Source organism: Dendrobates tinctorius, unplaced genomic scaffold (assembly GCF_039654945.1).
Source record: "Dendrobates tinctorius isolate UK_male_01 unplaced genomic scaffold, ASM3965494v1 ptg000036l, whole genome shotgun sequence".
In the NCBI taxonomy this organism is placed as follows: domain Eukaryota; kingdom Metazoa; phylum Chordata; class Amphibia; order Anura; family Dendrobatidae; genus Dendrobates; species Dendrobates tinctorius.
The window spans coordinates 43,712,006-43,784,094 of NW_027361704.1; the positions used below are offsets into that span (position 1 = coordinate 43,712,006).

Here is a 72,089-nt window from a genome sequence, read left to right on the forward strand (position 1 = left end):
AGGGGGTTAACTAATAGGACAGTTTTATCGGGCAGGTCGTTACGGACGTGGCGATACCTAATATGTGTACTTTTGTTTGTTTTTTTTTTAATTTCCAAAAAATAGATTTATTGGGGGAATATTTTTTTTATTTTCTAATTTATTTGGCGATTTTAAAAAAAAATTATTTTAACAATTTTTTTTTAAACTTTATTACATAGTCCCAGGTGGGACATCACTGTCCTGTGACAGATCGCTGATCTGTCACATCAGAGATCACTGTGACAGATCAGCGATCTGTCACAGGCACTGCTGCAGACTTCCTCATGCCTGCGCTTTGCAGACACTGAGGAAGCCCGCTCCCTGCAGGCCCCTGAAGACCCCCATCGCCATCTTGGATTCGGGGGCCTGCAGGGAAGGAGCCCCCGGCAGCAGCGCTGCACATTGCGCTGCCGTGGGGGACTCAGGGAAGCACGGAGGGAGCCCCCTCCCTGCCGATGATTCCCTTTAACCTCCGATACACCGCGATCATGTTTGATCGTGGTGTGTAAGGGGTTAATGTGTTGGGGCGGTCCGTGACCGCCCCTGACATATTGTGCTGGGTATGAGCTGTGATAATTAGCTGACACCCGGCCGCGATCAGCGGCGCTCACCACGTGGGCGCCGCTGATCGCTGAGACATACTATCCCGTCCATGGGCATAGGGGCCCGGGTCCCATGGACGGGATAGTACGTCTGATGTCAGGAAGGCGTTAATGACCTTGTAGGGGACATAGAGAGTAGAATTTTAACCCCTTTCTGACATCAGACGTACTATCCCGTTCATGGGACCCGGGCCCCTATGCCCATGGACGAGATAGTATGTCTAGCGCGATCAGCGGTGCCCACGTGATGAGCGCTGCTGATCGCAGCCGGGTGTCAGCTGATTATCACAGCTGACACCCTGCACAATGTGTCAGGGGCGGTCACGGACCGCCCCCGACACATTAACACCTTGCACACCGCGATCAAACATGATCGCGGTGTACCGGGGGTTAAAGGGAAGCATCGGCAGGGAGGGGGCTCCCTCCGTGCTTCCCTGAGCCCACCACAGCAGCACAATGTGCAGCGCTGCTGTGGGGGACTCTTTCCCTGCAGGCCCCCGAATCCAAGATGGCGACGGGAGCCTTCGGGGGCATGCAGGGAGCTGACTTCCTCAGTGCCTGCAAAGCGCAGGCATGAGGAAGTCTGCAGCAGTGCCTGTGACAGATTGCTGATCAGCGATCTGTCACAGGACAGTGATGTCCCACCTGGGACTATGTAATAAAGTTAAAAAAAAAAAAAAGTGTTAAAATAATTTTTTCAAAAATCGCCAAATAAATTAGAAAAAAAAATATATTCCCCCAATAAATCCATTTTTTGGAAATAAAAAAAAAAAAATTAAAAGTACACATATTAGGTATCGCTGCGTCCGTAACGACCCACCCTATAAAACTGTCCCATTAGTTAACCCCTTTAGCGAACCCCTTAAAAAATAAAAATAAAAAACGAAGCAAAAAATGAGTTATCATACCGCCAAACAAAAAGTGCAATAACGCGCGATCAAAAAGACGCATATAAATATCCATGGTACCACTGAATACGTCATCTTGTCCTGCAAAAAACGAGCTCCCATACAGCATCATTAGCGAAAAAATAAAAAAGTTATAGCTCGCAGAATAAAGCGATGCAATAATAATTATTTTTTATATAAAATTGTTTTCATTGCATAAAACCGCCAAAACATAAAAAAAGACATAAATGAGGTATCGCTGTAACCATACTGACCCGAAGAATAAAACCGCTTTATCAATTTTACCTCACGCGGAATGGTGTAAATGCACCCCCCCAAAAGAAATTCATGAAACGCTGGTTTATTTTCATTCTGCGTCCCAAAAATCGGAATAAAAAGCGATTAAAAAAAGGCACGTGCACGAAAATGGTACCAATAAAAACGTCAACTCGTCCCGCAGAAAATAAGACCTCACATGACTCGGTGGGTCAAAATATGGAAAAATTATAGCTCTCAATATGTGGTGATCCAAAAACTATTTTTACAATAAAAAGCGTCTTTTAGCGTATGACAGCTGTCAAAAATAAAACCCGCCATAAACAGTAAATCAAAACCCCCGTTATCACCCCCTTAGTTAGGGAAAAATAATAAAATTAAAAGAAAATGTATTTATTTTCATTTTCCCATTAGGGTTAGGGCTAGGGTTAGGTCCAGGGCTAGGGTTAGGGTTAGGGCTAGGGTTAGGGCTGAGATTAGGGTTAGGGGTGTGTTGGGGTTCGGGTTGGAGTTAGAATTGGGGGTTTCCACTGTTTGGGCACATCAGGTGCTCTCCAAATGCAACATGGCGTCTGATCTCAATTCCAGCCAATTCTGAGTTGAAAAAGTCAAATGGTGCTCCTTCCCTTCCAAGCTCTGCCATGCGCCCAAACAGTGTTTTATCCCCACATGTAGGGTATCAGCCTACTCAGGACAAATTGCAAAACAACTTTTGGGGTCCAGTTTCTCCTGTTACCCTTAGGAAAATAAAAAATTGGGGGCAAAAATATAATTTTTGTGGAAAAAAATTATTTTTTTATTTTCACGCCCGAGCGTTATAATCTTCTGTGAAGCACTTGGGGGTTCAAAGTGCTCACCACACATCTAGATAAGTTCCGTGGGGGGTCTAGTGTCCAAAATGGGGTCACTTGTGGGGTGTTTCAATAGTTTAGGTACATCAGGGGCTCTCCAAACGCACATGACACCCGCAGACCATTTTATCAAAGACTGCATTCCAAAACGTCACTACTTCCCTTCCGAGCCCCGACGTGTGCCCATACAATAGTTTTCTCCCACATATGGGGTATCAGTGTACTCAGGAAAAATTGGACAACTTTTGGGGTCCAATTTCTCCTGTTACCCTTGGGAAAATAAAAAAATTGGGGACTAATTGATCATGTTTGTGGAAAAAATACGATTTTTTAATTTTCATGCCCGGGCATTATAAACTTCTGTGAAGCCCTTGGGGGTTGAAAGTGCTCACCACACATCTAGAGAAGTTCCTTAGGGGGTCTAGTTTCCAAAATGGGGTCATTTGTGGGGGGTTTCCACTGTTTTGGTACATCAGGGGTTTTCCAATCGCAACATGGAGTCCGATCTCAATTCCAGCCAAAAACATCAAATGGCGCTGCTTTCCTTCCGAGCTCTGCCATGCGCCCAAATAGTGGTTTACCCCCACATGTGGGGTATCAGCGTACTCAGGACAAATTGCACAATAACTTTTAGGGTCCTGTTACACTTGGAAAAATAAGAATTGAGGGTGAAAAGATCATTTTTGTGGAAAAAATATGAGGTTTTAATTGTACGGCTGTATGTTATAAACTTCTGTGAAGCCCTTGGGGGTTCAAAGTTCTCACCACATATCTAGATAAGTTCCTTGGGGGGTCTAGTTTCCAAAATGCGTTCAATTGTGGGTGGTTTCCACTGTTTAGGTACATCAGGGGCTCTCCAAACGTGACATGGTGTCCGATCTGAATTCCAGCCAATTTTTCATTGAAAAAGTCAAACGGCGCTCCTTCCCTTCTGAGCTCTGTGATGTGCCGAAACAGTCGTCCCCCCCCCCACATATCAGGTATCAGCGTACTCAGGACAAATTGCACAATAACTTTTGCAGTCCAATTTCTCCTGTTACCCTTGGTAAAATAAAAAAAATTGAACCTGAAGTATTTTTTTTGTGAAAAAAAGTTAGATGTTCATTTTTTTTAAATATTCAAAAAAATTCCTGTGACGCACCTAAAGGGTTAATAAACTTCTTGAATGTAGTTTTGAGCACCTAAAGGGGTGCAGTTTTTAGAATGGTGTCACTTTTGGGTATTTTCTATCATATAGACCCCTCAATGTGGCTTCAAATGTGATGTGGTCCGTAAAAATAAAATGGTGCTGCAAAAATGAGAAATCGCTGGTCAATTTTTAACCCTTATAACTTCCTAACAAAAAAATTTTTTTTTTCCAAAATTGTGCTGATGTAAAGTAAACATGTGGGAAATGTTAGTTATCAAGTTCTTTGTGTGCTGTATCTCTGTGATTTAAGGGCATAAAAATTAAAAGTTGGAAAATTGCGAAATTTTCAAAATTTTCACCAAATTTCCGTTTTTTTCACAAATAAATGCAAGTTATTTGAATGAAATTTTACCACTATCATGAAGTACAATATGTCACGAGACAACATTGTCAAAATCACCGGGATCCATGGAAGCGTTCCAGAGTTATGACCTCATAAAGGGACAGTGGTCAGAATTGTAAAAATTGGCCCGGTCATGAACGTGCAAACCACCCTTGGGGGTGAAGGGGTTAATATTTGCAGATGACACTAAACTCTGCAGGGTAATCAATACAGAGGAGGACAATTTTATATTACAGGAGGATTTATGTAAACTTGAAGCTTGGGCTGATAAATGGCAAATGAGCTTTAATGGGGATAAATGTAAGGTCATGCACTTGGGTAGAACGAATAAGATGTATAATTATGTGCTTAATTGTAAAACACTGGGCAAAACAGTCACTGAAAAGGACCTGGGTGTATGGGTGGACGACAAACTCACATTTAGTGGCCAGTGTCAGGCAGCTGCGGCAAAGGCAAATAAAATAATGGGATGCATTAAAAGAGGCATAGATGCTCATGAGGAGAACATAATTTTACCTCTATCTAAGTCACTAGTGCGACCACACTTAGTATACTGTGTACAGTTCTGGTCTCCGGTGTATAAGAAAGACATAGCTGAACTGGAGCGGGCGCAGAGAAGAGCGACCAAGGTTATTAGGGAACTAGGGGGTCTGCAATACCATGACAGGTTATTACACTTGGGGTTATTTAGTTTGGAGAATCGAAGGCTTAGGTGTGATCTTATTACAATGTATAAATATATGTGGGGACAATACAAAGACCTTTCTAATGATCTTTTTACTCTTAGACCTGTGACGGGGACAAGGGGGCATCCTCTACATCTGGAGGAAAGAAGGTTTAAGCATACTCACAGACGCGGATTCTTTACTGTAAGAGCAGTGAGACTATGGAACTCTCTGCCATATGATGTTGTAATGAGTGGTTCCCTACTAAAATTTAAGAAGGGACTGGATGCCTTTCTTTAAAAGTATAATATTACAGGGTATATACACTAGTTTCCTTGATATTTCATTGATCCAGGGAGCAAGTCTGATTGCCGTATGTGGAGTCGGGAAGGAATTTTTTTCCCCAATGTGAAGCTCACTGTTTGCCACATGGGTTTTTTTTGCTTTCCTCTGGATCAACATGTTAGGGCAGGTTAGGACAGGATATGGGTTGAACTAGATGGACTTAAAGTCTCCCTTCAACCTTAATAACTGTTACTATGTTACTATGTTGTCAGTAGTTTATAGAATAAAAGAGAAATTTACATTTTACTCAAAAATATACCTAGAAAGAAAAAAATCTGACAAACTGAAAATTTTGCAGTGGTCTCTTAATTTTTGCCAGAGCTGTTTGTTGTATAAACTGTTACAATATGACGAAGGGTGATTGCTTTGAACACCCTACAACTAAAAAAACTTTCTTCATTAATTACTACTTGACTTGTTCTACAGAATATGTAATTTATCGATTACAATGTCCTTGTAACTTGTGGTATGTGGGGGAGACCACATGGAACTTAAAAACATGGATAAACTAACAGATATACTATAAGAAAGAAAAGATTGGATCCACCTGTACGAAAAGATTTTATTGTGTGGCTATACTGAGTGAGAAAAATCTCACATTTCGTATTATACATCATGTACCACCTTTTGAGGAGGAGTGGTAGCAGCTTTAAATTACTAGAAGCAAAATAATTACAATGGATACGTAGACTGAACATCAAAAGGCCTCATGGCCTCAATGTGGTCTTTAAACTAAACTCTATCCTTTAGATCTGTTGCTTGCCTTTATAATTTCAACATTGATCTGGATCTTAAACTTGTGGTATAGTAAATAAGAATAATTACTTATATTCTTGTTCTTTTCTTTTTTTAGGGTATTAGAATACTGTGGATTGATCCGGAACCATGACACAAACACATTTTACTTGGACATGAGATGTCCAGGCAATGTATGTTACCCAAAACATATACAATTTTTTACTTGGCCTACAATTTTAACAACTAATTTTATTGAAGTAAATTTTACTGATTTGTAGGCATCCAAAGGGTCATTCTACCTTATTATTCCTATTAAACTACAATATGATGAAATCAATAGGAAGCTCAGAATATATCTGGTGATATGATGAAATGGGCAATATGACTAACATAAATTATACAGAAGATCGTCTCATTCTTGAAGAATATTACTGTGTAAATCGGAAAGCATAATTTTTCTAAATTTTGGGTCTAAAGATCCTTAGAGGAGATACTGTGTATGGAGAACAAATGCTCTTTATAGACTAATTATACAGTGATGTGTACCTATCTACATAGTTTCCTTTCCAACATTGAAGTACAGCCAACTATCACCGCACTAAACTAAACACCAGATATTCTGTTAATCTGCAATTTGATAATATCACACAGTTTTTGATTAGTTCTACTTCCAAGAAGCATTACAAATCATGTAGACATTTTGTTATACTCTATATACTCTTATATCTCTTTAACATACCATGAATAATGGGGATTATCAATGAGATTAGAAGAATGAACTTGACCATGATTCTCATGCTTCTCAAATATCAATGTCAATTTCCGGTTTGGGGGCTGTGAGCTCCTGACCCCACTATATGTAGAGAGGATGTCTGGTGATCACCTCATCCAGGTATCATGAAGATTGCAGTCGCCTTTCTACTAGTAGCTTTCAGCTGCTACTTCAGTAAGTTACACTTTATGTCTAGTGTTTTTTGTAGTTAATGTGTGCACTTTAAAGGTAATTCATAACTTTTAGGTGGGAGATTTTATTTTAAGTGGTGTTATGATCTTTATTGCATTTTTCACCTTTTCACTGTAGAACAAGAAGCCTATATTTGGCAATATGGCACCTCTTAGATCTATGTAATGCTCAGACCCCATTTTCTCCTTCATTATGGGATTTTTTTGTCTAAAATGCGCCCCTTATCTGTAATCAAGGAGGCTAATGGGTCTGACATATGCCTAAAAGGTGTTTCTTTTATCACATTTTAGGCTGCTATGTGTCAGAATGACATTTTTTCACTGTATTGAAGATCAGTGAAGAGCTCAAATAAAGGGGAATCCGGCAAAAAATATGTGCTGCATAAATATGTTTTACTCTACAATGGGAGTCAATGGGCATCATATGAACTGTATGGCTTAAGGATGCAGATATTGGGGGCATTAATAAAACATAACTAGCAATGAGTTACTCAAAGTTGTACACTGAAGATGTGTAACATCCCCAGATATTGCTATTACATATTGAATTGTGTCCCACTTTTTTAAGATCTTGCATCAGCTAACTGCATGAGAAGATGTGCTAACAGTTGCCAGCAGACCCATATTGCTAATTTAAAATGCCTACAAAGGGCTTTGGTAAGTAAGGATGCTAAACTATTTATTAAGGTTTATATTGTATTCCATATCACATTACGTGACTATATTAAATGTACTGTGCATGTGCACTGCGGTTAAAGAGGGGGGATACTTTTTTAATTTTTTTAACTTCCGGTTTGATGACATTACGTTTGACAATCCCCAGTGCATACTGGGATACTCAAATCAGAAGACATCAAGGGGAAGGGAATTCGGTCACTGCCGCAACTGCTTTCACCACCCTAAAATGAAGTGTCATCAGTGACATCCGTTTCAGAGGCTGTGCTAGTTCCTGCTCTAATGAGTATGTGTCAGTTGTCAAGTCTATTATATGATCAGTATGAGCTCAATGTGCAATATTCCTTTTCAATGCACAGTGACAGTGCGTTCCCTCACTAGCTCTAATGAAAAGTGACTAGCACTGTCAGTATGCGTGAACAGGGCAAGCAGGGAGAACAGAGACCAGCCTTGCCCCTGAAACGGACTGGGAGGTGGGGCTAGTCTCTGCTCTTCCTGTTCGCCGCCTTCTCTCCATTGTAATGCATACTGACAGTGTGCTCTCTTGCTGGCTCATCACTTCTCATTAGAGCCATTATGAGACCCCCAGCCTCCTGATTACATCTCATTTGATGTTCCCAGCATGCACTGTGGATTTTCAAATGAAATGTCATCAAACCAGAAGTTAAAAAAAAATAAAGGAGTTGGAGAGAGCAACGAGGAAGCAGTAGGGTCTTTTCAATTAAATATTACAAAAGCAATTAAATTAGTTATGTATTATGATATTCTGAGTCTAAGGGAGGCCTTGTTTTTGAGGACTTGGCAGGTCTATAAATATTTTATTAATTTCCCTTATCAATGACAACTGGCTGTTAGGGGATCCAGCATATGTATTTTTCAGAAGAAGCTTTCCAAGAACCATTGCAAATCACAAAGGCCATATTAATAAAAAGGATTCCTGAAACTAAATGATGATATTTCTAGCATCACTGCAGCATTTTTTTTTTTAATCTCACTCCTGGAGTAGTATCACTAATTTAACATGGGGTACCTCCTAAAAACAAGAATTACTTATTTATTCTTTTTATTAAAGATAACATCTTGGAAACATTAATCACCTTCAAAATACTGTCCTTTAGATGATATGCACTTGTCCCAATGGTTTTTCCATTGTTCAAAACACTTTTTTTATATTTTTCTGAACTAATGTTGCTAAGTGTCTCCAGCTATTTTTTCTTAATCTTTTCTGCGTATATATCCTGTTGACTTATCAGTCACGGTTTTTTGCTATTCTCCGTGCCTCTCTGGTCATCTTCTACTTGTGAATAACTGCATAACTGCGGTGTTTGTTGGACAGACCAAAAGTAATTTCTCAATGTAAGTCAATCAGAGCCAGAACGAGGACCTCATAAACTTACATTGAGAGCTTGTGACTGTTAGCTGTGACTTCTGGTCAGTCAGGAGCTACGGAAACCTGATGGCGGAATGGGACCAGAGCCATGATGTGAAGAGCAGAAGACAGTGGCTGGTAATTTACTACAGGCAAGGAACAAACACTAGTGATACAACTCCAGGCATGGAAATAATAAAAAAAATTTTTGGAGTGGTGCCTAAAAAAGGAAATAGTGTTCGATAAACAGAAGCAGCAATGTGAGCAGATTCCAGGACCCTGACCAGATCCTAAGTAATTAGCAGAAATGGCCGCACTCCAAAGCTCATGCAAAACAAAAATGATTAAATCCTTTGTATGCCGATATCTCAGAGGAGTGTTTCAGTTCCACCTGGAACCTTTTTCAAGGAACCTTTTTAAAATAAATGAACCATGTAAAGAATTTAGTAAAAGAGAAGTCATTCTCCTTTATGGAAAATTCTAGGTCTTTAGAAATGAGCCCCATATTTGAAGAGTTAATACTGATAATATTTCCATGTTTTTTTTTAGAATAATGATGAAGTGTTAACCATCATCTATCTTTTTTAGCATGTATGGGGGCTGCAATGCCCAGGCAGACAGCAGGTCTCTGACCCAAACTAACAGGCTCATAGATGCCTAGCTACCTTGTATCAGGAAACTCGAGGTCGATCTGGACTTTGTGGTTTGTACAGACTGTGAAACAGGGTAGTCCTGGATAGAAACACAGATCACACAACACAATATTAGAATGTGCCAAATAGGAATGTCATCACTGCCGAGTCTCTAGATATTGATTCTAAACTGAAATAAAATACAGCTCTGGCAAAAATTAAGACACGACTTCCAAATGTTCAGTTTGTCTGATTTTTCTCTTCATAGGTATATTTTTGAGTAAAATGTAAATTGTTCTTTTAGTCTATAAACCACTGACACTAATGTTTTAACTCAGGAAGAGTTCAGAAATCAATATTTTGTGGAATAACAGTGACTTTTAAAAACAGCTTTCATACGTCTTGGCATGCTCTCCACCAATCTTTCACACTGCTTCTGGCGCAAAAATTTAACAGTTCTTTTTTTGCTTGATGGCATGTGACTATCCATCATCCTCTTGATTACATTCCAGAGGTTTTCAAAGGGGTTCAGGTCTGGAGATTGGGCTGGCCATGACAGGGCTTTGATGTGGTGGTCTCTTAATTTTTGCCAGGGCTGTATCTACCAAATGTTAAATATACTGTAATAGCTAGAAAATTATTCTGATGAGAATGTGAAAATGATATAACAATTCATATATAAAACCTATATATTTTCAGGCTAAAAACCAAGTCGCAACTATTCGTGCCATAGCCAACGTCTTATGTGCTTATGACCGATGTAAGGTAAGGAAATGATGTGGCATCTGTTCCCATGTTGACCCAAAGACTGCAGAAAAATGTGGTACTACATTAGGGTGTAGGGTATAGATTTCCAGGTAGTCTATTTTTCCCCATGTATCTATAACAGTTTGATAGGTGGGAAAAGAGTAAGGAGATAATGATCTGATAACAGGCTCTTAATGTTTTGACTGAAATATAATGCTGGACTGACAGAGATCCTGATTCCAACAACGTGACAGTTTTTGGATTGCAGTAGATTACTACTAAAGGACAAGTAGATGTGCTGTCATGTAGTCCTCCATATTCATGAGCTTTGTTTAATTCCACCCTCAACCACTGATTGGCTGCTTACTGCCTATGCACAGTGTAGACAAAAAAAGCAGCCAATCAGGGATGTGGGCAGGTTATACAGAGCTCAGCATTCATAGAACTTCTAGATCTGTAACATAAAAACAGTAATTTTATCAAAACTAGAGCAAACACTTCAGTAAATTGTACCTTTCTGAAATTAGGGTCTCTCTCTACACAATCCTATAGTAGCAAAAACCTAGTAGCAAATTCCCTTTAAGAGAAGAATTGTTGGATTTCTGTGTAATTTCTATATTTAGCAGTCATTAAATGCATGGCCCTCCTTTCTGTCTCTGCTTTCCTGTGCAGCATGCTCTCTCACAGCATGTCCACTTCTTACCCTTTATAACATAGTGGAGCTTACTAAGATTTTCTTTTTTGTAGGCAATGAGAAATAAAATGGAACTTATAAAAGCATTAAGAATACTGCAGGTAAATTAATAAGACATTGCAAGGTGATAATTAAGAAACAAGCAGGTTTTAGTTGTAAACCTGTTTACAGATTTATGTATAGCTCTGGACTGAGCAAAAATGGGGGAGATTTGTCAAATGGATTAACCAGGCTTTTGAAATTGAGGCCATCAATATCAGTGGATTGAGCCGGATCAACAAAGCTCAGTAATGGCCATTTCCGAGGACTACATTTCGGCTCATATTGAGATACATGGGAGATGAGCTGCAACTTGCCGCAACAGCCTCTGTGTAGCTGCGCTAAATCCATTCACTATTGTTTGTATCTGTCTGCTGCCGGGGCTGAAAATGGTTGTCAGGTGTCTGATCCTCACGGATCTGTTATTGATAACGTAACCTGAATGTCACAACTATGTTGTCGGGTGTCCCAGGACCAGGAGTTCCTTCCATGTCCCTAAAGCTAGTGGCGCCCTCGCTCGCCCTGCTCCCTTACTTCTGATGGTGAAGATGCTGGGGCCATGTACCTTACCTAAGCTCCTGAATCTGCCCTTAGTCTGTACCCTTCCCCCACACAGGGAAGAGGGGAGTAGTAGTGTACCGTAATATACCAACCAAACTAACAAGGTAATGCAAACAGGTTTAATGAAAAATACCAAACATACAAATATACATACACAAATAACAGAGGGATGCACTGGGGAGTGGCAGATGGGGTTAAACCAAAGTAGGAGAAGAATGGGAATTATCACACACTCAGAACTTAGCAACAGTCACAGATAAATCCACCAACCGCCTACTCTTATAACCACCAACAATAATCTCCAGCCAGCAAAAACTACTTTGACAATGAGTGCTAGCCAGGGCCCAGATTATATAGGAGATGAGAGTAGCTAACAGTGCGCAGTTGAGAGTCTTAGCTCCAGGAGCTCTCAACTGAGCAGGTTAACCACTGCACTGCGAAAAGAAATTTACACTATTTAATGCGAAGGTGAAGTGCTTCTAACCAGTACAGGAGTAGGAAAAATCAGATGCTGTGGTCTTCTGGCTCCTCTCTGTCACGGTGAACCTGTGACACTAAGGACAATCCCTCTAATAGTGTCGTAAATATAGGCAAACTAGATGTGTGATGAATTTTGTGAATATAATAGAGTCTCTTTAAATGGTGTATAGTGTAAGGCAAAGGAAGATAAATATTAAGAAAATATGTGGCCTCTCCTAGGAAATGCAGGTCAGCTCCTGATCATCTAAATAGGAGATGACCTGCAGTTGTGCATGTCTTCATCTGGCCACCACCGGAGCAACTAATTAGTGGAGGTTCAAAGTGACGGACCCCAAAGATCCGATATCCAATGCTACAGATAAGTTATAAATGTTAGTCCATTACAATCCATTTGCTAGCACAACTTGCTCTGCTATTTCTTACATGGCATCCCATTAAACATATACCACACAGTATATTTTTTTTTAACATGGGAGCTTCTGAGCAATAGTAAAAATAATAATTTTAATTAAAAACAAAACAAAACCGGGATTAAATTACTCAAGAGTATCTGGTACAGCTTTGTCAGTATACATTTTGGCTGTTTATTCTGGGTTAGTAATGATTCAAAAATCTTTAACTTCCTGGTTGGATTCCAGGTTGCAAATACGACCCCACAGCTTTTTTGAGTCTGTTATAGTGTAGAAAATTAAAATACCTTGGGAATTTATTATGCAAGTCTGGTAGCGAAAGTAGTGAGCCATCTGCCATAAGAGCGTCCACACCATCTCTAATCAGGTGTAAGGAATCTGTGGTCTTAGTGTTGGCCTGGTCTAAATATTATCCCGGTAGGTCCAAAACTCTGGCTAAAGGTGACGGGAGTGGCATAAATGAAATAGAATAGTTTGCCCAAGTTTGTACTATATACCTGGTAATAGCAATAGGTATGTCTAATTTATAAATAAACTCTTTGGATGCATATAATATGGTAGCAATCGGTATTGATATTGAGTCCTCAGCCATCTTTGTCCGTAATTTTTGTTTGTGGCTTCTCACCCAATCGATTATCAAAGACAGGCTTATATACTAGCTTGGGAGAAAAAATTAGGCATTGAGTTACAGGACTGGGAAGTCGAACGCATTTACAAAAACTCATATGGCCCATCCAGTTGTGTTAGAGTTCAAGAAAACTCATATAAGGTCATTACAAGATGGTATACCACTCCGGTGTCAACACATGTATGGTGCCCCAGTATTCCACCAACCTGCTGGAGATGCGCTTTGAATAAGGGGACGCTTTTCCACCTATGGTGGTCTTGTGATAAGATAAAACCATTTTGTGGTAAAGTAAACTAAAATATACAGACTTAGGGTACCGTTACATTTAGCGATGCACCAGTGATTCCGACCATGATACGACCCGGTCAGGATCGCTGGTGCATCGCTAAATGGTCGCTAGTGAGCTGCCAAACAGGGCAGATCTTGCCAGCGACATAGCAGCGGTCGGCGGTCGTTACTTACCTGTCAGACGTGGCGATGAAGACGTCCTCACGCCCGCGTCCACCCGTCGCTCTTCGCTTTAGCGATATCGCTAGCGATCTCGCTGTTTGTAACGGGGGCTTTACAAAACCCCTGCAACCGAACCTTATCTTCCTTAAAGGGAATCTGTCACCCCTTTTTTGAGATATCCTATAATGATATCATTCAATTGTGTATCACATAAGGATTCTCTTAGTACTTTTGCTTCCCCCTGACCCCGCACCTTTCATGCATAAATACCTTTTATTATATCGGTTCAGATGTATGTAAACTGCTGCTGGGCGGGGCTTATTCACATGCTCCCCCCTCCCTGTCTTGCTCTATGCATTTCTATGCATTCTGTAATGCTGTAGATAAGCCCCGGATGTAACCTGAAAGATAAGAAAAAGGAGTTATATTATACTGACCGGGGGGCGGTCCGGTCTTGGTCCGATGGGTGTTGCGGTCCGGCGCTTCTCATCTTCATACAATGCCATCCTCTTCTCTCCTTCCTGTTGTGGCCTCTCCTGGCGCCTGTGCACTGCAGGACTCTGCTCTTCCCTTTTTTTTTCTTTGTTTGCATTTAAAATTTAATAGGTTTGTTTTTTTTAAACATTCTAACGTTAGGCTGGACTTTCCAGTTCCGTTGTTTCTCCTTTTTCTGAAGGCAATGTACTTGTTATTTGAATGCATGCTTTTGTTATCTTGCAGGAACTTACTCGTTGTGACCATCTTGGAGATTTTACCGTGGTGAATACTTCTGTCACTTTTTTGATATTTCATTTCTAAGTGAGCCCACTCATTAAGGGAGTATGGCAGAAAATAACTGAACAGATTGCCCACAGTTCTGCTCATAAAGATGATCTCAGTTTGCTCAATATGACACATTTTCCATTTTTTGCCAAATAACATTCATGCGTTCCAGTCACATTTCCAATCAAACCTTTTACTTTCAGTTGATAATTTCCAAAGCCGCTTCATACTTACAGGAAGCTGAGATCTAGGACGCTGCTTGAAACGTCCGTCCACTATTTGTCTATCATATTGTCATACAAGGAAAAATTTTGGTATTATTAGTTAATTTATTTTGTGACCTTGAAAAATAGTAACTACAGAGGCTAGATTATATTTGAGACAAAAATGTGCTTGAGCATCCATTTTCCAGACATTTTTCAGCCGCAAGGGAGAAATCCAATGGGCCCTGAACTTTTTCCAATCTTACATGCAGTACATCAGGGACACATAGATAGCGGTGGACCAGGGTCACATACTAAATTCTCAGTAGAAACAGAATTGTGCAGAAATCTTATTATATAAATGATTTTCTTGTATAAAGTAAAGGGAAACCTTAATTTCTGTCACTGATTTTTTTTCTGCCCTGTATCATATTTAGAAGGAACTAAACGCTGATGTGGACAATGTTATGGAGGATGCGCTCAGGGCTATGGTCGATGTGCTGGTAATTTCATTTTAAGAGTCATTCCTAAAGTTTCAGAGCACAATTTATTATGGTATAAATCTCATCTAAGTATGATTTATTTAACTTTGATGAAAACAACTGATGATAAAAATAATGACTTGCAATATCTGAGGTGGGCTATATGTAATGAATTGTCAGATTGCACAGATTAGCACGTGAAAATGGCACATAATATACTCATTGTATTCAAAATTAATGAAATCTGTTATCACACCCTGTAGATATAGAGGTAATGTGCAGGTAAATAGCAATTAAATCCTATCCGGTGGGGAAAAATCTACAGATAGAAAATTGGTTCGGTCATCGAGGTGGTGCAGGGACCGGTTAGTCACCACTTACTATACAACAAGCACAGAAATCTTCACATCCCAGCACTTTGATTGACAGCCTGCTCTGCAGTGGCCTACCGTCAATAGTAGCAGACCACGCAGCTGCTATGGGGCCCGGAGAGGTGAGGGGGCCTGCGGTTTGGCAGCTGTGCTGTGCTGACACAGTACTATCTCCTTTAATTAAATGTAAGCGACGGCCGCCGTATACCCCCGGGCCCCTTGAAGCACCCCTTTCCTTGTTTCCTGGTCAGCAGTTGGCTGAAGTCTCTGGTTGGATTTACATAAGATCGCCACGCCTCCTAGCAGCCAGAGAGGTAGCAGCACATGTGCATTGCAGGAAGCAGAAGGGTTTCTGGTGCTGATGGGCTACATGTACAAGGTGATGTGTTATAATGAAGGGTCCTGTCTGCACGTGTAGGCTGTCTGTCAGTGATGGGTTGTGCTTGGTCAGGATGTAGCAGAGTGCTGTGTGTTCTCACTGCAGAACATGAGCTCTTAAGAAGGAGTTAAGATGTTACTCCTTGGGAGGAGCAAAGGGATGTGAGAACCACATAAATTACGACCAATGGATCCAAGTATCAAAAATGTTACATACTTTATTCAGGGATTTATACAGAATGGGGAATGGGGAACATGTGTGCAGAAAAAGCAAAGTGCTGCAGTGCAAGAAGACACGTGGGCTAGCCCTGGCCATGTATATCTCTATATACACATTAAACTATGATCCAAAATGGCATCATTACCAACTCCACTAGGGCAAAAAATAGCCTAACAGCCTCAGGATCTGCAAAGAAATATTATTGTATGCAAGATCCCTTAATACTAATGTATGCCCATGTTAAATTAACAAATAAACAAACACAATTGTGGCTGGTTATGCATACATAGGCAATATGGTCTACCAGGGGCCGTAATGGGAAGTCTGCTCCTGCAAATGGCAATAAATCCACCCACCCACATAGGAGTCAGTAGTACCAGGGCAGAACATACCTTAAAGTGGAGAGAGCAGAGAACAGGCCGCCCAGCCTTCTGTTCTCTGCTCTCTCCACTTAAAGGTATGTTCTGCCCTGGTACTACTCACTCCTATGTGGGTGGGTGGATTTATTGCCATTTGCAGGAGCAGACTTCCCATTACGGCCCCTGGTAGACCATATTGCCTATGTATGCATAACCAGCCACAATTGTGTTTGTATATTTGTTAATTTAACATGGGCATACATTAGTATTAAGGGATCTTGCATACAATAATATTTCTTTGCAGATCCTGAGGCTGTTAGGCTATTTTTTGCCCTAGTGGAGTTGGTAATGATGCCATTTTGGTTCATAGTTTAATGTGTATATAGAGATATACATGGCCAGGGCTAGCCCACGTGTCTTCTTGCACTGCAGCACTTTGCTTTTTCTGTACACATGTTCCCCATTCCCCATTCTGTATAAATACCTGAATAAAGTATGTAACATTTTTGATACTTGGATCCATTGGTCGTAATTTATGTGGTTCTCACATCCCTTTGCTATATATTATGCACGACTGATCCTATTATTATCCAAAATCCTCGGCATCTAGGATACAGAATGCTGTTTTATACCTCTGCCTGTTTTCTCTCCTTGGGAGGAGACCCAGCCGTCTGTCAGGAGGTGGATGAGGTGTGTGAAGGACTTTGGCTTCCTCCCTGTGAATTGTGACATAACATTGCTTCTTCAGTAGTGATGTGGTGTTCGTGAACCATCCTGTTCAAAGAGCCAGCTCCCTGCTGTGAACGAAATGAGCCGACTCTGCAGGGAGAACAGGCGAGTTTTTTTTTCTGGCACCTTGCAGCTTCAGCTTAGTGAAGCCTGACTGTGACTCATCTGGGGGGAGGAGCGGTCAGGAGAGTAGGAGATGTGGAGTTATGGGCTGTAAATAAATGCACGTGACTGAACCCTTCAGTCCCAAATATATCCTGCCTAGAGTTGAGCGACTTTTGGTTTTTTAGGGTCGCGTTTCGTTTCGTGAAACCCGACTTTTCCAAAAGTCGGGTCGAGCAAGATCGTCCGATTATAGGGAAAAGTCGGGGTCGTCCCGAAACACGAAACCCAATGTAAGTCAATGGGGAATAAAAGTCGGCAGTGAGAGGAGGACAGGAAACACACCTACAGTGCCCATTTGAATGCCAAAAGCATCAATTCTTCTTACTTAAGCTTGTCAACCTTAATTAACTTCATAATACAAGTTACGCACTGAAAAATGGGGGTTATTTGGCTAAAGTTGTGGGGGGGGGGAGGGCTGGCTGCAGGTTTTCATGTTCCCTGGGCGAAAGAGCGCCCCTGTAACACATACCACAACTCATCATGCTCCGATACGGCAGATAAATAGCGGTATAGTACAATGAAAAATACCTCACTTTTTACATCTCATGACGAGGCCCATCTATTTCTCCATACAGAATCATTGGTCCCATATAATGTTTGAAACAGTATATGATGAGCTCCACATAATGCTACAGTATATGTTGGTCCCCATGGATGAAGCTCCACTGTCTTATGGGCCCAAATAATGCTCCATACATAATGGGCCCCATTTCTAATGCTTTAGTGTATAATGGGCCCTGTAAATGCTGCTCCAGTGTCTGATGTCCACCTTTGGAATGTTCCAGTGTATGGTGGGCCCCATCTATCATTCTCCAGAGTATAGTGCTCCCCAAAAATTGCTGTCCCAACATTGAAAACAATCAAATAAGTCTCCTCGCTAGGGAATCCCTGTACTTGTCTGGACAGGTGCTGTAGCTTGCTTAACAGCTCACCAGCCGTTCTCACGCCCAGTATGGATTGCACGTGATTGCACAAAGGTTAGAAAGGGTACCGTATCCCTGGATAACATGTATGGATAGCGTACACATTCAAAATATATGTCTCAGGAGGCAGGCTCAGACGGTGTCAGGCCCAGTATGGATTGCACATGATTGCACAAAGGTTAGAAAGGGTACCGTATCCCTGGATAACATGTATGGATAGCGTACACATTCAAAATATATGTCTCAGGAGGCAGGCTCAGACGGTGTCAGGCCCAGTATGGATTGCACGTGATTGCACAAAGGTTAGAAAGGGTACCGTATCCCCGGATAACATGTATGGATAGTGTACACATTCAAAATATATGTCTCAGGAGGCAGGCTCAGACGGTGTCAGGCACAGTATGGATTGCACGTGATTGCACAAAGGTTAGAAAGGGTACCGTATCCCCGGATAACATGTATGGATAGCGTACACATTCAAAATATATGTATCAGGAGGCAGGCTCAGACGGTGTTAGGCCCAGTATGGATTGCACGTGATTGCACAAAGGTTAGAAAGGGTACCGTATCCCCGGATAACATGTATGGATAGCGTACACATTCAAAATATATGTATCAGGAGGCAGGCTCAGACGGTGTTAGGCCCAGTATGGATTGCACGTGATTGCACAAAGGTTAGAAAGGGTACCGTATCCCCGGATAACATGTATGGATAGCGTACACATTCAAAATATATGTATCAGGAGGCAGGCTCAGACGGTGTTAGGCCCAGTATGGATTGCACGTGATTGCACAAAGGTTAGAAAGGGTACCGTATCCCTGGATAACATGTATGGATAGCGTACACATTCAAAATATATGTCTCAGGAGGCAGGCTCAGACGGTGTCATGCACAGTATGGATTGCACGTGATTGCACAAAGGTTAGAAAGGGTACCGTATCCCTGGATAACATGTATGGATAGCGTACACATTCAAAATATATGTCTCAGGAGGCAGGCTCAGACGGTGTTAGGCCCAGTATGGATTGCACGTGATTGCACAAAGGTTAGAAAGGGTACCGTATCCCCGGATAACATGTATGGATAGCGTACACATTCAAAATATATGTATCAGGAGGCAGGCTCAGACGGTGTTAGGCCCAGTATGGATTGCACGTGATTGCACAAAGGTTAGAAAGGGTACTGTATCCCTGGATAACATGTATGGATAGCGTACACATTCAAAATATATGTCTCAGGAGGCAGGCTCAGACGGTGTCAGGCACAGTATGGATTGCACGTGATTGCACAAAGGTTAGAAAGGGTACCGTATCCCCGGATAACATGTATGGATAGCGTACACATTCAAAATATATGTCTCAGGAGGCAGGCTCAGACGGTGTCAGGCACAGTATGGATTTGACGGCCCAGATTACACAGCGGAGGAGCAGGGAGAGGTAAAGATTGCAAATGCTGGGGCCCTGCCCAAGCAAGGGGGGCCCACTCATGGGCGTCGGTACTGGCACTGGGCCCCTCATAGTACAGCGGTGTGTCTGACGGCGGGTGTGCACCACCACCGTCAGAGACACTTGATTGCACTATGAGGGACCCTGTGCCAGTGCCCGCGCCCAAGAGTCGGCCTACCCACCTGTCCAGGGCAACGGCACTCGCACGGTGTCGTGCGGTAGGTGGTGACCCCGGCCATGGGGGGGGAGGCAGCACAGTTAGGGAGTTTTAGAAAGTGGCATATGTTGATGTTGGACATTCAGCTGATGCAAAAGGCGAAATAGGTGAAGTACCAGGAAGAGGTGGACGAAAGCAAGCCATTTTTCTGTCACCCTATGTGTCATCAGGGTAAGGTGGGACAAAATCCTTGGAAACCCATGCGTGGTTCATTTTAATGAAGGTTAGATTATCCACATTTTGGGTTGACAGACGGGTCCTTTTTTCTGTCAGGATTGATCCAACTGCACTGAAGACTCTTTCCGATAGCACACTTGCAGCTGGGCAAGCGAGCTGCTGTAAGGCATATTGGGCCAATTCAGGCCAGGTGTCCAGTTTAGCGGCCCAATAGTCAAAGGGGAATGACCTGTGTGGGAGAACATCGATATGGGAGGAAAAGTAGTTTGTAACCATAGTTGACAACTGCTGTCTCCTGTCACTTTCCATCGATGCAGTATTACCAGTTGTGTGAGCGGTATTTGAAAAATCAGTCCACAACATTGTCATGAAACCCCTGTCTCCAACGCCACTTCTGCTGTGTGCACCACGAACACCTCTGCCAAGCTGCCCCCGGCCTGTACGGCTCGTGTGAGAACCATCACCGCTGCTGTGTGCTGGGAATGCCTCAAGCAACCGATTTACCAGAGTTGCTTGTTTATTAGCCAATATAGGTCAAGGTTCTCCTGTGGCATGATGTTTTGTAATTTGCCTTTATAGCGTGTATCCAGGATGCTGGCCAACCAGTAGTCGTCATCGTTCATCATTTTGGCAATGCGGGGGTCCCTTTTTAGGATCCGCAAGGCATAATCTGACATGTGGGCCAATGTTCCCGGTGTCAATGATGCACTGCGAGTGCTGGGTGGAGGAGCACTTTCTGGCAAATCCACATCCCTCCAGTCACGCACAAACCCTGTACCAGACCTTGCCACGCCAACATTTTCACTTGCCCCATGAGAGGCATCCTCCTCCCCTAAGTAATCATCCCCATCATCCTCCTCTTCTTCCTCCACCTCGTCCAGGAGAGGTCCCTGAGCAGACAATGGCTGAATGTCATCAAGGATTCCCTCCTCCTCTTCCTCCTCATCAACATTGGCTGCAGACGCCTGCTCCTTAAGGTGCGTCAAAGTTTGCATGAGCAGACGCATAAGTGGGATGCTCATGCTTAGGATGGCGTCGTCTGCGCTTACCAGACGTGTGCATTCCTCAAAACACTGAAGGACTTTACAAAGGTCTTTCAGCTTCGACCACTGCACGCCTGTCAACTCCATGTCTGCTCTCAAAGTGCCTGGCCGTGTATCCTCCCACAAATGCATTATGGCCTGCCTCTGCTCGCACAGCCGCTCCACCATGTGCAGGGTGGAGTTCCACCTTGTTGCAATGTCGATAATGAGGCGGTGGTTGGGAAGGTGGAGCAATCGCTGCAGCTTCTGCATAAGAACGGAGTGTACAGGTGACCGGCGGATGTGCGCGCACAGTCTTCGCACCTTCTGGAGCAGGGCTGTTAACTCCGGATAATTTTTGAGGAAGCACTGCACCACCAGGTTCAAGGTGTGAGCCAAGCAAGGTATGTGGCTGAGTTTTGAAAGGGCTATGGCTGCCACAAAATTACGGCCGTTATCACTAACTACCTTGCCTGCCTCAAGATGTACACTGCCCAGCCATGACTCAGTTTGTCGCTTCAAGTACTCGGCCAGCACCTCGGCGGTGTGTCTGTCGCCCAAACACATCATCTGCAATACAGCCTGCTGACGCTTTCCACTAGCTGCTCGATAGGGGGACACATCGTGTGCAACAGTGGCAGCTGCAGATGGAGTGCTCGTACGACTGCGCTCTGTGGACGAGCTTTCGCTTCTGGAGGAGGAGGAGGAGGAGGGTCGAACGCCTACAGCCAACTGTTTCCTATACCGTGGGCTAGGCAGCACTGTCCCACCACCGCTGTCCCCTGTGGACCCTGCATCCAACACATTAACCCAGTGCGCAGTGATGGACACGTAACGGCCCTGGCCATGCCGACTGGACCATGCATCAGTTGTGAGGTGCACCTTTCCGCTCACTGACTGCTTGAGTGCATGGACAATGCGGTCTTTCACATGATGGTGGAGGGCTGGGATGGCTTTGCGAGAGAAGAAGTGGCAACTGGGTAGGTCATAGCGTGGTACTGCATAGGCCATGAGTTCGCGGAAAGCTGTGCTTTCCACCAACCGAAAGGGCATCATCTCAAACGAGATTAGTTTGGCAATGTGGGCGTTCAAACCCAGTGTACGCGGATGAGAGACTGAGTACTTTCTTGACCTACTCATAGTGTCTGGGAGGGTGAGCTGGACTTGAGAGCTGCATATGGTGGAAGTAGCGGTGGACAGGGCGGACTGAGAGAGGGTTGATGATGGTGATGGAGTTGGTGTTCTTTCTGATGGCCTAGAATCAGTCTTTCGTTGATATAACAGTGGGATTCCCTGACTGCTGTGGTCTTGCAACGACACCTCAACATTTGCTGCTGTGCTAACCGGTGGGCTTACAGTGGGGGAAACAATGTAGCGTTGCTGACTACCTTCGTTGTGATCAGTTGCACATGTGGCACTTGAGGTTTGGTGTTGTGTCCATGCTTGCAAGTGCATGCTGGTTAAATGTCTAAGCATGCAACTGGTATTCAAATTTTTCAGATTTTTCCCTCGGCTAAAGGTCTTTGCACACTTCTTACAGATAACCTTGGCCTGATCATGAGGATTTTGTTCAAAAAAGTGCCACACTGCACTCTTCCTACTTTGGCAGACATTTTGCGGCCTAGCACGCTGTGAGCTTTTGACCCTCTGGACAAGCTGTCCAGCAACTCTTTTGATGTTTGGAACCTGTCTTTGGAGTGCTCCGGGCCTGCCAGATAACAGCTGTTGCGATGTCGATGTCTGCTGTGGATGCTCCTCATCTGAGCTATTGGAAGCAGCACCCTCTTCCCCCAATGGATGCCAATCTGGGTCAACAACTGGGTCATCCATCACCTCCTCTTCTATGTCATGTGCACCTTTCTCTGTGTCACCGTGCATGGTGGTATAGTGTGCGGGAAGGGGCACCTGAGTCTCATCAGGGTCAAAATCTGGCTCTGTACACTGCGAGGACAATGTAGTGCTCTGAGTGAATGTACCAGCAGAATCATCCATCAGCGGCTGTGCATCAGTGCACTCCATGTCAGATTCATCTTGGCCTGGGTAATTCACCATTTCACTTGATAATCCAGGCATGGTATGTGAAAACAGCTCCATGGAGTAATCAGTAGTATGGCCTGCGTCATCCTTCAATCTTGGTTGGGGTGAAGGACACAAGGAAAGGTGTGGTTCATGAACATGAGCCTCCAATGACGACTCAGTGCTTTTACTTTTTACAACTGAAGAAGAGGAGGCGATAGAGCTGGAGGCTGAGTCAGCAATGTAAGACAAAACTTTTTCCTGATGCTCTGCCTTTAAAAGCGGTTTGCCAACTCCTAGAAAACTAAGCGTTCGAGGCCTTATGTAGCCAGACGATGATGCAGGGTCAGCACCTCCTGCATTCGGTCCTATTTTGCTCTTGCCACTACCATCAGATCCACCACCAACACCATCATTACCAGCTGCCAACCCCCGCCCAATTCCACGGCCTCTTCCACCAGCCTTCCTCATTTTTGGTAGAAATGTAGACAAAATCCAACAAACTATATAGTAATGTAAAACAAGGTACAAGGTGTCTATAGGACAGGGGAGATTTAGAATTTCTGCACACACTTGTGGACAGTGGACACTTTTGGATTGTGTGAGGCCCACTGATATCTGAGCGCTATGTGACAGGCTCGATGGCACAGCTGCCTGTGACCAAAGTGACGAGAGGATAATGGAGATTTTGAATCTCTGCGCACACTTTTGGACACTGGACACTTGTGGATTGTGTGAGGCCCACTGATATCTGAGCGCTATGTGACACGCTCGATGGCACAGCTGCCTGTGACCAAAGTGACGAGAGGATAATGGAGATTTTGAATCTCTGCGCACACTTTTGGACACTGGACACTTGTGGATTGTGTGAGGCCCACTGATATCTGAGCGCTATGTGACAGGCTCGATGGCACAGCTGCCTGTGACCAAAGTGACGAGAGGATAATGGAGATTTTGAATCTCTGCGCACACTTTTGGACACTGGACACTTGTGGATTGTGTGAGGCCCACTGATATCTGAGCGCTATGTGACACGCTCGATGGCACAGCTGCCTGTGACCAAAGTGACGAGAGGATAATGGAGATTTTGAATCTCTGCGCACACTTTTGGACACTGGACACTTTTGGATTGTGTGAGGCCCACTGATATCTGAGCGCTATGTGACACGCTCGATGGCACAGCTGCCTGTGACCAAAGTGACGAGAGGATAATGGAGATTTTGAATCTCTGCGCTCACTTTTGGACACTGGACACTTGTGGATTGTGTGAGGCCCACTGATATCTGAGCGCTATGTGACACGCTCGATGGCGAGCTGCCTGTGACCAAAGTGATGAGAGGATAATGGAGATTTTGAATCTCTGCGCACACTTTTGGACACTGGACACTTGTGGATTGTGTGAGGCCCACTGATATCTGAGCGCTATGTGACAGGCTCGATGGCACAGCTGCCTGTGACCAAAGTGACGAGAGGATAATGGAGATTTTGAATCTCTGCGCACACTTTTGGACACTGGACACTTGTGGATTGTGTGAGGCCCACTGATATCTGAGCGCTATGTGACACGCTCGATGGCACAGCTGCCTGTGACCAAAGTGACGAGAGGATAATGGAGATTTTGAATCTCTGCGCACACTTTTGGACACTGGACACTTGTGGATTGTGTGAGGCCCACTGATATCTGAGCGCTATGTGACACGCTCGATGGCACAGCTGCCTGTGACCAAAGTGACGAGAGGATAATGGAGATTTTGAATCTCTGCGCACACTTTTGGACACTGGACACTTGTGGATTGTGTGAGGCCCACTGATATCTGAGCGCTATGTGACAGGCTCGATGGCACAGCTGTCTGTGACCAAAGTGACGAGAGGATAATGGAGATTTTGAATCTCTGCGCACACTTTTGGACACTGGACACTTGTGGATTGTGTGAGGCCCACTGATATCTGAGCGCTATGTGACACGCTCGATGGCACAGCTGCCTGTGACCAAAGTGACGAGAGGATAATGGAGATTTTGAATCTCTGCGCACACTTTTGGACACTGGACACTTGTGGATTGTGTGAGGCCCACTGATATCTGAGCGCTATGTGACACGCTCGATGGCACAGCTGCCTGTGACCAAAGTGATGAGAGGATAATGGAGATTTTGAATCTCTGCGCACACTTTTGGACACTGGACACTTGTGGATTGTGTGAGGCCCACTGATATCTGAGCGCTATGTGACACGCTCGATGGCACAGCTGCCTGTGACCAAAGTGACGAGAGGATAATGGAGATTTTGAATCTCTGCGCACACTTTTGGACACTGGACACTTGTGGATTGTGTGAGGCCCACTGATATCTGAGCGCTATGTGACAGGCTCGATGGCACAGCTGTGACAAAAGTGACTAGAGGATAAGGGAGATTGGATTGCTTTTAAAAAAGCAGTTTGCGGAGCAGTGGGTAAACAGCAATGCCAGCGTGTCAGGAAGCCTTAAAAGGCAGCCCAACAACCAACACCACTGATACACCACAATATAGCCTCCCCTTGCAATGCACACACAGTGACTTGTGTGTTGTGCAGGCCAAATCGCTAGCAGCAGAAGCAGTTTTTTTGTCTTCTTCCCTGCCTAACGCTCTCCCTACAGAATCAGCAGCAACCTCTCCCTATACTAAGATCGGCAGAAGTAAGATGGCGGTCGGCGTGCACGCCCTTTTATACTCCCTGTGACGCCCACCAAAGCAAGCCAATCACTTGCATTCCCTTCTGAAAGATGGTGGTGACCCGTGCCTAGGTCATCACGTTGCCCACAGTGTCCGTGGATCCTGATTGGCTGAAAAAGAGCGCAAAACAAACTTTTGAAACGCGACTTTGGCGCGTAAGTCGCCGACCTCGTGGCCGACCTCATCCTAGGGTCGGGTTTCGTTTCATGAAACCCGACTTTGCCAAAAGTCGGCGACTTTTGAATTTTTTCGACCCGTTTCGCTCAACTCTAATCCTGCCTGTTCCTCCATGGCATATATGGTATCTGACTATGTGTAGTAGGAGGAGGGACTCAGCACATTGTTTGTCATCATCATCATCTGCAATGACCTGTGCGCTACATTTAGTCCCAAATTAAGATATACTTCACTGTCCCCTAATCCATGGCATATACATACAGTATATGGTATGTGCAGGAGGAGAGGCTCAGCACATTGTTTGGTATATCATCTTCTCATAGTGTTAGGCAAGATTCACATTGCGTTAATGGCCCTGCGTTCAATGAGATCGTTACATAGCGGCACTAACACACCCATTGGCCACAGTGATACTAACGCATCCAAACACATGATGCGTTACTTCATGGCGCACCCCCAAATGCTGCAGACCACGTTCCAGGGTGCGTCATGAAGTAACGCATCATGCCGATTTTGGATGCGTTAGTATCACTGTGGCCAAAGGGTGTGTTAGTGCTGCTATGTAACGGATCCCGCTGAACGCAGGGCCAGGAGGATTCAGGACAACACTACAGGGAGGAGGATAGATGACGTCAGTTGTTGCTGCTAACGGCTTATACTCACTTGCGAGAGAGTCGCGTGTTTCTCGTCTGAGTCTCTCGCATGGAAACCTGGCACTGCCGCCGGCACTCGGACCGGAGGGGGCGACTGCATAGAAGTACATGTAACTGCACGCTTCAGTCCCAGTGCTGGCGGCAGTGCCAGGTTTCCATGCAAGAGACTCAGACGAGAAACACGCGACTCTCTCGCAAGTGAGTATGAGCCCTTAGGGTAGGGTAAGTAATGTAAAGTGATTTTAGATAAAACCTGTGGAGAGATCTAGGTCCAGCTCCAGTCAATATATAGAGTTCAGCTGGTTTCACACGTGCATATTTTGGCTGCATACGGATCCGTTTTCGTCACCACTGACTTTCAGTGGTGATGGATGGGACTTGCATGTGCATCCAGTTGTCACCGTTTTCCCACAGATCCGTGTTACTGCATATTTTTTCAGATGCACAAAAACGCAACTTGTTGCAGTTTTGTGTCATCTGAAAAACACGCAGGCACAGGGTGACGCACGGATCCGTGGCTACACGTCTGGAATTAACATGGAGCTCTATGGAGCACGGATCCAGGGGCCCCATAATTTCTATGTATGCCCCTGATGCTCTGCATCATGTGTGCAGTGATTGAAAGCAGAGCAGACTGTCACTTAATGTGCCGGGGAGTAATTACACTGTACAGTAAGTGGAGATTGTAAAAGCTCCCTGCCTCACCTTGACTGGAAATGAGCAGCTGCATGGAGAATATTACTTTGTTTTCAACCTGCAGCTGCTGTTCCAGTACACTGACTATACCGAATTTAAATGTTATTTGTCTGCTAATTCTCCTATAGCTACAGGTATATAGTGTTTCTAGAAGTGATAGGTTCCCTTTAACTTAGTAAAGTAAGTTTGTGTCGGACTACGCCTGTCATCATCTGTCAGAGAAAAGTTGGGAGGCCCCCCGTACACATTAGATGCTTGGATGATCCCAATAAAATCTTCTGGTCCATAGCACATTAATGAGTATTGCTGACTTAAAAGCAATGAGCGTTTGAAAGCGATAAAGAACTGAAATATGAAGGTTTACATAAAGCAGATTAAAAATGTGTAACTTTTTACTTAAATCCTTCGTTACATATGACGTATATTTACTACACTTCATATCTTGTGTCCCTGCCTTAGAACACACAAGTCAATAAGCCATCATGTTATTTTAACAGACATGGTAGAGTTCTTCCCGCAGCTGTTAAATTGTTGACTAAAGACCTTGGGGTATGAAACGCGTCTGCCATTGTGATCTCTTCCCTCTTTGTGCTGTTTGTTATTTATTTTTAAAGATTTTTCAATAAAATTCATTTTTACAGGATTTCTGAAGCTGGATTTCACTACTATTGATTACCAGTGCTAATGCACTCCCATGTATAGGGCAAGTGTTCTAATAATTGCCACTTCAAGTCCCCTAAGGGGACTAAGAAATCAGTAAAAAGTGAAGAAAAAATAAGTTTTTAAAAATATGAAGTATCATTTAAAAAGTATTACGCAATCAAGGCCCTTGTTTCTGTCTTTAACAGGGCACCTCCTCAATATTATTAACACATCCAGCCTAGAGGATACTGTTAAAAAATACATTTTTAATTAAATCATAGCTTAAAAAATTCAGCAGAGCAGAAAGAACCCAAATCCTAATTTAACAAATACTATCAAGGTACTGCAAACCACAAAACTACAAACCATCCTTTAGTAAGAATTGTAGCTAACGTGTATCTGATTAGTGATGCTAGGAGTAAAGTGTCAGAATGCAATAGAGTGAATGAAAAAGGAAGACTCAGGACCTAAAAATAGGTATTACTACTATACACATATTAGCCTCTGCATGTACCAGAAATATTGCACTTTAAGGCCCCTAGCTGGACTAAAATAAAAAGTAATGAAATTCTTATAAATAAAATAAAGAAGTAAACAGAAATAATTTCCCCATTAAAAATGTCTTATATTGTGCAAAAATATAAAAAAACAAAGTAACTTTTAAACTTACATAGAGATTGCTGTAAAAGGAAAAAGCCAAACTTACTGTCTTTTATGGCCGCTCCTCAAAAAATAGTATACAAAATTGATCAAAAAGTACCTGAAAAAGAGCTCTGCGATATAAAAAAGTTGTAGGTCTTAGGCTGGTTTCACATTTGCGTTTTTTAGCGCTGGAAAAAAACGCATATGTGCGCATGCGTTTTTTCCCCTATATTTAACATGGGTGCGCATACCTGCGCGCTTGTAAGCGCATGTATGCGATTTTCATGCGCTGCGTTTTTTTGGGGTGTGCGTTTGTATTTTCCAGACGCAGCATGTTGCATTTTTTGGCCCTGCAAAAAAGCGCATGCGCACATATGCGCACGTTTTGCGCTAAAAATGGCCATTATAGCCTATGGATGCGCATATGTGCGCACTGGCATGCTCATGTATGCGTTTTTTTGCATATGCGTTTTTTTTTTTAACCATGGAATTTAGGGGTTTGGGTTAGAGTTAGGGTTAGTTAAGGGGGTTTAGGGTTAGGGTCAGGGTCAGGGTTAGGGTTGGGGTTTGGGTCAGGGTTAGGGTTAAGTATGGTTTGGTTAAGGGTTAGGGTCAGGGTTAGGGTTAAGTATGGTTTTGTTAAGGGTTAGGGTCAGGGTTAGGGTTAGGGTTAGGGTTAGGGTCAGGGTTAGGGTTAGGGTTAGGGTTAGGGTCAGGGTTAGGGTTAAGTATGGTTTTGTTAAGGGTTAGGGTCAGGGTTAGGGTCAGGATTAGGGTTAAGTATGGTTTGGTTAAGGGTTAGGGTCAGGGTTAGGGTTAGGGTTAGGGTTAGGGTCAGGGTTAGGGTTAGGGTCAGGGTTAGGGTTAAGTATGGTTTTGTTAAGGGTTAGGGTCAGGGTTAGAGTCAGGATTAGGGTTAAGTATGGTTTGGTTAAGGGTTAGGGTCAGGGTTAGGGTTAGGGTCAGGGTTAGGGTTAGGGTCAGGGTTAGGGTTAAGTATGGTTTTGTTAAGGGTTAGGGTCAGGGTTAGGGTTAGGGTTAGGGTCAGGGTTAGGGTTAGGGTTAGGGTTAGGGTCAGGGTTAGGGTCAGGGTTAGGGTTAGTTAGGGTTTAGGGTTTGGGTTAGGGTTAAGTATGATTTGGTTAAGGGTTAGGGTCAGGGTTAGGGTTAGGGTTAGGGTCAGGGTTAGGGTTAGTAAAGTCATGGTTTGGTTTAGTGTGAGGGGCCACCTAATGTTGGAAAAAAACGCAAACGCGGTAAAAACGCACTAAAAACGCATACAAACGCATAAAAACGCTGCGTTTTTTTCATGCATGCTCATAAAAATGCTTGAAAAAAACGCAGCAGTTGTATGCTTATGTATGCGTTTTTTCAAGGCGTTTTTTTGCGGGAAAAACGCGCTGCAAAAAAAAGCAAGTGTGAAACTAGCCTCACAAATATCTATCTAACAAACTGTTTTTATTGTTCAAAAATGGTAAGACATAACAAAGGTCTATACATTTTGTATTGCCTCACTGACCTGGGAGTGTCACTTACACCATTTGGGGAATTGATGTTCATTTTACCAGCGCAATGTAGCCATTAAAACATAGATCTCACCCTGCATAACCAAGTAAGACCTCATATGCTTACATTAAGGCTGTGTGCCCACGTTGCATTTTTTTAAGCGTTTCCGCAGCGTTTGTGCCGGATCAGACGCTGCAGAAACGCTTAAAAGATGCTTCAAATTAATTTGCATGCTTTTTTGACTTTTTGTGCCAATGCATGCATTTTTAACCGCTCAGGAATCGCTTAGCGGCTATAAACGCAGCATGCTCATTTTTTTCCACATTGCTGAGCGTTTTTAGCCTTCCCCAATGTTCCCAGAAAACGCGCGGAAAAAATGTGCGGCTTTTTGGCACAAAACGTGCAAGAATCGCGCAGAAAAAAGACGCGCGTTTTCTGGGCGTTTAAAAATGCTAGCGTGGGCACACAGCCTAACAGAAACTTAAATTTGTTTTTTCAATGGGTTGTCCAGTGAAAGCAAGTTCTCATTTATCCATAGGATATTACTCAGTGGCCGTCCGTCTGCTGGGACTTGCACCATTCATCAGAACAGGTACCTTTTGTCCCTGTTAGAGTGGAGTGCCAGCGTGTGTGGCTAGTTGCTTCTCCATTCATTCCATGTTGGGTTCCCGAGCGATGCACTTGTACTTTTTTACAACAGGTTCATAAGGAATGAATGGAGTGGCGATCAGTCATTGGTCTCCATGATTGCCGATCAGTGTGGGTCCCAACGGTTGGACCCTCATTGATCAATAAGTAGTCACCTGTCCTGTGAATAGGTGATAACTTGTTTTCAATTGGAAAGCCCTTTATCTATAAAACTTGTGTAAGGCTAAACCAAGTAATCTTACAAAAAGTATTGGGGCCAGAATATTTAAATGCTTATGTATTTGTGATATATATGTATATATATATATATATATAGAGATTTCATACATTTTACTTACATTCTAGATTCCGCTCAATATTGGATCTTTCAGTACACCAGTTTGTGGACCACTGGTAAGATTCCTTATGTACATTCATATATAGATAAGATACAACAATATTTACATTCACATCCTTTATATTCCGCCCTTTTCATTGAGCACATGTAATATAGTGTGATAAAATGGATAATACAAGGAGTTTGCTAAAAGGTTAGCACATATAACAATGCTATTAACTCTCAGCAACTTTCTATTCATTATTGTTGTACTCCTTTGTTACAGGGACCCCTTGTAATAAAAGTAATTCAAATATTGGTAAGTATTCCAAGGAAGTATACAATACAAGGAAGTAGTACGAGGCGTTGGCAAGCCCCCTGACTCTACAAGCCCGGTGATGTTCGTACTTCTGTGACCATGATTGTTTCGCCCTGGGCTCCCATATCTATCCCCCCACTCACAGGGCTCACACTGCACTAATTTCTTTGCACTCTCTCTAGTGTATGGAAAATGAATACAAATGTAATAGTGGGGAGGATTATGGTCCCCAACTCAGGACACCACTCTATAAGTTACAGCAGAACCATATATTATCATTTGAAGTTACCTATCACATTGAAAATTAAGTCTAGTTTCTATGTAATGGGTTTGTTGGAAAAGATTTAGTATAACTTGTATTTTCCCTCAAAACTATATTTAGCTCTCCTCAACTCTTGCACTGTAAGCAAGCTATCTGTAGATTGGGCTGCATTGTGACAGGTTCGTTTAAATAGCTGTCATATAACACAACATTTCCTTTCATCATATCAACATCTTCAGTCAGGAGTTTCAGAAATTAGACCAATGTCGATCATCTGCTCATCTTGCTGAGTTTACTTTTATATAAGTGGTTTTCATCATGAGACAGCACCATTATTATCGATACAAAAACCTGCTTTTCTGTTATTACTCTTAACATCCATGTATATACAGGGTGGGCCATTTATATGGATACACCTAAATAAAATGGGAATGCTTGGTGAGATCAACTTCCTGTTTGTGGCACATTAGTATATGGGAGGGGGGAAACTTTTCAAGATGGGTGGTGACCGAGGCAGCTATTTTGAAGTAGGCCATTTTGGATCCAACTTTATTTTTTTCAATGGGAAGAGGGCCATGTGACACAAACTTATTGAGAATTTCACAAGAAAAACAATGGTGTGCTCGGTTTTAACGTAACTTTATTCTTTCATGAGTTATTTACAAGCTTATGACTAGGGATGAGCGAGCATAATCGTGGGTATTTGGTACTCAGCGAGTAGTGAAGTACTCACGGTACTCCGAACATAGCGAGTATTTCACTACTCGCCTCGCACTATTCGGATCTCCCGCCCAGCATTTGCCAATCACTGTAATGCCGCAGCCTTGCTGGCTGTGGGCGGCATTACTATGATTGGCTGGCCGCCCAGCATCATACATGAGTCATAGGCTATGACTCATAGCTTATGAGTCATAGCCTGACTCTATATAAGCCCTGCCGCTGCCATGTTCTGCACATTGCATGCAGAACACAGCTAGTGTAGGGAGAGTGTGAGCAGCTGTTAGGGAGAGTTGTTTGTGCAAATCCTCCAGAAATCCTCTGTAAAACCCAAAAGCTCTTTTCAGAGCTGAAAGTATAAGGTCAGGGACTGAGTAATGACAGTTTTCCCAGCTATTTTTGGGGTCTCATTTACCCCTGCAGGGCAGTTTTTTTGTGCTGTTGTGGTGCTGTGTTCACAGCGAATAGGACGCACGGTACTGCACAACTGACAAGCAGCCAGCACCGCTGTCTTGTGTGGTGACTTGGGTGCGTAATCTCTCCTTAAACCTCAGGGCAATTTTTTTATTGGCAGCACCACTGTCTTGTGTGATTACTGGGGTGCAGAATCTCGCCTTAAACCTCAGGGCAATTTTTTAGTGGCAGCACCACTGTCTTGTGTGGTTACTGGGGTGCAGAATCTCGCCTTAAACCTCAGGGCAATATTTTTGTGCTGTTGCGGTGCTGTTTGTAAAACACAAAACAGTACTAGACTGTAGTGCTACCTTCCACAAAGCACTAACTGCTCCTTATTCCCCAATATCTGCATCTGAACATTTGCAACTATGGCAAAAAAATCCAAAATTCCTAAAAAGGCTGTTGTGAAGGGACGTGGACGTAGGGTTTTCATTGGTGCCCAACAAGGCACAGAGTCTGGGAGACCGAAGAAGGTTGATGTATCTAGGTTCCTGGTGAAATTTCCCGGTCTGGAACATAAACAGGTCTGGAAGACAGAAGAACAAGAGCAGATATGGTCTTGGATGGCTGATAAGGCCTCAACAAAATTTTCTAGCAGCAGTGGCACCCAATCGTCCATGACAAAACAGTCTCCTGTCCATACAGAGAAAGCTGGGTCATCCTATTCTCAACCTGTTCCTAGTTCATCACCCAATCAAGAGTCACAGGAAACATTTGACCCCAATCTTGGCCACTCCGAGGATCTGTTAGGTCCATTTCCTTTCATTGCCTCTGGCCTCTCACCGCGCGACATTGAAGAGGAACGTGAGGAGGTGTTGTCTGTTGATGATGGCCAAATATTTGAAACCCCAAGACCAGAAGAAAGCCACTTTCATCCACATGATATACCCGGTGAAGAGGTGGAGGCTGATGGTGATGACACACAGTTGCCATCTGGCCAGTCGCCAATATCAACATGGGAGGAGGATGACATGGACGACGAGGTGGTCGATGATGAGACAACTGATCCGACCTGGACCGTTGACACGCATAGCCAGCACAGCAGCACAGAGGAAGAAGGTGGATACGTAGCACCAACAAAGGCACCAAGGTCTACTGGTTTGAGCAGAGTGCGAAGTGTGTCAACTGTTGCCAAGAGCAATCCCTCTGTGCCACAAGTCAAGGCAAGGGTGTGTTCAGCCGCTGTCTGGAAATTTTTTTCCGATAGTCCTTCTGAACCAAATGCTGTCACCTGTAGCATCTGCCATACGAAGCTGAGCAGAGGCCAGGGCAAAGGCAACCAAAGCACCATCAGTATGCGGAAACACATGGCAGCCAAGCACCCTAGTCGGTGGGCTGAACAACAGGGTACCAAATCAGTGTCTGCGACTGCGGGTCAAACCACTGGCATGTCACCTGTGATATGTCCTTCCCAATCTGCTGGGCAGGAAGCAGGTGATCATCATACCACAAGCTGCGGTTGCACAGACACAGGACACAACAAGCTCAACCACTTGTTTGTCCCAGGAAAGCGTCCAACTGTCTGTGCCCCAGATGTATGAAAGGAGGCAAAAATACCAAGCCACGCACCCACAAGCACAAATACTTAATGCGCACATTGCCAAGTTACTAGCCATGGAGATGTTGCCAATTATGCTTTTGGGGACACAGTTTTTCCGTGATCTTTTGGCTGTGGCTGCCCCACGATACTTGGTTCCCAGCCGGCACTATTTTTCCCGGTATGCCGTTCACGCATTACACCAGGACGTCTTAAACAATCTAAATTTTGCTCTCTCCAACGCCGTAACCGGGAAAGTCCACCTTACAACAGACATGTGGACAAGTATTTGTGGCAAGGGATGATACATCTGTCATGGCACACTGGCTCAACCTGGTGAAGAGAGGGACAAAGTCTTAAACTGGATCATCAACACATATCCTACCCACGCCACGAATAGCGGGCCCAACCTCACTCAGGGTTTCTGCCTCATCATAAACGTCCTGTCTCCCCTCTTCCTCCTCCTCCTCTGCCTCATCATCCTATGCTGATTTACCCTCCACATCACTCCCAAGCTGGGAGCTGTGCAGCAGCGCATCGGCAAAGCGGCAACATGCTCTGCTGAAGCTGATCTGCTTAGGTGAGACACGACACACTGCAGAAAAGCTGTGGCAAGGACTAAAACAGACTGATCAGTGGCTCTCTCCACTGCAACTCCAACCCGGTCTGGTTGTCTGCGACAATGGGTGTAACCTGGTGGCTGCTTTAAAGCTCAGGAAGCTGGTACACGTACCATGCATGGCTCACGTGCTGAACCTAGTGGTGCAGAAATTTATAAAAACATACCCTGACTTGCTGTACCTACTTGAGAAGGTGCGCCGTATTTGCGACCATTTCCGCCATTCCTCAACCGCTGTTGCCAGTCTTGCAGCGAGCAATTTAATTTGCCAAACCACTGACTCATTTGCGACCTGCCAACACGGTGGTACTCAACATATTATATCTTGGCAAGGATAAGTGAGCAGCAGAGGACACTTGCTGAATTCCAGCTTAAACATTCACATCACACTGAGACTCAGCCAAAACACATAACTGTTGAGTGGGTGTGGATTGCTGATATTTGTGAGGTGCTTGATAACTGAGTACTGCACCAAGCTTGTGAGCGGTGATCAGGCTATTATCAGCATAACCATCCCTATGCTATGTCTGCTGAAAAAAATCGCTGCAGAATAAAAAAAATGGAATCTTTGCGTGCCCAGCAGCTGGGTATGGAGCAAGATTTCACAATGGGTGATCCTACCCAGCCCAGCCAATATCATCAGGTAAGACTGGGGATGAAGATGATGATGAAAACGAGGAGGGAGAGGACTTATTTTTAAGTGTTACAGAGGGGACACCTCATGCTACAGAGGGGAATCTCAACCGCCAGCTTCATGTCTGTCCAGCATGGGTGGGCTGGAGAGGAGGAGGTGGAGGAGGAGAGTCAGTGTGAGAAGAGGATGGGTATTGTTCCTCCTTCTGGAGTCACAGAAGATTTGCCACTTTGCAGCTTGGCACACATGGCACACTTCATATCTGACGGTCTGTGCCAAAACCCTCGCGTAATCCACATTTGCAATAGCAACCTATACTGGTTGGCCACCTTTCTAGACCCACGGTACAAGGACAAATTTCCTTTGCTACTGTTGCAGTCACCAAGGGGTTTCACAATGGAATCCTTCCAGGGCCGTTGTCAATCATTTGATGGCAACAGCACCCTCAGACACCACTGCTAGCAGAAGTACAAGGACTAGCTGGTACAGTAACAATGTCAAGGACGGAGAAGTTGAACAAGATGGTCAACAACTGTCTAAGTGACCATACCTGCGTCCTTCCTGACACTTCTGTTCCGGTTAATTACTGGGTATCCAAGCTGTATAATTGGCTAGACCTCTCCTTATACACCTTGGAGGTGCTGGCCTGCCCTGCTGCTAGTGTGATGTCAGAGCGTGTTTTCAGTACCGCTGGGGCAATCATCACAGGTACACGCACACGTTTGACTACAGAAAATGCAGACAGGCTGACTCTGATAAAATTTAACAAGGACTGGATTTCAGAACAGTATTTAAGCCCTCCAGATGACAGTATATTTTTTGCCAATTGGTGATCATGTCCACCCCTTCCCATACAAGCCCCTTTTCTTCTTATAAATGTTTTCAAATCCTGCTTCTGCCACGTGTACCTCATGGTCAATATAAGCTAAAAACAATGTTCTGTAAATTAATATTTCCCATCGGAGGCACTTGTGATGAGAGTGAGACCCTTCTTCCTTCATCAACCATGGTATCATGCCCATTGGGCTAATTTTTGGAGACACTATGGCTATGCCTGGACACTGGGCACTGCAACTACTATGCTAGTAGTCCTAGCTTCATCATAATTGTTTGGCCCTTCAGACCTGCCTTGCTTCCTTCATCAACTATGATACAGCCCCTTGGGCTAATTTTTGGAGACACTATGTCTATGCCTGCACATTGGGCACTGGAATTACCATGCTAGTAGTCTACTTTCATAATTGTCTGGCACTTGAGGCCTCCTTCCTTCATCAACCATGAGAAAGCCCTTAGGGCTAATGTTTTGAAGACACTATGTCTATGCCTACACATTGGGCAGTGGCAGTGGAACAACAAGGACAGTAGTCCAAGCTTTAAAATTGTGAATCCCTTGTGGTGGTGGTGGTGGTGGTGGTGGTGATGATGTGTGGCTTCTTTCTGCGTTAACCATCATACAGCCCCTAGGGTGCATCGCTCTCCTTACACCACTTACACACTTAGCTGTCAGAAGATCGCTTCCATCATCACTCGCTCTTACGGCACTTCTGATATATCACTGGCACTGTATAAGTGGCATACGAGTCCCGCTCTGCCGGCAAAAAATGACAGAACTTCAAATAGTTTGTACATTCTAGTGATGCAGTGCTGTAAAACCACTCGTGCAGCCCCTGACCAGGTGCCCCCATGTTATATACATTTGTATACAGCATACATTTTTTTAACATTTAACACATTTTCAGCCTTTTCCTCAACCCCCAGACCGCTTTGTAGGGTCCAGCAAACAATTACTCACAATTTTAATTGACTATCATTGGACTCGCTAATCGTACCGTATACCCGAGTATTACGGTATACTCGGTACAAGTATAGCGAGTCCGAATACTTCAGTACTCGCTCATCCCTATTTATGACCACTTATAAAATGTGTTTAACGTGCTGCCCATTGGGTTGGATTGTCAATGCAACCCTCTTCTCCCACTATTGACACACTGATAGCAAGACTGCAGAAAAAATGCTAGCGCAGGCTTCCAGTATCCGTTGTTTCAGATGCTGCACATCTCGTATCTTCACAGCATAGACAATTGCCTTCAGATGACCCCAAAGATAAAAGTCTAAGGGGGTCAGATTGGGAGACCTTGGTGGCCAATCATCTGGCCCACGATGACGAATCCACTTTCCAGGAAACTGTTAATGTAGGAATGCTTGGACCTGACACCCATAATTGATGGTATGGTGTGGTATATGGGGTACAAAGATAGTGGGGCCATTTTTCATCAATGGAAACCTCAATGCCACTGGATATCTGAAATTGCTACATGATGATGTGTTGCCCTCTTTATGCAATGAAGATGGCATGTTCCCTGAGTTTTTCCAGCAAGATGGTGCACCACCACATTATGGGTGTCCTACAAGGAATCTGACCCCCTTAGACAAGCATTTCTTCTAAAGACATACTAATAGGGAATTTAGATTGTGAGCCCCATCGGGGACAGTGATGATGATGTGTGCAAAATGTAAAGCGCTGCGGAATATGTTAGCGCTATATAAAAATAAAGATTATTATTATTATTAAGTGTTGCTATCAGTGTGTCAAGAGTGGGAGAAGAGGGTTGCATTGACAATCCAACCCAATGGGCAGCACTTTGAACACATTTTATAAGTGGTCAAAAACTTGTAAATAACTCATGAAAGAATAAAGTTACGTTAAAACAAAGCACACCATTGTTTTTCTTGTGAAATTCTCAATAAGTTTGATGTGTCACATGTCCCTCTTCCCATTGGAAAAAATAAAGTTGGATTCAAAATGGCCAACTTCAAAATGGCTGCCATGCTCACCACCCATCTTGAAAAGTTTTCCCCCTCCCATATACTAATGTGCCACTAACAGGAACTTGATATCACCGACCATTCCCTTTTTATTTAGGGGTATCCATAAAAATGGCCCACCCTGTATGTATTGGCTATTGAATCCGTTCTACACCTGGGTGGTGAGCATGTTTATTGGTACATTTTTAGTTTTACACCATTTTTTTAAGACACTGTGCCTGCAAATTCACATACAGAATGTCTTCAATAAAATGGCGCCGAAGATCGCGGTATGCGAACGCGCTTGACTCTGGTGCCATTTTATTGAAGTAATATACTACAAAAGTGATACCTTTTTGTTATAAAACTAGTGCTAATTCAAACGTTTTCTACTATCATGCCATACTTTATTAATTAACTGTAATGCATTTATTTTAATATAGTACACACGTGGAATCCCCAGCCTTGATGGAATATGGAATGTTGCTGGAATAAATGGTGGAAAACATCTTTTTGGAACTGTTGCGAATGTGCCACCAGGACTTGTAAATCCGGTGTTAAAATTACTTTTTGGAGATGAGAAAGGATTGCTGGGTGGAGTAACAGGAACGGTTGGAGGATTGACTTCAGTAGTGACAGGTTTGACTGATAGCGAAACAGGATTACTTAGTAACTTACTTAGAGAATTGACAGGATCAATTGGTGGCATAACAAAAGGGCTTAGTAAGGCACTTGGAGGATTGACTTCATCAGTTGGGGGACTATCAAATGGCATGACAGGAAGGCTTAGTAACACACTTGGAGGATTGACTTCATCAGTTGGGGGACTAACAAATGGCATGACAGGAGGGCTTAGTAACACACTTGGAGGATTGACTTCATCAGTTGGGGGACTAACAAATGGCATGACAGGAGGGCTTAGTAACACACTTGGAGGATTGACTTCATCAGTTGGGGGACTAACAAATGGCATGACAGGAGGGCTTAGTAACACACTTGGAGGATTGACTTCATCAGTTGGGGGACTAACAAATGGCATGACAGGAGGGCTTAGTAACACACTTGGAGGATTGACTTCATCAGTTGGGGGACTAACAAATGGCATGACAGGAGGGCTTAGTAACACACTTGGAGGATTGACTTCATCAGTTGGGGGACTAACAAATGGCATGACAGGAGGGCTTAGTAACACACTTGGAGGATTGACTTCATCAGTTGGGGGACTAACAAATGGCATAACAAAAGGGCTTGGTAACACACTTGGAGGAGTGACAGGACCGATTGGTGGCATAACAAAAGGGCTTAGTAACTCACTTGAAGGATTACCAGAATTGATTGGTGGCACAGCAGGAGGGTATGGTAGCTCACATGGAGGATTGACTTCATCAGTTGGGGGACTAACAAATGGCATGACAGGAGGGCTTAGTAACACACTTGGAGGATTGACTTCATCAGTTGGGGGACTAACAAATGGCATGATAGGAGGGCTTAGTAACACACTTGGAGGATTGACTTCATCAGTTGGGGGACTAACAAATGGCATGACAGGAGGGCTTAGTAACACACTTGGAGGATTGACTTCATCAGTTGGGGGACTAACAAATGGCATGACAGGAGGGCTTAGTAACACACTTGGAGGATTGACTTCATCAGTTGGGGGACTAACAAATGGCATGACAGGAGGGCTTAGTAACACACTTGGAGGATTGACTTCATCAGTTGGGGGACTAACAAATGGCATGACAGGAGGGCTTAGTAACACACTTGGAGGATTGACTTCATCAGTTGGGGGACTAACAAATGGCATAACAAAAGGGCTTGGTAACACACTTGGAGGAGTGACAGGACCGATTGGTGGCATAACAAAAGGGCTTAGTAACTCACTTGAAGGATTATCAGAATTGATTGGTGGCACAGCAGGAGGGTATGGTAGCTCACATGGAGGATTGACTTCATCAGTTGGGGGAATAACAAATGGCATAACAGGACTGCTTACTGACTCACTTGGAGGATTGACAGAATCAAATGCTGACATAACAGGAGGGTATGGTAGCTCACATGGAGGATTGACAGGATCAAATGCACCAATTTGGGGCATGACTGGATTGAATGATGGCATAACAGGAGGCCTTTTATATTCACTTGGAGGATTGACTTCATCAGTTGGGAGCATGACAAGATTGAATGGTGATGCAAAAGACTTGTCTGTAACCCCAATAAGTGTGCTAGATTCAGAAGGTGGGGATACAAATGGAAGAATGTATGCAAATGGTGAAATAAATGGTGATTCCTATGGTGGTAGACTGACAGGAGGGATGTCTGGCAGATTTTTTGCAAGACCTGATTTCAAAAGCAGTGTGTCAACAGCACAACAAAATCCTGGTCTTCAAGGTGATGTGTATGGAGACCTTGCTGGTGGGATTGGTAGTTATCCCACACGGAAATCATACTCCTTGTACGGATTATAAACCCGGTAAGACACATGTTTGTATACTTTTATAATATTTTGTTTTTCTTTTTTCAGAGAAAAGTTTGTCTAAAATGTTTTTCATGTTTGTATAAAAGAGGTGTAGACCGATGTATGGGATTGTAGATTTCTAAAAGCATTTCAGGAGTAGAATGCAATTTAAAGAATATGATGAATGGTGGCAAGAAAGTTCTATTCATCTGTTATTGAAAAAAAAAAAACAGAACAAAAGTTGAAACCTTGTAATAATTGCGATTGAATCTCTAAAAAGGATGTCCTACATATTATTTTTCTTTGCAGATTAGAATCTCACAACGGTTAACTCAGTCTCCTTAAATAATGAAACAAATCAATGTGAACATTTGATTTTATTAAAATTCCCACAAAGTAATTCCATAGCACAGTAATGTGGCCTTCTAACTAGTTAAATTCAAACTCATTTAGAGTCTGAGTTGCACAAATTTGTTTCCGTACTTTTCACAGATGGGACCCGTACCTCATATAATCTACGGGGCTTTTTACACAGATCTAGGTTTTTTGTGGACCGAGTCACAGCTCAAAATTCCCCATACAAGTTTATGGGCCAGTGAAAATCACAGATGGCGCACGGATGTCATCCGTCATTACACTGTAATGAGTAGGAGAAGCTTTGCAGGTTTTTTTTTTTCTTCATCAGTAAAAAAATGACTGATAAAACACTGATTGTAAAAACTGACACATGGGCCGCAAACTGATGAAACTCTGATGCAAAACACATGTTCTGTGTTTTCATGTGCAAGAAAACTCTTGCACATCTGAATGGGGCTGAAAAAGATAGTGGCAGTAGCTTCATATATCAGAACTTTACATGGAGGGTAGGATAAAGTTTAGGATCACAGTGTTAGGAACGGCGGAATGCACTAAATAAAAATAAATAATAAAGTGCGTTCGCGGCTCGGGGTCCACCATGCAGTAGATGTTACACCGCTGCTAGGTAATGACAGACGAGCAATATGGCGGTATAATGCGCACGGGTTAGACTTCACCCGAGGTGCGCAAAGCGGGCTCTGTTCACACACAGAGGCGCCTCAACATAAACATACGAAAACGCTGAGCCTGTTAGTGTCACAGACCACAAGGAAATGCACACACGGTATCTGGTCACAGGAGCAGGAACTAAGACAGAGGAGCTGCGTCCGTCTAGACCTACCGTGTGTGCGGCATCGCTACTGCGGACGCCAAAGAGGGCTGCAACTGCAGCGCAGTGTATGGCACGGCTGCTAGTCGACAAAGCTAGGAAGCAGGCACAGTGTTGGACGCTACAGTAGAGGCGCAGTGTGTACAGTGGCCTATGGCTTGCCATTGACTGGCGCTGACAGCTGCACTAATTCACTATCCACATGCGTAATATCAGAGGGAAGGGGTTTCAAATGAGTCAGTCACCAGAGTCATACATCCGTCACCATTCACATATTAGCTTGAAATGTCTATACTAGCGCATGGCCGAATGGTCATGCGTGCTTTTTATAGCCGTGCGGGACCTTCCAGATCTCCGAGATGGACCAAAGAGATCTGGAGCAGGACCTGGGCACATGACTCCTGATCTCCAATGGGAGATCGCCTCGTGAGCAGGCCCAGTAGGAGCACTGAGGAACTTAGTCTCTGGAGCGGTCTGCTGCAAAGTAACTTTCTCTGCAGTAGATAGACAGCAGGAGACCGCAGGATGTGAGGCTCTGGATTCCTGCAGAGCAGACGCAGAACCCAGATGCCTAACACACAGTGCATCAATATTTTGTTGGTGACTGCAGTGTGATTCTGCATATGGGCAGTGTCTGCTGGCAGAGCCGATTTTGACTTTCCTGGTGCCTAAAGCAAAAATTGAAATGGCACGCTTCCCTAGCGTGCAATACAAACAATACAGTGAATGAAAGCATTTCCTGCATCATTTTTTGGCGTTGGTTTGTGGCAATCATTCTATGTTAAAAGCAATCTGGTAACATAATTGTCCAGACCAGTGTGGTTACGGCAATACGAAATTTCAATAGATTTTTTATTATTAATATTTTCACGCTTGAAAAAAAATTAGTTTGTGCCAGACTTGTAAGTTTTTTTTTGCCATTTTTTTTCCATCGATGAAGATATAGGGCTGGTTTTTCTGTGCTGAGCTGACATTTTTATTTGGGGTACATATCATAATTTGGTCACTTTTTATTCCATTTTTTAAGAGAGGTGACGTGACCGAAAAACTGTAATTCTGAGATTTTGATCTATGCCACAGACTAATGATCTCTGCACAATAAAGCTGAACATTAGCCGGTGACTAAAGGTACTGTCACACTTAGCGATGCACCAGCGATCCCGACCAGCGATATGACGCGGTCAGGATCGCTGGTACATCGCTAAGTGGTCGCTAGTGAGCTGCCACACAGGCAGATCTCACCAGCGACATAGCAGTGGTCGGGGGTCGTTACTTACCTGTCAGACGAGGCGATCCTGATGTTCTCCCACCCGCGTCCATGCGTCGCTCATGGGCGCCACAGGAAGCCCAGCAGGAAGCTGATGGCGAGAAACGGTCCAGGACGTTCTCGCGCGATCAGCGATAATCAGCGGGGGAGCCGGTCGGAGGTAAGTATCACACATAGCGATATCGCTAGCAATATCGCTGCTACGTCACAAAACCAGTGACGTTATAGTGATATTGATAGCGATATCGCTCAGTGTGACAGGCCCTTAAGTCATTTTTTCTGTTGCACTTTGCAGGGGCAGCAGTAAGACCAACAAAGCAAAGACAAAGCAAATCTCTGTCATTGTTCAGTGTGCAGAGCACAGCAGCTGTGGAGGATTTTATTGATGCCCTCTGAACACTGTAGCAACAAGCAGATCCATTGCAAGATAAGCCTCTGCAAGTTATGAGTTGGAAAAAATAGCCACTGACTAAGGGTACCGTTACACATAACGATGTCCCAGCGATCCCACCAACGATCCGGCGTAGATGGGATTGCTGGGACATTGTTAGCTGATCGCTGGTGAGCTGTCACATAGACAGCCCCTCCAGCGATCAGGATCAGTGAGCACGCTGGTTACCAACGTAAACATTGGTTTTCTAAGGGCTGCGAGGCCCTTAGAAACCCGATGTTTACCCTAGATACCAGCGTGCACTGCAGGCAGGGCGGAAGGTGGAGGCAGAGCGGCGCACAGACAGACCAGCGTAGCTCTGCTATCTGCTACTCCGGTCTGACAGACTGGAGTAGTAGATAGCAGAGCTACTCCGGTCTGTGCGCCGCTCTGCCTCCACCTCCCGCCCTGCCTGCAGTGCACGCTGGTATCTAGAGTAAACAACGGGTTTCTAAGGGCCCCGCAGCCCTTAGAAACCAGATGTTTGCATTGGTAACCAGCATGCAGCGTCGCTCATCGCTGGCTCCCGCTGCCACACGCAGCGATGCGCCCTGGCCAGCGGGAGACCAGCGATGAAAAAATGGCCCAGGACGATCCAGCATGATCAGCGATACCTTCCGGGGGGGGCGATCGCTGCTGAATGTCACACACAGCGATCTCGCTGGAGAGATCTCTGATGTGTCACAAAATCAGCGATCTCGCCAGCGAGATCGCTGTGTGTAACGGGCCCTTAAGTAAGGGTTCAGACAACTATTAACTAAGGTGTATGAACATCTTTAGATTTTGGCATTAGTTTCCTTTGGTCAAATTCAAACATTGACAAACAAAAGAAAATGATTTCCAGGTAAGTATCATCAGCAAAAATTTCAGAATTTTTGTTGCCATCAGACAGAAATAGGGGAAAGAAGGGCAATGCCAAGGGGTAAATCTTTTTCATTTTATCGACTAGAAGAATGTGCTTGCTTGGTGGACCAAACGTCGGAGTAAAAGGAATATTCAGCTGGTAGTAATATTTACTCTAAAAGAACTTTATTTCTGCTCGCCATCAAATTACTCACTTTTTTTGTAAATTTAATTTCACAATATGGTAAAATACTAATATTTCTACTGCTTCTATTACTATTAGAAATAATAAACTGAGAAATTCACAAATTTTGTATTTATTTTGTTTTTAGAGATGAAGAATTGGCTATCTGCTTCAGTAGAGAAACACAATAAAACAGCAGAATGTTACCGTATTATGTGATTTATAATCAGTCTAAATTTCTAACACTATAATTGAATGAGACTTTTTTGATCATGTAAAAATGGCATAAAATATGATAAATAAAATGCTTTAAAAAAACTTAATGTACATTGTTTACATTTTGTTTTGGGCTTGTGCTATGCGAGTTAGAAGTGAACAAAAACAATAAAAGTAGCCTCTTCCACTTTGAACACTATTCAATATTTTTGCCTTTTGCACCTTTTCTGTTAGTCTTATATTAATGAAAATTAGCTGCTCAACTTAGTAGAGATGTAGCACATCACAAAATTATTATTAAGGCTAGGTTCACAGCGTCCATAAACCTTATATTTGATATATACATTGTAAAACACTCCATAACTCTATGTTAGCTTTAGGGAACACTATCTTCTGGGATAGATGGTTAGCAGGAAAAGGTCTCCTAAGGCCACGTCATTCACATGTCAGTTTTTCATGAGTGCTGTGTGGTTTTATATTGATACTGATAGGTATGAGTTCTATCACATAATCTATGGGGAGGTTCACATGTCCATGATTTTTTGTGGAACGAATGCTCCATGCAAAATCGAGGAGTCTTGTCCAAGTGTTGGATCAAACTCAGTACTGAATGTCTGTGGGTCTGTGAAAAAAAAATCTGACAGCACTTGGATGCCATGTGTGTGCTGTCAGTTTTTCTCTGACTGATAGGAGAAAGTGGAGAAACTTTTGTTTTCTCATCACTGAAAAAAAAATGATCTAGGATGCTCGGATGAACTGTGATGGCATTCTAATAAAAATCTGATGATGATCATTCATGTAATTTGGTCCGTTTTTCTCGTACGTCAAAAAACTGATGTCTGAATGGGTCTTACTACAACACAGATTTCTGTTTAAAACTGTCCACAACCAGCTGAAAAGCAAAAAAAAAAATCAATCACTTTACCACTAGTAGAACACCTCTATAACCCTCAAGGTTTTGAACCTAGCAACCATGACCTCAAAACAAAACTTTGCAAGACCATTGCTCTCATTGGCACATAATTCAGACTAATCTGCAGACTTTGTAAAGAGCCCTCACAGTTTACTTTATCTTATATCGGCCAAACTTGGTGACAGGTTCCCTTTAAGCTGTATAATGAGCCTGTTTATTAGTAAACTGTGAGGGCTCTTTACAAAGTCCGCAAACTTTGGGGTATGACAGGGGATATTACGGACTGAACTACTCCACCCATCCCCGTCCTCCTATGCTGCCATTGGAGCGCCCCGCGGGGCCTGGGGGTACTCAGTACCGGGCCCGTCGACTTCAATGGGGGACGGTGTCACGGCGGCAACCCGGTCCGTGACCCAGAGGCATCCAGTAATAAAATAGGGGAAAGTTGTGTGGTGTTTTTGTGGTAAAAATAAAGATAATGTTTATAGATGGTGAAATACGTGACGCCACCTGTGGTATTCTAGTCAGAGGTGACCAGCACTGCGGTGTTGCTTCTCTGGGATGGATGTTGGGTGCAGCTATGATGTTGTAGCCCTCCACAGGTAGGGCTGTAGTCCCTGGGCAAAGATGTTTAAATAAATAGTAAAAGTGGCTGTAAACGTTGGGGTGCAGATAAATGAGAGAAAGACAGAGAGGTGCAGTTTCTTTACCTTTTACTGGTAATAGGTTGCAGTCCGGAGTACCACACACAAAGCGCAGAAAGGAAGGTCCTAAATCCCCACCTGGCAAGGTGGATCCCCTGAATGCCTCCAGGCAAGCTGGACTCATTCCATCACCTGGACTCATTCCATCAGTCTCTGCTCTTGTCCTTTCCCTCTTCACAGATCAGCTGCCTGTCTTGAACTGACAGGATCTTCCAGAAAGATCTCTTTTCCTCACATCCTCACGTTGTAACTGTCATTTCTCCTCACAGCTCACAGCTGTTTCGTTCCCATGACAACCCCATCAGCTGATTTCTAGCTGACTCCCCAACCCCCTCTGCTGGCCAGAATTTATAAGGCAGCTCCCTTTTCTGACCTGCAGCAGGAAATTGTGATTAAATCTATGCTGCCTGGCATGGGGGGTTCCTTTCTGCCTCCAAGCGGGACTTTACCCATTAGAGGGAGGTAATGTCACTGTGACAACCGGACTCTGGGATGTCACACCATCTGAGGGTGATCTTCAGAGAAACGTGTGAGATCCCCACAATTTTTTATTACCTGTACTGATTTAGTCATGTGCACTTTTTAATAGTCTGTGTCACATATATATTCTATTGGTGTTTGAAGTATTTTACCTCTTATACTGTATATTGAAAGAGTTAAGTTTTATGGTATCTCGTGCTACAGAGTTATGGATCCTGGGGAATTGGTCCAAAGTGGCCACATTAGCTATAGTTTGTGTCTAAGAGAAAAATGTGCACAGAAAACTTAGCAAATCTGCAAAAAAATTAACTTGTTGCAAATGTGAAACATGCACCGCAGGTTAGTTTATGCCGCATGAGAAAATAATCGCTGAACTGCTCTGCCCAATAGAATAACGCTGGGCTGAGTGCTATCCGATTAAACATCTCATGGCACTACCCATCACGTTGCATGTTGGAAAAAACAAACTGTGCTTTATTCACACTCCGCAGATCCTGTGTCTACAGTTCTGATGTCAATAGTGCTGCAGCCAATCAGGAGCTCAGCAGCTCATTCTCTGTAGCACCATTGACGTGATGTGATGTGAGAGATGCAGACAATAATAGACACCAGGTGAAGCAGCAGTTTATATTTATATATACTAGATTAAGGCCCGATGCTATCGCATCGAGAGGATAGTGACACACCTCTTGCCATGTTAACCCTCAATACACACACACCTCCTCAACACACACTCCTCTCACCTTTCACCATCTCCACTCACATCCACTCACTCTTTCACTCCACATACGACCCTTTCTCTCACTCTGTCTCTCATACTCACACTGTCATCGTCGCTGCTCTATGATCCCCAACATCTTCTTCCGCCGGCGCCATCCTGGATCCCGACGTTGTCCACGCCGGCGACATGTTCTTGCGGCCATGCCATCTTGAGTATTCTGAAATCCTGCGAGTGGACATTAGTGGAGATAGTGAAAGGTGAGAGGAGTGTGTGTTGAGGAGTGGTGTGTTGAGGGTTAACATGTCAAGAGGTGTGCTGTGACGTCACCAGTTACAACTGGACGGAAGTTGTTACAACCCGGAAGCTGCTTAGCGCATTTATTATAGTAGATTAAGGCCCGATGCTATCGCATCGAGAGGATAGTGACACACCTCTTTCCATGTTAACCCTCAATACACACACACCTCCTCAACACACCACACCACCTCAACACACACTCCTCTCACCTTTCACCATCTCCACTCACGTCCATTCACTCTTTCACTCCACATATGACCCTTTCTCTCACTCCGTCTCTCATACTCACACCGTCATCGTCGCTGCTCCACGATCCCCGACATCTTCTTCTGCCGGCGCCATCCTGGATCCCGACATTGTCCACGCCAGCGACATGTTCTTGCGGCCATGCCATCTTGAGTATTCTGAAATCCTGCGAGTGGACATTAGTGGCTCACCATTGTCATTTTGAAACACGACTGCTACTTCACTGACAGTGGGATTATTGTAGCGTCGAGGGTCTTGAGTACGATCTTGTTTAATAGCCATAGTGATGTTTGGCATGACAGTTCCGTTTTGTACATTTTTGATTTTCTTTACATCGTAAGCGTTGTTCGTTTGCGGTAGTGGTATCGAGAATGTAAAGTTGGGCAAATGAGCGTTGCTGGTCATCTGAGGGATGTAGTGTTCCAGTTCTATGATAGATCTGGCCATGTATGCGGAAACAGTATGGGCCATATCCAGGAGGTGGTGAAATATTTGCACCCATGGAGGCAAAAGCAAAGGAACTGTTAATACTTCGAATATTATCCATGAAATTTTTGCTAAATTCACTTTGCCCTTTCAGCAAACGTGTAAAGACATCAGGATATTGTAGTATGGGTACATGGACTTTACCCTTCTGACAGCAGAGCGTAAAGTTGTTATCAGAAGGTATCTCTGCTACAAAATGCAAAGCTTCGCAATGCTCACATACATGGGTCATGTCACCACAGCTGTGTTCGGTAATACTATTTTCATCATTAGTGAAAATGTGAGGTTGTAGTAGAAGTGCATGTCCAACCGATGGGGTGCGCCTAGTTTTGAGACCAACGTATATTTGTCTTGGTTGCACTTTCTGCGGGCTAACTGCAGCTTGTATGTGAAGAAACTGTGCGTTGGTATTGACAAATGGTGGTATTGATAGGGCAGAAACAGATTGCTGATTAGTTATGTCAGTGAACGGCATATAGGATGAAGTGTGGTAGTAACTTGTTCCACATGCTGATGTGGAAGCATCCTGTTGTGAGTCTACTAATAATGATGAGGAAGAAGCCGTCTGTTGTTGGCGGTGATGGCGTGTAGAGGCTTCTTCAGCCAATGTAATAGATTTAGAGTTAGAGGATTCATGTGTGAGACAACGGCGTTTATAAGCCTTAATCTTGTGAAGTCGATGCTGTTTTTCCTCAGGAGTCTCATTAGCACGGCGTTGTTTTTGTCGTAGTGCTAAAGCTGCTTTCCTTTCACTGGCATTGGCATACTGTGCATCGGTATTGAATGGTGGTATTGATAGGGCAGAAACAGATTGCTGATTAGTTATGTCAGTGAACGGCATATGGGATGAAGTGTAGCAGTAAATTGTTCCACATGCTGATGTGGAAGCATCCTGTTGTGAGTCTAATAATAATGATGAGGAAGAGGCCGTCTGTTGTCGGCGGTGACGGCGTGCAGAGGCTTCTTCAGCCAATCTTATGGATTTAGAGTTAGGGGATTCGTGTGTGAGGCGACGGCGTTTATAAGCCTTAATCTTCTCAAGGCGATGGTGTTTTTCCTCAGGAGTCTCATTAGCACGGCGTTGTTTTTGTCGTAGTGCTAAAGCTGCTTTCCTTTCACTGGCATTGGCATACTTTTTGTTATGACTCATGTTGGCACAGGTAAAGGAGTCTATTTGGCAGTTATCTGGCAGTGAAGAAGGCATCCTGGAGTATTGTAGAGTAAACAGATACTAATTGACCCTGTAATTGCCCAGCAGTAGTTATGAAGTGGTAGTGGCAAATTGGCCCTGTAGTTAGACACCGGCAGAGGAGCAAGGCAGCAGTAGTTATGGCGGTAGAGGCAAATTGGCCCTGTAATTAGACACCGGCAGAGGAGCAATGCAGCAGTAGTTATGGCGGTAGAGGCAAATTGGCCCTGTAATTAGACACAGGCAGTGAACAGTCAGAGGAGCAAGGCAGCAGTACTTATGGCGGTAGAGGCAAATTGGCCCTGTAATTAGACACCGGCAGAGGAGCAAGGCAGCAATAGTTGTGGCGGTATTGGCAAATTGGCCCTGTAATTAGACACCAGCAGAGGAGCAATGCAGCAGTAGTTATGGCGGTAGAGGCAAATTGATCCTGTAATTAGACACCGGCAGAGGAGCAAGGCAGCAGTAGTTATGGCGGTAGAGGCAAATTGGCCCTGTAATTAGACACCGGCGGAGGAGCAAGGCAGCAGTAGTTATGGCGGTAGAGGCAAATTGATCCTGTAATTAGACACCGGCAGAGGAGCAAGGCAGCAGTAGTTATGGTGGTAGAGGCAAATTGGCCCTGTAATTAGACACCGGCAGAGGAGCAAGGCAGCAGTAGTTATGGCGGTAGAGGCAAATTAGCCCTGTAATTAGACACCGGCAGAGGAGCAAGGCAGCTGTAGTTATGGCGGTATAGGCAAATTGGCCCTGTAATTAGACACCGGCAGAGGAGCAATGCAGTAGTTATGGTGGTAGAGGCAAATTAGCCCTGTAATTAGACACCGGCAGAGGAGCAAGGCAGCAGTAGTTATGGCGGTAGAGGCAAATTAGCCCTGTAATTAGACACCGGCAGAGGAGCAAGGTAGCAGTAGTTATGGCGGTAGAGGCAAATTAGCCCTGTAATTAGACACCGGCAGAGGAGCAAGGCAGCAGTAGTTATGGCGGTATAGGCAAATTGGCCCTGTAATTAGACACCAGCAGAGGAGCAATGCAGTAGTTATGGCGGTAGAGGCAAATTAGCCCTGTAATTAGACACCGGCAGAGGAGCAAGGCAGCAGTAGTTATGGCGGTAGAGCCAAATTGGCGCTGTAATTAGACACCGGCAGAGGAGCAAGGCAGCAGTAGTTATGGCGGTAGAGGCAAATTAGCCCTGTAATTAGACACCGGCAGAGGAGCAAGGCAGCAGTAGTTAAGGCGGTAGAGGCAAATTGGCCCTGTAATTAGACACTGGCAGAGGACAAAGGCAGCAGTAGTTATGGCAGTATAGGCAAATTGGCCCTGTAATTAGACACTGGCAGAGGACAAAGGCAGCAGTAGTTATGGCAGTATAGGCAAATTGGCCCTGTAATTAGACATCGGCAGAGGAGCAATGCAGCAGTAGTTATGGCGGTATAGGCAAATTGGCCCTGTAATTAGACACCGGCAGAGGAGCAATGCAGTAGTTATGGCGGTAGAGGCAAATTGGCCCTGTAATTAGACACCGGCAGAGGAGCAAGGCAGCAGTAGTTATGGTGGTAGAGGCAAATTAGCCCTGTAATTAGACACCGGCAGAGTAGCAAGGCAGCAGTAGTTATGGCGGTAGAGGCAAATTGGCCCTGTAATTAGACACCGGCAGTAAACAGGCATAGGACCAAGGCAGCAGTAGTTATGGTGGTACAGGCAATGCCAAGCGTCTGCACAGCAAGTCGGCGTGAGGTAAATGACGCAATTTCACAAATGCAAGATGGCGATTCGCCGACGTCGTTAACACCTCTTGCCATGTTAACCCTCAACACACCACACCGCCTCAACACACACTCCTCTCACCTTTCACCTCCACTCATGTCCACTCACTCTTTCACTCCACATACGTTCCTTTCTCTCACTCCGTTTCCCATACTCACACCGTCATCGTCGCTGCCCCGACATCTTCCTCCGCCGCCGCGATCCAGGATCCAGACGTTCTCCAGGCCGCCGACATGTTCTTGCGGGACGCCATCTTGGATTTCGTGAAATTCCGCGATATTCAAGAAGGCGTCGCCGCAACAACATGTCGCTGGCGTGGACGACATCGGGATCCAAAAAGATGGCGTCGGCGAAATCTCGCGAGATTACGCCGACGCCATTTTGGATCCCGATGTCGCCCACGCCAGCGACATGTTCTTGCGGGACGCCATCTTGGATTTCGTGAAGTCCCGCGATATTCAAGATGGCGTCGCCGCAACAACATGTCGCTGGCATGGGCGACATCGGGATCCAAAATGGCGTCGGCGTAATCTCGCGAGATTTCGCCGACGCCATCTTTTTGGATCCCGATGTCATCCATGCCAGCGACATGTTGTTGCGGCGACGCCTTCTTGAATATCGCGGGATTTCACGAAATCCAAGATGGCGTCCCGCAAGAACATGTCGGCGGCCTGGAGAACGTCTGGATCCTGGATCGCGGCGGCGGAGGAAGATGTCGGGGCAGCGACGATGACGGTGTGAGTATGAGAAACGGAGTGAGAGAAAGGAACGTATGTGGAGTGAATGAGTGAGTGGACATGAGTGGAGGTGAAAGGTGAGAGGAGTGTGTGTTGAGGCGGTGTGGTGTGTTGAGGGTTAACATGTGCGTGTGTGTGGTGACGTCACCGGTTACAACTGGACGGAAGTTGTTACAACCGGAAGCTGGTTAGGGCATTTATTATTATAGATATATATATATATTTTTTTTTTTTTCACAACAAACTAAAGAGGAGTCACAGGGGTCAATCTTCGATTGTGTACAGTATATATAGTTTTTTTTAAGCTCACTGTGAAAAGTAAATGACAAGTTAACTTAATTCTGGCTTTTGCTATGATTACAAAGATGTCAAACTTATATTTTTTTTTTACATTTTTCTTTTCCACAAAAAAAAAGAAAAAAATCACTGACCACTATCTGTAATTTTCTGTATAGAATCGTTATTGTTATACAGTTGAGATAAAGGGTATCTCCGGCACCGTTTATTTCCACATTGGGAACTCAGTGGTGCTGATATCCTGTGGTGAAACCATATCCACCAAGACACATCCATGATAGCTGCCATTCATGCAACTGTCCCGTCAAGTATTTGCAGTCTGTGTTTTCACCACTGCTCGTCTCCCAATATGGCAGTGAACTGCGCTGAACAAACCCTTTAAAGTGAACCTGACGGCTGATACCTCCTGTATAAACCAGGAGCAGCATGTTTCCAGCGCCATCTGTACGATCTAAACCAGGTATGTTTGTCTCTGAAATGCTGCGGTGTCACAGAGAAAAACATGTCTAACTTCTCCCTTCCTGCTGCCAATGACTGGTCTCTTCCCGTACATGGACGCAGGAAGAAAATTGTCCCTCAGTGGGAGCGGATAGGGAGAAGCCACCAGGGACCCGCCTGTCTGACAAGTCATCTGTGCAGCCTCGGTCAGACATGTTTTTGTCTGTGACGCCGCAGCGTTTCAGAGTCCAACATACCTGGCTGGAATGATACAGCCAATGTCTGATACATGCAGCCTGTGGACCAAGCAGCATGTATCAGCCATCAGATTGCCTTTAAGATCCCATAGGTGCCATTTATGTCACATAGTTGACTATTATCTTTATGCCTTTGAGGAGAACTATAACTCCAAGGATGTACAGCAGCTCCTATGGCATGTTGGGAGTTATAGTTCACCACAGGAGTGGTGATTTTCTTTTGCGTTAGTTGCATGGGAGCAGAGTGGTCACAACTTTTTTTTTTCTTAATTCTACTAATGCTTGCCTCTTAACATCTTCTTTGTTCCTTGGTAGATCTCCGGTACTTTCTGTGCTTCTGCTCCATGCACTCATGGTAAGGTCATCAGCTGCTCATAAATCCTTTCTAGCCCTGCCACCATGCTAGACAGGAGGAAATGGGCGGTCTGATGTTTTGATCACGAGCTGCAGTGAGAGGCAGGACCAGAGCAGCACAGCGTGCCTCCTCCCCCTATCCTGTCTATTACCTCACTGCAGCTCATGTTCAGGACATCAGACAGTGGCCGCCAACTTCATCCTGTCTAGCACGGTGGCAGTGATTTTAGAAGTGCAGCGCAATCGTGTGCACAAGGCAAGCTGATGCTGCCTGGTGTGCCGGCTGCAGAACACAACACAGAACACCCGCTGACAGCGTGAAGGAGGTGACAGATCGAGTGGCCCACTATAGGGACCGACCATTATGGCATTTGCCAGAAATGCCAGATGGCCAGTCTGGCCCCGAGTGCCCCTAAGGAAGCGTGGACTTCTTCACTAAACCAGGGAAATCACAAGACAATAATGGAAATGCAATATTTCCCTGCTATATCTTTAAGAATCTGAAATCCAAACAATCCATAGCACGTAGAAGAGCGGAAGCGCGAAACCGCCATAGTCCGCATCTAACACATTGCTCCTGTTCTGATGATTTTTATCATTTAAACTAGATTAAGGCCCGATGCTATCGCATCGAGAGGATAGTGACACACCTCTTGCCATGTTAACCCTCAATACACACACACCTCCTCAACACACACTCCTCTCACCTTTAACCATCTCCACTCACATCCACTCACTCTTTCACTCCACATACGACCCTTTCTCTCACTCCGTCTCTCATACTCACACTGTCATCGTCGCTGCTCCATGATCCCTGACATCTTCTTCCGCCGGCGCCATCCTGGATCCCGACGTTGTCCACGCCGGCGACATGTTCTTGCGGCCATGCCATCTTGAGTATTCTGAAATCCTGCGAGTGGACATTAGTGGAGATAGTGAAAGGTGAGAGGAGTGTGTGTTGAGGAGTGGTGTGTTGAGGGTTAACATGGCAAGAGGTGTGCTGTGACGTCACCGGTTACAACTGGACGGAAGTTGTTACAACCCGGAAGCTGCTTAGCGCATTTATTATAGTAGATTAAGGCCCGATGCTATCGCATCAGGAGGATAGTGACACACCTCTTGCCATGTGAACCCTCAACACACAGTCCTCCTCAACACACCACACCGCCTCAACACACACTCTTCTCACCTTTCACCATCTCCACTCATGTCCACTCACTCTTTCACTCCACATACGACCCTTTCTCTCACTCCGTCTCTCATACTCACACCATCATCGTCGCTGCTCCACGATCCCCGACATCTTCTTCCGCCAGCACCATCCTGGATCCCGACGTTGTCCACGCCAGCGACATGTTCTTGCGGCCATGCCATCTTGAGTATTCTGAAATCCTGCGAGTGGACATTAGTGGAGATAGTGAAAGGTGAGAGGAGTGTGTGTTGAGGAGTGGTGTGTTGAGGGTTAACATGGCAAGAGGTGTGCTGTGACGTCACCAGTTACAACTGGACGGAAGTTGTTACAACCTGGAAGCTGCTTAGCGCATTTATTATAGTAGATTAAGGCCCGATGCTATCGCATCGGGAGGATAGTGACACACCTCTTGCCATGTGAACCCTCAACACACACTCCTACTGAACACACCACACCGCCTCAACACACACTCCTCTCACCTTTCACCATCTCCACTCACGTCCACTCTTTCACTCCACATACGACCCTTTCTCTCACTCCGTCTCTCATACTCAAACCGTCATCATCGCTGCTCCACGTTCCCCGACATCTTCTTCCACCGGCGCCATCCTTGATCCCGACGTTGTCCACGCCGGCGACATGTTCTTGCGGCCACGCCATCTTGAGTATTCTGAAATCCTGCGAGTGGACATTAGTGGAGATAGTGAAAGGTGAGAGGAGTGTGTGTTGAGGAGTGGTGTGTTGAGGGTTAACATGGCAAGAGGTGTGCTGTGACGTCACCAGTTACAACTGGACAGAAGTTGTTACAACCTGGAAGCTGCTTAGCGCATTTATTATAGTAGATTAAGGCCCGATGCTATCGCATTGGGAGGATAGTGACACATCTCTTGCCATGTGAACCCTCAACACACACTCCTCCTGAACACACCACACCGCCTCAACACACACTCCTCTCACCTTTCACCATCTCCACTCACTCTTTCACTCCACATACGACCCTTTCTCTCACTCCGTCTCTCATACTCACACCGTCATCGTCGCTGCTCCACGATCCCAGACATTTTCTTCCACCGGCGCCATCCTAAATCCCGACGTTGTCCACGCCGGCGACATGTTCTTGCGGCCACGCCATCTTGAGTATTCTAAAATCCTGCGACTGGACGTTAGTGGAGATAGTGAAAGGTGAGAGGAGTGTGTGTTGAGGAGGAGTGGTGTGTTGAGGGTTAACATGGCAAGAGGTGTGCTGTGACATCACCAGTTACAACTGGATGGAAGTTGTTACAACCCGGAAGCTGCTTAGCGCATTTATTATAGTAGATAGATGTATCACACCTATGTTTTTATGTGGATAAGATATTTACATAGTGAGCCTCAAGAAGGACAATATTACTGATGTATGTAAAGTGCTATTGAAATAATAGTACCCTATTAATAAATAAAAAATTAATTATTATTACCTAAGTTATGTAGGTATGTGTTAGCTATGTAGTTGAAATCTACGTATGTTTGCCTAAATTTTTTTTGTTTTTGCCTTTTTTTTTTAATCTATATATACCTATACCTATGTATATTTTTATGGATTTAAATATGTCTATGACATATATGTGAAAGAGATAATTAGTGTAAGATATATCTATCTGCTTAAAATATTTATATATATAACATATATCAAGCTATGTATAGAAGTCTTAGAAGTCTATTATCTATATCTATTTAGAATGTAACTATTATTTATATATCTATATATCTATCAATTCTAGGACCAACTTAAATAGTTTAAAGTAAGACATTTTTGTAAACGACATTTCTAGTGAAGATTTTTGGGCTATTAGGTAGCAATTGTCCTTGAAGTGGTGTATCCACCACTTTGACCCTAACGTTGCTGCGTTGCTTTACTCGGGAGAATGCAACATACAATTGTCCATGGGCAAATACAGGTTCGGGCAAAAAAATTCCAACTCGATTGAGGGTCTGTCCTTGGGATTTGTTAATGGTCATAGCAAAAGCAGGTTTTAGAGGAAACTGTCGACGTTTTAATTTAAAAGGTAACCCAGTTTCTGAAGGACACAAATCGATGCGTGGAATAAACACAATGTCTCCTTCAGCTGAGCCAGTAATCACTTAAGCCTGTATGATGTTGCGGAGTAAGGCAATGACAATGAGGCGAGTGCCATTGCAGAGACCTTTCTTGGTGTTTAGGTTTCTTAATAGCATCACAATGGTGCCAATTTTAAGTTTTAAGAGATGTGATGGCATTCCTGATGGTGTCAGAGAGTTTAAAAATTCAACTGGGTAGTTTTCATATTCCTCTGCCTCATCAGCATCGACAGAATCATCACTTGTATATACAGTATAATCACCACTAATGCGATCCATTACTTTACAGTTCAGAAAATCGACGTCATCATTTTTTGGACATAGTATAGCATGTGATGCAGCAGTGTTGAGGCTTTGTTGGTCATTAACATCAATGCAAATATGGTCTCCAAAGATCTCGGTTACTATAGAGCCAGTGCAAAGCATGTCTGGAGGAATTTCAATGACATCCTCTCCAAGGTTATGTTCATTAGACAGCTCACCATTTCCAAGTTTAAGCAACCAAGTGCTGTATTCAGGATCAGTGGAGCGCATGTTGTTGATTAGCGGTAGTCTGGTAAAATGTTGCCAATGTTCTGAATATTTAATGCAGGAATCTACAATGTCTATTCTTGTTCCATGAGCGATGACAGGAAGACATTGTCTGAAGTCTCCTCCAAGAACAATAACTTTACCTCCAAATGGTGTTTTATTTTTTTCAGCAACATTTGTTGTCATGATGTCACGTAGAAGTCTATCTATCACATTCAATGCATGTTTTTGGACCATAGTGCACTCATCAATAATAAAAAGTTTTGTACTCTGTAAATGTTTTCCTGCATTTGTATCATTTTTAATCCTGGAAACAGATGTTTCGTTGATCGGAATAGGTATGCCATATAGAGAGTGGATTGTTCGGCCTCCTTGTATCAAGTTAGATGCTATTCCTATAGTTGCTGCAGGTGACACAATTTCTCCTTGTCCTCTTAAATGATGTGTAAGTAGATGGTATAGGTAGGTCTTTCCACTGCCACCAGGTCCATCGAGAAAAAAGCACTTTGGTATTAAACTGCTATTTTGTAAAGCTTCAGTAATGACATCATAGGCAAAAAGTTGCTCCTGATTAAGAGTTTCTTTCATCTCTGCAGCTTTTTTTAACTCATAATCCTTATCATATTGTTTAAGGAGTTGTTTAATATTTTTTGCTGGGCATGGTAAATTATAATCAGCAAAAGTTTTTCCATGGACTATGAGGACATCTTGGACATCTTTCATAGCATATCCTTCACAATCGATACACTCTCCAGTGTTGCTGTGGTATGTATGACAATAGTCTTGTAAAAAATGGTCCTTAAATTCATTCCACAATTCAAGTGGATTACTGGGGGGGCCAAAAATACAGATATAAGCAAACATGTCTCTAAGTTGGGAAGGCATGTTAAGAATGCAAGCATCTGTTAAAGTATGTCTCCAGATGCTATCATCGAATAATAATCCAAGTGATAACGCAGCATCCTTAAAGGTTTCATGCATAACTCCATTGACGGTTTTAATGCTGTCAAAACTGGTAGCAGCTTTTACATGCAGTAACAACAAACGTAAATAATAGCGTTCTTGGTCTTTCACACTAACAGTATACATTCTTCCAATAACTGTGAGACCCCCTCGTTTTCTTTGTTCCCATGTGCCTTGTTTCCAAACGTAGTGTTCTGGAATTTCGCGGTAGAAATAGTTATGTGCATTGTGGTCGATCTTATTAAGGTTGAAATACGCCATAAGTGTAGAATTGGAATTGAGCTTTTGATGGATGTTGTCTGCAGAGTCATTCTCATGAAAATAGAGTGGTTGAGAATTAGGCAGATGTACAGCTAGGCGAATGATGGCATGAGATTGTTTATGCATAGGAAAAGCAAATATCCGCCATGCAGCCTCAGGTGCACTAACATATCTGGTATCCGTAAATTGGTGTGTTTCATCATGTTGGATGTTATTTTGGGAAATTTCAAGGTTGGCTTTGTCATGTCCTTTGTAAACGTATTTAAATAAATATTTTACACTTTGAATGGAAGCACATATTTCTACATTAATATGGCACTTGTATTTGGTGAGTAAAAATGGGTTATATGGAACTACCCATGAATTGTCAATCGTCTTAGAATGGTGTTCATATGTTTTGCCAATGGGTCTGCGGTAAGTGGGATAGCCATCCTTTTCTTTGATGGTATATGGTTGGTTTTGTTTTGGGAAACCTTTGCTACACTTCCCAAGATCCATACAGGGAGAATTAGGATTGTGTTCTCCACAGGGACCATGAATCATGTGTTGAAGAACAATGTTATGGAGCTGAGGGTAGATTGTTTCATCAGGTATTTCAGCCCAGACTATATTGTCTATGTCCGCCTCAGTCCGTAATTTAGACAGGCTGTCAAGAATAATTAAAATATGAGCGTGTGGGAGACCACGCTTCTGAAATTCAATGACATGGACCATTGCAGTGACGTTTCCAAATAATCCACTGCTAATGTCTTTTAAGAGGGATTCTGTCACGTCCGCCATGTCTGCCATGTCTGTTTGTCTCAAGAACTCCTGGAGCGATGTGCATGCGCATGTTTTGTCTGCTGTCCTGCATGTTCGCTAGAGCTGTGTGCAGACTCACCTCATGTCTGAGCTGCAGGATCCCTGCATTTCTGCTCTGCCTTCTGTGATCTTCTCGTCATGTCTGGAGTCCTTGATCATGTGATGTTTCTTAAGATCCTGCACTGTCTGGTTCTGCAATCATCTCGTCATGTCTAGAATCCCGGATCATGTGTTCTTCCTAGGATCCTGCACTGGTTGGTTCGGTGATCATCTCGTCATGTCTGAAACCCTGATCATGTGACGTTTCCTAAGATCCTGCACTGTCTGGTTCTGCTATCATCTCGTCATGTCTAGAATCCCGGAAGTGCTCCCCTGGTCCTGACCTGGAGGAGGAGGTGCTATGCCCTATATCAGGCCGCCTCTTCCTATGCTCAGGGCCTGATTATTGTGTTGCTTCCCTGCAAGGCTCTGGGTCTGTGGGGTTGCTCCCTCTATTCTGTGCCCTTGCACTTTGCTCTGTAGTGCGTCTCTGCACACGCTCCGTGCTCGTATTCCGCCTCTTGTCTTGTGCCATGTCTTGTGTTGTCTCTCGTGCCATGTTTGTCTTTGCCTTGCTTTGCCTTGTAGTCCTTCTGCTGTTCTTTGTCTTAGTCTGTTTTGCTATGTCTCGCCTTAGCTATGCCTTGACTTGTAGTCCTTCCTGTGTTCTCTGCCTCGCCTGTTTTGCCATGTCTTGCTTTTGCTATGCTTTGACTTGTAGTCCTCCCTGTGTTCTCTGCCTTGCTATTCCTTGCTTTGTGTTCCTCCCTATGGTCTCAGTCTTTGCTTGCTCTGCCTCGCTCTCTCCTATGGTGCTCTGTAGTGCTCCCTGGCACACGCACCATTTCTCCTCTCCTTAGTGCTCGTTTCTTTGTCTAGTCCCAAGGTCTTCCCTTGGCCCGGCTCTGGGCTTCTGCCTACGCTCCACTGCTAGACTCTGTCCTCGCTCTGACCTGGCTCTGTTTCTGCTTGTGTTCCTTGCCTTGTTCCCTGCCTTGTACTTGCATTGAACCCCGGCGTGGGTTCCCCTTGGCCGTCTCCTGTGCCGTGGTAAGTGCCACGTGTTTGTGTACAGCCGTGTGCACTGGCCAGTGTGGCGTGCCCCCTGCATGGCTCCTAGCACGCACCCTGCCTTGAACCCTGGCGTGGCTCCTAGCACGCACCCTGCCTTGAACCCTGGCGTGGCTCCTAGCACGCACCCTGCCTTGAACCCTGGCGTGGCTCCTAGCACGCACCCTGCCCTGAACCTGGCGTGGCTCCTAGCACGAAGGTTCCTTTGCCCCCTCCTGTGCCTTAGTCGTGCCTCGTGCTGGCGTTACAGCCGTGTGCATTGGCCAGTGAGGTGTGCGTCCCTGCGTGGCTCCTAGCACGCACCCTGCCTTGAACCTTGGCGTGTCTCTACACGCACCCTGTCTTGTGCCTTTGCGTGTCTCAACACGCACTCTGTCTTGTACCTTGAACCTTGGCGTGTCTCTACACGCACTCTGTCTTATACCTTGTACCTTGGCGTGTCTCTACACGCACTGTCTTGTACCTTGTGCCTTGGCGTGTCTCTACACGCACTGTCTTATTCTATGCTTTGGCGTGGCTACACACGCACCCTGTCTCGTTTGTGAACCTTGGCGTGTCCCCTACACACGCACCTCGCTTTGAACCCTGGCGTGTCCCCTACACACGCACCTTGCCTTGCATCTAGTCTTGAACCCTGGTGTGTCCCCTACACACGCACCTAGCCTTGGACCCTGGCGTGTCCCCTACACACGCACCTAGCCTTGGTCCTTGGCGTGTTCCCTAAACACGCACCCTGCTTGGATATCTGTCGTGCCTCCTTGCCTGAACCCTGGTTTGCCTGCCGGATGCCCGGAACCTGCCGACCGTTGCCAGAGGTCCGGAACCAGATGACTACGGCCTGATGTCCGGAGCTGACGTCCGCAGCCTGATCCCTGGACCCTGTCGGTTTGCCAGCAGTCCGGAGTCCGATGCCATCATGCCATTACCTGTGCCTAGGCGTGCCATCTGGCACGTACCATGTTATGGACCTTGGCGTGCCCACGCGCGCACCTTGCACGTTTTGCTTGTTTTCTCTGTATGTGATCTTGTGTTATTCTAATGAAGATACCTTGCACCTACGTCTAGTCTCGTCTTGCTTCCTGCTCGTCCTTGTCGTCAGACACTCGTCTAGTGTCCCCTGAGCCGGCCGTCTGGTCCCAGCAGTCGTGGTGGCTCACCCCCTTGGTCTTGCCCCTGACACTCCCTGTATAGGGGTGGATTCTCACAAGGTCAGCTCGCCCTCGGTGGGTGGGTGCCAAGACCCAGAGGGTCCACTCAAAAAATGGGCTCAGCAGGAGCTGAGTCCGTCACAGTTTCCAGTTTAATTTTAAAGACACGTGCAACCAAGTCTGGTCTGTGTTCAACACGCTGCCACGGTTCTAAATGTGTAGTAATCTCATTCCACTTAGGATTACATGTCATGGTGATAAATAGATCTGGTCGACCATACTTTGTAACAATAGCCATAGCATCCTGGTAGCGCTGCTGCATGTTTCTTGGACTGCCTTCAAAAGAAGATGGTAAAATAACGGTTTTCCCAATAGGGATGCCCTTTTGAACCGATTTTTTGAGTAGATGTTCTTGAAGGAGGCAGTAATCCTCCACTTTTAAATCTTTTTGGTGTTTGCGGATGTAATGTAGGCGATTAGCTTCGATTTTGACATAAGCATCTACTAAATATTGCTGTGTTAGCTTACCACCATTGAGGAGTGGATTAAAGTAATTTCTGACAGATAACATATAGCAATAGTATTGGAGTTGAGTGATCCTCCTCGAACTTTTGCCTTGTTGTTTGAGTCCATCATGCCATCCTTGGTCTCCATAAGGGAAAAATATTGGATAGAGGAGGGCATACAAATTGCTATGGAGAATACTAATTTGTTGTGTTTTTGGAGCTAAAGGGTTATGGGGATCAGGTTTTAAATGAATTAATATGTATCTATTGAATGGTGGCTCACCATTGTCATTTTGAAACACGACTGCTACTTCACTGACAGTGGGATTATTGTAGCGTCGAGGGTCTTGAGTACGATCTTGTTTAATAGCCATAGTGATGTTTGGCGTGACAGTTCCGTTTTGTAGAGATTTAATTTTTTTCTTGTTCTTCCACATCACGTAACATTTGATAAGCTTCCACAAAAGGATTAATAGTTTGGATTTGAAGGGCAATAATGTTCATCAATGTAGGATGACATTTTTGATTTTCTTTACATCGTAAGCGTTGTTCGTTTGCGGTAGTGGTATCGAGAATGTAAAGTTGGGCAAATGCGCGTTGCTGGTAATCTGAGGGATGTAGTGTTCCAGTTTTATGATACATCTGGCCATGTATGCGGAAACAGTATGGGCCATATCCAGGAGGTGGTGAAATATTTGCACCCATGGAGGCAAAAGCAAAGGAACTGTTAATACTTCGAATATTATCCATGAAATTTTTGCTAAATTCACTTTGCCCTTTCAGCAAACGTGTAAAGACATCAGGATATTGTAGTATGTGTACATGGACTTTACCCTTCTGACAGCAGAGCGTAAAGTTGTTATCAGAAGGTATCTCTGCTACAAAATGCAAAGCTTCGCAATGCTCACATACATGGATCATGTCACCACAGCTGTGTTCGGTAATACTATTTTCATCATTAGTGAAATTGTGAGGTTGTAGTAGAAATGCATGTCCAACCGATGGGGTGCGCCTAGTTTTGAGACCAACGTATATTTGTCTTGGTTGCACTTTCTGCGGGCTAACTGCAGCTTGTATGTGAAGAAACTGTGCGTTGGTATTGACTAATGGTGGTATTGATAGGGCAGAAACAGATTGCTGATTAGTTATGTCAGTGAACAGCATATAGGATGAAGTGTGGTAGTAACTTGTTCCACATGCTGATGTGGAAGCATCCTGTTGTGAGTCTACTAATAATGATGAGGAAGAAGCCGTCTGTTGTTGGCGGTGATGGCGTGTAGAGGCTTCTTCAGCCAATGTAATAGATTTAGAGTTAGGGGATTCGTGTGTGAGACGACGGCGTTTATAAGCCTTAATCTTGTGAAGTCGATGCTGTTTTTCCTCAGGAGTCTCATTAGCACGGCGTTGTTTTTGTCGTAGTGCTAAAGCTGCTTTCCTTTCACTGGCATTGGCATACTGTGCATCGGTATTGAATGGTGGTATTGATAGGGCAGAAACAGATTGCTGATTAGATATGTCAGTGAACGGCATATGGGATGAAGTGTAGCAGTAAATTGTTCCACATGCTGATGTGGAAGCATCCTGTAATGAGTCTAATAATAATGAGGAGGAAGAGGCCGTCTGTTGTCGGCGGTGACGGCGTGCAGAGGCTTCTTCAGCCAATCTTATGGATTTAGAGTTAGGGGATTCGTGTGTGAGGCGACGGCGTTTATAAGCCTTAATCTTCTCAAGGCGATGGTGTTTTTCCTCAGGAGTCTCATTAGCACGGCGTTGTTTTTGTCGTAGTGCTAAAGCTGCTTTCCTTTCACTGGCATTGGCATACTTTTTGTTATGACTCATGTTGGCACAGGTAAAGGAGTCTATTTGGCAGTTATCTGGCAGTGAAGAAGGCATCCTGGAGTATTGTAGAGTAAACAGATACTAATTGACCCTGTAATTGCCCAGCAGTAGTTATGAAGTGGTAGTGGCAAATTGGCCCTGTAGTTAGACACCGGCAGAGGAGCAAGGCAGCAGTAGTTATGGCGGTAGAGGCAAATTGGCCCTGTAATTAGACACCGGCAGAGGAGCAAGGCAGCAGTAGTTATGGCGGTAGAGGCAAATTGGCCCTGTAATTAGACACCGGCAGAGGAGCAAGGCAGCAGTAGTTATGGCGGTAGAGGCAAATTGGCCCTGTAATTAGACACAGGCAGAGGAGCAAGGCAGCAGTAGTTATGGCGGTATTGGCAAATTGGCCCTGTAATTAGACACCAGCAGAGGAGCAAGGCAGCAGTAGTTATGGCGGTAGAGGCAAATTGGCCCTGTAAATTAGACCCCGGCAGAGGAGCAAGGCAGCAGTAGTTATGGAGGTAGAGGCAAATTGGCCCTGTAATTAGACACCGGCAGAGGAGCAAGGCAGCAGTAGTTATGGCGGTAGAGGCAAATTAGCCCTGTAGTTAGACACCGGCAGAGGAGCAAGGCAGCAGTAGTTATGGCGGTATAGGCAAATTGGCCCTGTAATTAGACACCGGCAGAGGAGCAATGCAGCAGTAGTTATGGTGGTAGAGGCAAATTAGCCCTGTAATTAGACACCGGCAGAGGAGCAATGCAGCAGTAGTTATGGCGGTAGAGGCAAATTGGCCCTGTAATTAGACACCGGCAGAGGAGCAAGGCAGCAGTAGTTATGGCGGTAGAGGCAAATTAGCCCTGTAATTAGACACCGGCAGAGGAGCAAGGCAGCAGTAGTTATGGCGGTAGAGGCAAATTAGCCCTGTAATTAGACACCGGCAGAGGAGCAAGGCAGCAGTAGTTATGGCGGTATAGGCAAATTGGCCCTGTAATTAGACACCGGCAGAGGAGCAAGGCAGCAGTAGTTATGGTGGTAGAGGCAAATTGGCCTTGTAATTAGACACCGGCAGTAAACAGGCAGAAGACCAAAGCAGCAGTAGTTATGGCGATAGAGGCAAATTGGCCCTGTAATTAGACACCGGCAGAGGACAAAGGCAGTAGTTATGGCGGTATAGGCAAATTGACCCTGTAATTAGACACCGGCAGAGGAGCAAGGCAGCAGTAGTTATGGCGGTAGAGGCAAATTAGCCCTGTAATTAGACACCGGCAGAGTAGCAAGGTAGCAATAGTTATGGCAGTACAGGCAAATTGGTCCAGTAATTAGACACCGGCAGTAAACAGGCATAGGACCAAGGCAGCAGTAGTCATGGTGGTACAGGCAATGCCAAGCGTCCGCACAGCAAGTCGGCGTGAGGTAAATGACGCAATTTCACGAATGCAAGATGGCGTCGGCGAAATCTCGCGAGATTTCGCCGACGTCGTTAACACCTCTTGCCATGTTAACCCTCAACACACCACACCGCCTCAACACACACTCCTCTCACCTTTCACCTCCACTCATGTCCACTCACTCTTTCACTCCACATACGTTCCTTTCTCTCACTCCGTTTCTCATACTCACACCGTCATCGTCGCTGCCCCGACATCTTCCTCCGCCGCCGCGATCCAGGATCCAGACGTTCTCCAGGCCGCCGACATGTTCTTGCGGGACGCCATCTTGGATTTCGTGAAATCCCGCGATATTTAAGATGGCGTCGCCGCAACAACATTTCGCTGGCGTGGACGACATCGGGATCCAAAAAGATGGCGTCGGCGAAATCTCGCGAGATTACGCCGACGCCATTTTGGATCCCGATGTCGCCCACGCCAGCGACATGTTGTTGAGGCGACGCCATCTTAAATATCGCAGGATTTCACGAAATCCAAGATGGCGTCCCGCAAGAACATGTCGGCGGCCTGGAGAACGTCTGGATCCTGGATCGCGGCGGCGGAGGAAGATGTCGGGGCAGCGACGATGACGGTGTGAGTATGAGAAACGGAGTGAGAGAAAGGAACGTATGTGAAGTGAAAGAGTGAGTGGACATGAGTGGAGGTGAAAGGTGAGAGGAGTGTGTGTTGAGGCGGTGTGGTGTGTTGAGGGTTAACGTGCGTGTGTGTGTGGTGACGTCACCGGTTACAACTGGACGGAAGTTGTTACAACCGGAAGCTGGTTAGGGCATTTATTATTATAGATAAAGTCTTCAATTTTTGAACAGTGAGTGCCATCCTTAACTTGATTTTACTTGGATATTGGACTTGCTTGTTTCATGGATTGAGCACCCGTTCTCTGTGGATTTATGGCGTTTTTATGGTGTGTGACTTGACCTCTAGGCATATCGCTGAGGTTGTGGTGGTGCAGCAGTGACAAATCTTTTTTCTATTCATGGATTCAAAAAATCAATAGAAATACTGTATCTTTGTTCCGGGAATCTAATTGCTTTTGTGACTGCAAGAGCAAAGGTTTTTGGATAAAAACAGAAATACAATATCACCCTGAGTTATGGCTATTAGAGATGAGGATAAAATCTGAGTTGAATTTACTTTTAATCTGTGATTTTACACAAATTCAAGCAACCTGATTTGATTTAGCAGTCTGTTTAGCTTCATACTGGTGTTTACATTTGTCTGCCCCATCACCTTTCGGTTATGGCTTTATATCCTTTTCCCCTGCTGGCAATTCCTGCTGGTGATAGACTCATTTGGATGTCCAGCCATTCTGCTGTGGTTTAAAACCAGTCAGTGAAGTCCCAGCTAAGATTTATCTCTCTTCTGTTTCTGTTCTTTGCACCCATCTTCTGTTTCTTTTAGGAAGTATGCTTCATATTATTTATCAGTACATACTTTACTCTTTATTTTGTATTTCATGGTTTATATTACTCATTCTGGGATCATTTCATATTTCAGCACACTTTTCCTTTTGTAGGTAATTTACACTCTGCTCTGCCCTCCTGTTATCTAGGAGGAAAGTGAAGTGCTCAATGGCCTTTTAGGCAGTGCAGGATGCAGCAGCAGGGTCAGTTGCAGTTTTTTAGCTTTACCTTTTTCCCCAAGTGAGTTGCTACACTAGTTAGAAGAAGAAAGACGCGTACACTGTCCTAATAAAAAATTTTGTCCTTAAGGAAGGGACTTGTGGTCCAGACATGTTGAGAAAGGAACCTCAGCACCACAAAATAAAATCAGACTGTAGGTCTTGATGCAGTGATAGTTTATTTTGATCCAGCAAGGTGTCAAAAACAGATATGTTGCAACATTTCAACTTATACCTTGCTTGCCACATTATCTGATCCCTGATTCCTTCTCCTCACAGATGTCCTTGACAAAGACTGTGTTATAAGTTTATGCTAAAGTTCTATGGAGCCCGATGACGTGGGTCAGAAATGAAGACAGACATGGTATATCACAGTTCAAGATGTATATATTGCAGAGATATGAACTTCAGATGAGATGCAAACTGTGACTCTACAGATAAGCAGGCAAATAATACAGTCTCAAAGTAGTACAGACCAGTCCAGCAATGCAGGGTCCGGGACCCAGAGCGGCTCCTAAAGGAAAGCAGACCGTAGAGGAGGTGGGTGCAGAGCAGGTGTAGAACAACAGAGTCCTTCCGTGGTACGTAGATCCAAAGCAGACAGGGTATCCTGAAGACTAGAAGATGCAAGCAGGTTGCAGTTCCTTCCAGCTTGGCAGCAAGTAAGGTACAAGATACACATGCAATGTACAATGTGTAGAGTTCCTTTATATACACAGCAGACAGGAAGACAGAAGTATCAGACAGGAAGCAAGGTGGCCCCCGTGAAGCCAGCAACTCCATTTTGGTTAAGGGCAGAATCCAACTGAACTAAGGGCAAGAGCAGACAAAACAGGTACACAGTCCTTACATTACTCTCCTCTTCAAAGATGTCCTCTGGACAATCTTACATCTGGCTTACTGGGGTATCTGCTGTGGAACTGTCTGATCAGACGAGGAGCGTGAATATTCTCCAGAGGTTCCCAGGAATTCTCTTCAGATGAGTATCCTTGCCATTTTACCAGATACTGGAGTTGTCCCCTATGAATCCGGGAATCGATGATCTTCTTCTCGATGAATTCCTCCTGCCCGTCAATGAGAATTGGATCAGGAGGAGCAGATGTGCGCCCGGAGAAAGGATTTGCCACTACCAGTTTAAGCAGAGAAATGTGAAAAACAGGATGAATTTTTAAAGAGCAAGACAACTTGAGTCGGCAGGCTACAGAACTCACTATGCTGCTGATCTTATACGGACAAACATATTTCTGCCCCAGTTTCGATGTTGGAACCTTGAATTTTAAGTTCCTTGTTGAAAGCCAATCCATGTCTCCTACCTTGTATGTGGGTAGTGGCTTACGGAATCTGTCTGCTGCCTTTTTATATCTCTCCTGTGCTGTGGCCAGCATCTGCTTCAGAACTTCTAGATTCTCCTGAAGAGAGGAAATGCGGTCGGCTACCGCAGGCACAGACATGTCTATCGGAAGTCGAGGGAGAATACTGGGATGATATCCCTTATTAGCAAAGAATGGAGACATTTTGGTGGATGCACTCTGAGTTATTATAGGTGAATTCAGCCAACGGGAGCAAACTCACCCAGTCATCTTGCAGGTGACACACATAGCAACGCAGATACTGCTCCAAGATCTGATTGGTCCGTTTTGTTTGGCCGTTAGACTGTGGATGGAAAGCAGATGATAAATTTACCTTGATGTCCAGAGCAGAACAAAAGTTTTGCCAAAATTTTGAAGTAACTTGAATCCCTCGATCAGATATTACTTCATCCGGGACTCCATGTAATCGAAAAATATTTTGTACAATAAGGTCCGCTGTCTGTTTGGCTGTCGGTAACCCGGTACAGGGAATGAAATGAGCAGCTTTGGTTGATCAGTCAACCACTACTAGAATAGTGTGCTTTCCTTGGAATGTTGGTAACTATACAATAAAATCCATTGAGATCGACTCCCCGGGCCGAGATGGAATAGGAAGTTGCAATAGTCCAGTAGGTGAGGAACAAGGGACTTTTGATCTGGCACATACCTCACATGATGACACGTACAGTCGAACGTCTTTCCGGAAAGTCGGCCACCAAAAGAAGCAAGACACAAATTCTTGAGTTTTCTGAATTCCTCTATGATCGGCGATCTTAGGCTGTGTGCACACGATGCAGATTTGTAGCGGATCCGCAGCAGATTTTACCAGGCAGAAACATTGCATTTCTGCATTGTGATGTACAGTAGCCTTAAAATCAATCTAAAAAAAAACCGCTGTGCAGACGCTGCGGATTTTTCCTCGCTGTTTTCCTGCAGTACAAAATCCGCAGCATGTTACTTCTTTTGTGCGGTTTTCCATCTCCAGTGTCACCAAATCCGCAGGGGGAAAACCGCGATGGAAAACCGCACAAAAAACGCATGAAAACCGCATGAAAAATGGAAGAAATCCGCAGGAAAAATGCAGGTCATTTGACCTGCGGATTTCTTCCATTCTGCGCGGAAAAATCCGCAGGGCCAAAAAGTACGTCTGCACTCACCCTTAGAGTCATGCATTAGTTTCAATACTCTTAATTTTATTGTTTCTAGGACATGCAGTCGTTGTCTCTGAAACCAAAGGCTGTTTTTCAAGGTTAAATTTACCTGAGTAGGTGGTTGAATCAGAAGTGAATCTGTGGCGTAGGCCTCCTTAATATCCTTTAATAGGTCTTGATTGTGCAGCTCACTTACAAAGTTTCGTTCTGACAGTATGGTCCTTGGAGACAAAGCCGAGGTTACATCATCCGAATGAATCCTGGACAAAGCGTCGGCCTTCACATTGCAAGAGCCTGGTCTGACTGAAGTTAATTCTCCAGATGGTGACTGTTTACTATGAAACTGCAATTCTTTCGTCCTCCAATCGATAGTGGGGTTTTGCCATTGTAACCATAGTAACCCTAGAATTATAGGAAAGTGAGGGGAGGAAATTAGCAAGAATGACAGTTTTTCAGAATGACCTGCCCCCAATACGAATCTTCAGAGGTGTAGTTTGAGAGTCTACCGGCCCGGATACCAACGGGGACCCATCTATAGTCTCCATTAACACTGGTGCACGTCTCTTCTGTGAATGTATACCGTGTTTTTTAGCAATTGCGATGTCCATGCAATTGCCGCTAGCCCAAGAATCAGTAATGGCTGTGCTAGTAATCCAACAGCATTGTACACAGATCTCAATGGGAATAGTACAAAGTGTGTCCTTTCTGACCTCGCCTGAGATCGCCATAGCAGAACTTCTAGAAAAAACTTCCCCAACCCCAGGTGGCGATGCTTCTGAACTAGAATCAGTGTTCTGTCCAGCCATATAATTGTTGTCTAGAAAGTCATTTTTTGTGTGTATAAATCCTCCATATATTTCATACTGTAAGGTAACAGCACCACCTACTGGCCGCTTAATGCATAGATTCTAGTTTAATTTGCAATGTATTGTAGGATTTTTCCTGTTACATCATAGTTTTGCTTATGACACTGAGGGGAACAGCAGCCTTTATTCCTCCACGTGTCTTAGGAGAAACTACACCATTCGTGTTCTTCATGCTTCTTAAACAGCCTGCTCTAAGCATAGTTGGTAAGCACTATCTAGGTTTTATAATCCTGTGTTTATAGCGTTTGTTGTATTAAATAGGTAATCATTACCTATGTATTACCCCATGGAACCTTTGTATTACCTCATGTTACTGTGTTTTGCAGACTATCTGTATTTTATGCTCTGTGCAGTTATATATTCTGAAATGCTCCAGTTATTGCATCCTATAGTTTCACCCTTTCCTGTCACATCTGCAATCAATAAAAGAAGGTTACAATTTTACAGCCTCTTTTTCTTAAAGAAGACAGCAGGGTGTGCAATGAGACATGTAGCTAAACCCCCTAACGTGTATAAGGACAGTACAGTGAAACAACTGCTGAGAGCAAGCTCAGAAGATCTGACGTTACAGAGCCCGCCATTATCCAAGCATGCGGTTATTGCATACGGATATTGCAGCAACCTCCTAACGGTCGGACCGAATCATCGGACCATATGGAGCCCGCCATTATCCACGCAGAGCCAACAAAGGGATATCACAGCGGTCGCCTAACTGTTGAATCATGTCTCAAGGACGAGCATCCTCTTTCAAGACGAGATGACGAGTTGGTTCCTCCAAGACATCAACTGTCAGCAATGCCGCCGTTATTGCCCGCGCAAAAGCTGAAGCGGCAAAAGCAAGAAGCACCTCTGCTGAGCAAGAGATAGAATTGAAACTACAACAAGCATCCGTGGATGCAGAAAAAGCACGCCAACAAGCATGCCTGGATGCCGAAAAAGCACGCCAACAAGCGTCCCTGGATGCCGAAAAAGCACGCCAACAAGCATGCCTGGATGCCGAAAAAGCACGCCAACAAGCATCCCTGGATGCCGAAAAAGCACGCCAACAAGCATGCCTGGATGAAGAGAAAGCGCGCCTTGAAGCAACATTACAGAAACTTGCTATTGAAAAATAAACAGCAGCTGCCATAGCAGAAGCAGAAGCCATAGAAGCTGCCATATATTCTGACGACGAACACCGCAGGCGCAGCAGTGTGCTAGGCCTACAGCAAGTTACTCACGATCCATTGCAGCGTACTGCAGAGTTCGTCCATCAGCATTCCAAATCAAATGACGATCCAGACCCACAGGCGAAGACAGAGCATTTTGTCAACAAGTCAAGCCAACCAGATAATTCGAACCCCCAGAAAGCCATCTATCAGTCTCCCTACCAAAAGCAAG

The 72,089-nt window shown here is 44.5% G+C and overlaps 1 protein-coding gene across 1 annotated transcript; it reads left to right on the forward strand.

Moving 5' to 3' along the window:
* Nucleotides 1–6,814: 6,814 nt before the first annotated feature.
* Nucleotides 6,815–45,020, forward strand: LOC141087947 (uncharacterized). The gene is made up of 10 exons (XM_073573823.1): nucleotides 6,815–6,863; nucleotides 7,449–7,537; nucleotides 10,256–10,321; nucleotides 11,051–11,098; nucleotides 14,286–14,324; nucleotides 14,968–15,033; nucleotides 31,054–31,101; nucleotides 31,311–31,343; nucleotides 38,817–40,846; nucleotides 44,890–45,020. Exons 1-9 carry the CDS (start codon nucleotides 6,815–6,817, stop codon nucleotides 40,839–40,841), a joined length of 2,463 nt encoding a protein of 820 aa, XP_073429924.1. The 3' UTR covers nucleotides 40,842–40,846; nucleotides 44,890–45,020.
* The last annotated feature ends 27,069 nt before the right edge of the window (nucleotides 45,021–72,089 follow it).

What these genes read in the sequence shown, in the direction of transcription:
- LOC141087947 (XM_073573823.1), top strand. Translation starts at nt 6,815, where the DNA reads ATGAAGATTGCAGTCGCCTTTCTACTAGTAGCTTTCAGCTGCTACTTC. An exon ending in AGCTTTCAGCTGCTACTTCA is followed by an intron (nt 6,864 to 7,448) that starts GTAAGTTACACT and finishes CACTTTTTTAAG; the next exon opens with ATCTTGCATCAGCTAACTGC. An exon ending in AATGCCTACAAAGGGCTTTG is followed by an intron (nt 7,538 to 10,255) that starts GTAAGTAAGGAT and finishes ATATATTTTCAG; the next exon opens with GCTAAAAACCAAGTCGCAAC.